General features: G+C 37.5%; 1 long non-coding RNA gene across 2 annotated transcripts; it reads left to right on the top strand.

The window, feature by feature from the left end:
- The first annotated feature begins 13,865 nt into the window (after positions 1-13,865).
- On the top strand, positions 13,866-35,407 carry LOC108449556. Of its 2 annotated transcripts, XR_001865765.1 has the most exons (3): positions 13,866-14,327; positions 17,856-18,020; positions 33,684-35,407. It is a non-coding gene; the product is annotated as an uncharacterized LOC108449556 (long non-coding RNA). The 2 variants fall into 2 exon arrangements; XR_001865766.1 differs by lacking the exon at positions 17,856-18,020.
- The last annotated feature ends 29,881 nt before the right edge of the window (positions 35,408-65,288 follow it).

Here is a 65,288-nt window from a genome sequence, read left to right as displayed (position 1 = left end):
CAGGAGCTCTGAACACAAACATGCTATTCTTTGTATTTCTGAAGCTGGCACTTATTTTGCCCCTTTAGCTTTTCTACATGTCTTATCTGTTCTTTTCCTAGGTGTAGGTAAGAAAATGACCTGATTTTGATCAAACCTAATACTTTCCTTGGACTACAGCAGTTGCTAAGTATTAGGATCTCATTCTAAGTGGAATATTTTCAACTGGTTTCTAATAACATGAGTTAATACTTTCAGGAATTTCTTGCCCGCTGTGTACAGTAAGTGAGATACTTGCAGGTCCTCTTCACATCTATCTTTCCCCAAGGCATTCAAATGGATTTGGAAATCTTTTTTCTTTTATTTCCAATCCTCAGCATTTCTCTGAGATAAAGATAAGAATATTTTCTAGGTACTCTTCATTTATCTCTTGACTTTCACATACTGACAGGTTTTCAAATAAAACAACAAATCTTTGCTTTGTGTGGGCTATGGTTGCTTTTGACAACATGTTGTGCTGTCCTCTTTATATATCAGGAAGCCAGATTGTGACCAAGGATATAGCATTTAAAGTTGAGCTCACTCTATAAACTCAAAGCACAATAGCTTCATCAGACACACTTAGACCAAGACCCCTTTGGTAATCAGATATAATTAATTTTAAACACAATTGGAAGAGGTGTGACTTTTTTAATTCTGAGTTTTCCTTTAATTTCAAACCTATGAGGCCTATGTCTAAAATTGCCTTTGGTGAATATGAAGTTTGTGACTTTTTCTATGGAATATAATCCTGTTCACTATCAGGATAACGTTTTAAAGATCTCTGCATATGACTTTAGTGACAAACTCTAGAGTATGTGAGGCTTTGTGACTTTGATAAGTACAGCCTGGTGTTAAAGAACGTATTTTGTCAATGGGAAGCTATTTTACAAAATCTATGAACATACTATGTAGGTTCAGTTATTTTTGCTCATATTTATGTAGGTTTAAAATAATCTAAAAGAAAAACCAAGAGGCAAATGAAGGCTAAGACACCATCGCTAAAATCTGGAAAATGAAACTGCCTGTGAATCTGCTTTTAAGGATGGTATTTAAGATATATTATATTCCGTTATTTTTTTCTCTTTTGCACCAGTCACAAAAAAAAGAACGATGTCAAGAGAAAATCATTTAACAAAAGCAATACCTCTGTTGTTGCCTTGATATTGATCTATATCATCCGATATTTCTCTCTGACATTAGAAGTTCACCATCTGGCTACTGCGTTTTACTTCCCATAACTTTCAAAGAGCAAAGGGAAAGAAATACAGCCCAAATATTTACAGAATAATCATACCTAAAGCAGAAAATTATCTCACAGGGGTTTTTTGAATTGTTTACATTGTGTCATGTTACTATGTTAAGGTACAATATAGACATTGTTCTTGATGGAAGACTCATGAGGTTCCCATGAAGGCTGTATACAACAAAAATCCAGGAAAATGGTTTTGAAAATCACATACATATATTTTGAGCATTTCTTTTTGCATTGACCCATGGTTCATAAATAAAATCTCAGATCTAGTCAAGAACCCAGCTCCTAACATTCCTCCATGTTTACTTGAATGGTGAATAAAAAGTCCATCTTTAGAAATGATTCAGATATTGTCAGAGACCTTTGGTTTCTACCTGTTAGTGTATGTAGAGTTATCTTCAGACTGACAGCATCCCAGTTACCTAAATGCAATTTGTGCACATGCATACATTACACAAAATTAAATGCCATATGGTGCTGAGCCAGTCACAATTTGTACTGTTTGAAAATAGCACACTTTTGAAGTCTGATGACAAATTTTATGGGTTTTCTCTCACTAATTTATGGAAAATTAGCTCTTAACCATTTATCCACAGACGACTGCCTAAGCTGTGGATGTAAAATTTCACTGCAAGAAATATTTCTAAGGAAATCACTGTGTGTAAAACATAGAAGACCTATGAAAAAAGATTTTTCCTCTCAAAGCACCTACAGCAGTTTTTATATTTCCTGCCTTCTCTAGGTGATGATGTGTTTTTACTCATCACAAATGAAAACATCCCAAGCAAAGGAGGTAAACCTCAGACACAGTCATGTTTCTGTGAGTAAGAGGGATTCACAGAGAAAGAAGAAGTATTTTCTGGGAAATTTGAGGATGTGTTTGTATCTTCTAGCGGTCAGCCAGTGGGTGATGTTGGCCAGAAGATTTCTTTAAATTGTTGATAAAATATCAGGATATGGTGAAACAGAAATGTTATGCATTTCTGGGTTAAAAAAAAGTGTACTTGATCATTTGTATAAAGTTTTAGAGTAACCTCTAATGCTTAGCATGAACAATGATATTTTGTTTGCTGTGTGTGAAAGCTGTAAACTACTGAAGCAGCAAATAGAGCATTTAATCTTTGTATTTTCATAGCAAATCCATGCCCTATCAGAGACTGGAGCATCCTCAAATGAGATCCTAGGACATGTGACAAGAAAATCTAGAATATAAATTTCTAAAAAAATATTCTGATCTCCTGAGAGAGGCACAAAGTTCTCACAGCCTAGTGACAATTTTTCCTGATCTGAGTCAGCTGTTCCAGGTCCTTGTATAGGTAAGGGAGGGAGAAAGCAAGTGTTATGATCCTTAATTAATACTCTGGGAAGGGAGTTCACTGATTAATTGTTGCCTCATCACTGAGCTCACAGGGGCCCTGTCAAGTGTGGTGACTGAATCTCAGGTTTCTGAGCTGCATCTTCTTACTAGCAGGACCATCCGTCTGTTCCAGAAGGTGAGGAAAATGAATTTGGATACCCTTTTAAAGATGGTTGGGTTTTTTTCCCTCTCCTTGTCTTTACAGTTGATTGGAAATTTTATCTCAGTCTTACGTCACTGTTTATCAATGACAGTCTGTGCTTTGTGTTTTAAATGCTGCTTGTTGTTTCCCTTCTCATCTTTATATAAGAAGAATTGGACTGTATTAAAAAGCCTGTTCTAAAAAACAAGTTGAAAATGTTTTGATATTTCTCAGCTCTGGAAGTATATATATATATGAGTCTGTCTAATTAGAAACTTTCCTTTTGCTCTTTCATGGAATCTGTTTGGCTTTGCCTCATTTTCGTAGAAAGAAAAAGAGATAATTTGGCGCTGGCAAAAATACTGTATTTTGGATCCTAAATAAGAAGTACTCTATATTTCCTTTTTGGACTATTCTAATAAAATCATTGTATAAATTAATGAAAAATAAAAAGTGTGGTCAACAAATATAAGGACATCTACTGTAAGCAAAATATATATTTATTTTACTGAGAATTTTTATTTAAATAAACTCATTTTGCTTGCAAAAATTTTGTTCATCAGTTTGATGGAATAACCCACACAGACAAATATTTAATAGAAATGCAGGGAGGCGCCATTAAATCAAATCCATATTTTCTAAGTAAAAAAATTTATTAAAATACATTTCTTGAACCTTCTTAGTTGTGAAGCATGCCCTGTGCCAGTATTGCTTTAACATGTCTACTCCACTCTGGTGAAATCCCAGCTGAAGTACTCGGTTCAGCTCTGGAGCCGTCAAGGCAAGGAGAACAGGGACCTGTTGCAGCAGGCCCGGAAGAGGGCCCAGGAAATGGTCAGACAGCTGGAGCACCTTTCCTATGAGAAAGTCAGGGTTTCCTGGGAGAGTCAGGGTTGTTCAACCTGGAGAAGAGGAGACTCCAGAAAGACCTGATTGGCCTTTCAGTACTCAAACAGGGATTATAAGAAAGATGGGGACAGACTTTTTAGTAGGGTCTCTAGCAACAGGACAAGGGGTGATGGTTTTAAACTAAAAAAGGGTAGATTCAGGCTAGATATATGAAACATAATGATATAAGTTTATAATTATTTTATAATTAATACTTAATTTTGGAAGAAGTGCTGACAAAAGTCTTTCATACATGTTTAGGATATTCTATAGTTTAACAAAGATATTGAGTTTAATATTTAGCTCACAAGTGAGGTTCTTCAGCCTTTCTGGTCAGGAACGACATATTTTTCCACTTAACTCATCCGAGGAGCTGACTACAGAGTCTGACCATATGTTCGTTCTCCCCTGACCCGCATAAAGTGTAAAAAAACCAAGGAGAGAATGAGGATGCATGTTCATAAACTTTAAACTGGGTATAAATTGCAGGAAGACTGGGGACCAAGGCTTCTTTATTCTCCTTTGTTTTCCTCTTTGCTAGTGAGTTTCTTTTAATTAATCATCACATCATTCTCACAGACTTTCTTTCTTTACTGCTTTGGTTTCTAAATGTTGGGCTGGGAGTTTTGCGTGGTAGAAAATCTTTTCTTTTCTTCCTCAGTGGACACTGCCCCAAGAGGTGGGAGATAGGGAGTGGCGAACAAGGAATTTGAGCCCTCAGTAGCTTCTTGAGATTGCTACTCTGAGAGCTATCACAAAAATTAACTTGACTGTTAATAGGAAGCTTACTTAGTTCATCCAGTGCATCAAGTTAAATCTAAAATAATCAGGATCCAGTGAGTCAGCCATAGCTGTGCTTTCTGACTGCAAGTGACTTCTCATATGGCACTGATCTGGAAAGAGCAATACAGGCAGCTCTCTCTAGAGATTCTTCAAAGGCAAATTTCCCATATCTTTTTTCCCTACCCAAAGCAGAGAGACTAACAATCAACAAATGGCATTAACACAAGAAGAGAAATTATTTATGGTTGTCAATCACGTAAACAAAATAATAAACCAATGTGCACTTGATCTGAACCATTAATCTGCTGATCTTGGCTCATAATTCTGTCATTTTCATGACATCTAGAGACTCTTATCTCTGAATTTTGTCCCACTACAGTTATGCTGTGTGTGTGTGCCACGATATGGTATGCCATAACCACAATATCTCATGTTTTATTTAATCTTCCAGCCATTTGTTTGCCAAACAGTGGCATTATTTTCTGGCAGTGGCAATAAATACTGTATGACCATTTTTCTGATAATATGTCTATTTATATAAATATTAAAAAATAAACACCCAACAACCTAGGGCTAGAACTTTATTCTCTGTTTGATATATATAGTAATAAGTTAGTACTTATAGCTTTTTAGTACCTATTATACATAAATTTCTATTTCTGAGTTTTGAACAGCCTCTGGTTATTCCACTTTGCAATTTTCCTGACTCTTGTATACTATAATATCTGCTATAAAAAATGTCGTCTATGCACCACACAAAAATACAGGGTATTGGCTGTCACTCCAAGAATTTCTCCCACTCTAACAGTGGAAAACTATTTATTTGTAGAGACAAATATATATATTTTTTGATGAGTCTATCAGTAAGCAAAAATATCCACGTTTTTTCTTTACAGTGACCAACAAGATTACATGTAGTTCTTTCTTTTAGTCATTCTATAACTTCCTACTAACAACAGCTTATTCAATTTCTTTTTCATTTTAGACTGAGAAGAACTTATTAATGGACATAAGCTTTAAGGCAGTTGGTATCTTTCATCTCTACTTGTGCATTCCTGTTACACTCCAAGTCCTGGCATTGGGCAAGGAAGAATTCATTGTATCTATGGAGCTAAGGATTAACTGTTAATCCAATTAATGTTTTAACAGTCTAATAGTCCAAATTCTCTAACACAGAGAAGTCTTCCCAGTGTAAATTGTTAAAACAAAAAAAATCCCCACTTCAAAATCCCAAAATTTCCTAGTACTTACCTTTTCCCCTTGTCCTGTACTTGTCCCTTCAGTGTCCTTTTAGGTCTTAAGGTTGAGACTTCCAGTTTTCTCAAGAAAAATTGCAGGTAGTGGTGTGTTTTTAAAGAGTTCTCATTGTCTGGAGGTCTTTACTAGGAGAAGGGTGTCATTAATGGTGGAGGTATCTTCCTCTTTAGTCCCAGGACCTGCTTGTGTGGGTTGTCATAGGTTTCCTTGCCCCAGGCTGCTGCCTTCTGGCTGCTCCCACGTGAGTGTGAGTATTGCCCTGCAGCCTGCCCAGGCTCAGCTCCCAGAGGCTCTTGTTTGCTGGGCAGACACCCCCTGGGTTTGTCAGATCCTTCTCACAGACACTGGCACAGATCTGGCTCAGGCAGAGGAGGCTGCAAGTACGTGACCCCGAGGCAGGAGCTGAAACCAGCAGAACCCAGCTCTGGGCAAGGGAAGTCCAGGCCAGTGCAGACCCTAGGTCACTTTGCTTGGAATGAAAAAAGCCTTATTTTTGCAGCAACAAAGAGCTTCAACCCCAGGACCTATTTTTAGACTTTTTTCCTCTGTTGAGTTCTTTTCTGCTGTTACATGTCTTCATTCTCTTGAAGTGATGAAGGGCTTGACAAAACTGGATAATGTTGTGTGTAATAGGATGAGGAAATATTTTATTCAATTTTCAATTCAATACATCTTGTTAGTCTACATATCAATTTCCTGCAAAGGAGAAAACATTACTGGAGAGAGCCATTAGCTTTGCCCATTTATGCTGTATTGTCGGTAACTCCCTGAATGCTAATAGAAATGTTTTAATAAGTTCTGTCTGGATTCTTCTTCAAATCAGTTTGTGTCCTAAATATTTTTATGTTGATATTTCATTCAGTTGTGTTGCAGCTCTCTGCCTGGATGGTGTGAAGAGATGCTCTGACAGTGTTTGTGGACCTTATTTGTCTCTGCTGTGATCTCTATCAGCTCTGACAAAGCCTTGCAAGGTGACATAGCCCACTCTGTTTTTTTCATGTCTTCTGCCAAAGTGTTTTGGCCTATATATTTTGCCACAGTGTCTATGGCTTCCTTTGTACTTGTCTGAGTTACTGATTTGACAGACTTTATTTTTTGAGTAGTACCCTGAATTTTTGGTCTCAAAATAAAAGTATAGGTTAGTATTTCATTGCATTTATTTGACAAATTCCTATATATAAACATTTTCTTCATGTAATAAACTTGAATGACTGTCCCTTTTTTCTTTTTGGTCACTGATGGTTTTTTGCTTTAACCATTCTGTACATTCTGGTTAAAACAAGCAAACAGAGCTTATTTAGCTTTATTGGTATGATTGCATCTACAGATGTTTAGTCCCAAATAATACCTATAATTACTTTCATCCACCCTCCTTCAGCTTGTGTATTTAATTCCAGAGTGAGCAATGTCCTTGTCCCTGAGGCCCTGTCTCTGTCTGGAAGTGCTGGTAAAATGGTAACTATAGGTTGAACTGCAGATTTACTCCTGGGAGTGAAAGGCAGACCCAGTTCTTCAGTTTCAATGGTTTTATACTGGTATAACTCTGTTTACCACACACACCTGTAGGTGCAGTGGTGAGCTGTAGAGCTCTGCAGTGCATAGCAGACAAAAGTCCTGCTGTCAGGAGGGGGAGTGGAAGATGACAAGCAGTGTATGGGAAGAAGCTACAGCCAAGCTGAAAGCAGGGTATTCTTTTCCAATGTGAAATAGTTACCAAAATGCCAGTTAAAAAACGTGCCACAATTATCAAACTAAGAAATCAGCCACACATTCAGCATATGTCAGTGACTGTGAACATTGTTGGCAGAGTGCACTGACGGAAGTCAAAGCTTTCCGTTGAAGGAGATAGAGACAATAAAGTGATTTCTAATCTCCGTACAGCTTTTATGATTTGAATGAACTTGATTTTTTTTCCCCTCCACTAAGCTTTTTATTTTCTGAATAAGAATGTGAGGTTGCTTACTCAACCTTTGTTTCAAATAGTCTGGTGCCTGGGTCTCCTGTGGCGCATTGCCACAGAGGTGTACTTGCAGCAGATTAAGCCACACAGATCTGAATTTCATGATCTTTTACTGTTTGTCATCTCTAACACTCTTCATTCAGAAACTATAATATTCCCCATGCATTCATTCCCTGGTCTAAACATTGTCCCCTTGGTAGCACTGATGCAGGCAGCAGACTGAGTTGTCAGCATGGTTTGCATCTCCATTAAGAAATACAGTTCTCTATTGCTGCTCAAGGTCAGCATGCTCCTTATGAAAGATTTTACAAAGGGAACAAATGTCACCCAACAGAGAATATGAAGGCAGGTCATTTGCTGGAGTACACATTTTTAGAAGCTTGGGTATGAAAGTCTTAACCTTGTATCATAAATTACAATGCAGAATGTCCTCTGTGTTCAAAAATTACACTTTATCTGAGGTCAATATTTCTGCAAGGTTTTATAGTGAAAAAAGTCTTTGAAGCACAATTTTATTTTCAATTTTTTTCTTTTTTTAATTTAAATAATAATGGCATTCATTGGTTAGCTTGATATTGGTAAACACTTAAGGAATGCAGATTTTTGGCAGTAGAATAGTAGATATTTTAAAATTCTTTAAAAGTAATAGTGTGCATTGCACTTGAAGCTCTAAAGATCACAGAAAGTGGCAATTACAATAATGCCTATGGAAAGGCAATCTTTTCAACCTTAAACAGAAAAGAATCACTTCACTGTCATTAGGAAGCTATTCACCGGAGTCATAGAGACTGAGGTGTTACAAAAAGGAATTATAGAAATTCTGTTAGTAGTAGTCATAGTAGGTTCATGTCTGAAATCAGTTCTGAAAATGAAGGTTAAGAAGTTATAAAAGTAGATTTATTTAAAAAGCAATAATTTATTGAAGCTCTACTGCCTCGTGGGAAAGAATATATTTTCTTCTTATGAAAATGAAAGTTGTAGAAACTGTTACAGTTAGAGAAAAGCTGAGACAGTGTAATTTTAGAGAGCTGCCATTTTTCACATTTCTCAGGCCTGATTACTCTTTGACATGTTATTTTGTGAACAAACTGTTTTAAATAACTCTTGCAGTTCTTAATGGGTTTGAGTATGGAAGCCTGAAGGTGCTGGATTTGAGATGAATGAATACCAAATATTATAAGAGTACATTTAGTAAAATAACATAGGAAACTGAAGAAGGCACAGAATGAGTTTCTTCCTCAGGAAAACTCTTCCATCCTTTCATGACACTATTTTCAGTCTTGTCATGAGCAGCCTAAAAAAGGGACTAATTTTGCTTCTTTACACACAACACTAGTCTGAAATCATGATGACTGTCAGCTATAGCAGAAACTCTTACAAAATTAATCAAGCTCAGTGATGAATTAGAAAAGCATTAGACCATCTAACCTGTAGGTACACAAAACTCAGGACAAACAGATGTTTTGACATTTCTAGCTGGGAATCCTGCCCTCCACAAACATATTTCATGCTCAGACATGGTCTCTTGGCTGCTTGCAGTCATCCCCATCTGTCAGGATGGCACTGTGCCCACACACAAGGTGGTATGTCAGCTTTGGTAGGGCATAGGTGCCAAGTAAATTCTGCTGTTTGCAAAGCTTTGCATGTGCTGGTTCTTCAGTAGGAAGCCTCTGCTCTTACACAGCAAGGCTCCTTCTCAACATGACTCCCTACGCTTGATTATACCTGTTGACACTGCTGTGTCTAAGGAAGAATATTAAATAGTACGTGCAGGAAAGATTGGTATGCAGGAATGGATTTAGGAATCTGTATTGCACATACACCTCCAGGTACATAATTCTAGACTGGGGAGAAGAATATTGGCATAATTTCTGTCTCCGTCATTAACACCTTCAATTCGTTCTTCCCCTGCCCCCACTCCAAAAAGAAAGAATTCTAGTTATCAGCATGAACTCAGTCAAAAAACAAAGTAAAACAAGTGGAAAATGGTTGTTGAAGCAAGGAAAGATAAACCTGACTCTTCTGTGTTATCGATTTTGTGGTGAAACTATATTTACCACAGTAGAATAATCCTTGCTTTATCCCAGTGCATGAACTGTGAGAACAGAGAAAAGCCAGCCTGGGTATTATGTTTGAGAACTTTGTGAGCAGTCTATGTATCTGAGAAAGCATGGAGTTTCCTTACCAATAAAGGACATAATCACCTAAAAGATGAGAAAATTCTGGGACTGCAGAGACTTTACCGTACCTTCTTCCTGTAACAGTCCACATAGCTGACCTAGGAAAGAAGGCTGCACTGCCTTGGGGAAACTGTGATGTTCTGGGTTCAATTTACTCTTGAAATTATTTTCTTTGATGAAAAGTTGAATAAATTGAATCAACTGAACTGTCATTTTAAAGGACAACTCTGTCTTTCAAGAACACTTCCTTTCATTTGCACATTAGTGATTGTAACAGTCAGCAACAGAAGTCCTCATCATTCCTTTATATCTTGTATATTTTAAATTCACAGGGATGTCTCCTGTAACAAGACTTTTAGCAACTTTACCAGCTGCTCAAAATTCCTACTTGTCTTTTCTTTTCCTCTCTTGTTGACATATAACTACTGTTTTATGTGTGACTCATCCATCTACATTTTTACTCTTTTCAATTTCTGCAGGTTGTATTGAAAAGCTCACATGACTCAAGTTTTCAGGTGTATTTACTCTTTCTTTTTCTAATACAAAAATCTATTTTCCAAATATCTCTTATATTTTAAAAGCCTCTAATGTCCTGATTAGTCATAAATGTCTTTAAAGAGGTTTTTAAAAGCTAGAAACAAGCACAAATACCTTGAAACCTTCCAGAAACACACCTTTCTATTCTTATCTATTTTTATTTTGTTTATCCTCTTACTGTATTGAGACATGTAAATTGAGTAACTCAGAAAGATTTAATCCAGAAGAATGAAATATAAAATGATTTAATATTACATTTTTTCACTCCCTTTACATTAGGAGTATCCTTTATTCTGCTTTTCTCAAATGAATCTTTCTAATTGGTGTATCTTATTTTCCCCCTCTATTTGCATAATTCAGATTATTTTTATTCTTAGGCTTTATTTGTCCTGTATCAGAAGTATTCCAAGCACTCATATTTTCTAAATATTTCTCAGTCCTTTAGTACAAAGCAGTGTTTTCCCATTTCTTTTTTCATTTTTTTCCTGTCTACTAAGTTATTCTCCAACCCTCCAGCCCTATATCATATTATTCTAACTACATAGTGTATCATTCTACCTCACCTGCCCCACCACTCTATTCTCAGCATCTTTGACAAATTATCGCCATTATTTCCCTTCTAACTCTTCTTGTGCCATTCATCACCCATGACATTAAATAACTGCTCTTCTATCAAAATAATATACCTACATCATATAACCAAGTGAATATTCAACCATTTTCTATTAGAAATGGCCTGAGACTGACATATCTGTCCCACCTGGCTATTCACAGATAAATGGATGAACTGAACTGTACCAAAAAAAAAAAAAAAAAAAAAAAAAAAGGTGTGAAGGTTTTGGGTTCCAGTTAAATATTCCTAAAATGACTTAGTTTTCCAAGAAATTTCAATCCTTAGATGTTTTAAACTAAAAAACTTCATCACGGAAAGTGTTGTCACTGACAAAAAGTATTAAGGACATTTTTATTCACTGTTTTGCAATGTGAAAGAATTAACTTACACTTTTTTTTTTTTTGTTTGTATGTATTGCAATAGTTTAATATTAGAATGTTTGATCTATTGCAATATCACCAGTTTACAAAACTGATTTAAGGCAAATCCATGTCGTATGTAAAAGAGAACTAGCTAAAATGGAGTATTTCACTACCACTCATGCTTATAATTCACATTACATTTTAACAGCAATTGGAAAAAGCCTCTCTAGATTTTTCTGAAGGTAGAAACAGGAAGCCATGTAGGCCTTTTGAGCTGTGAAAAATTATAATGGTTTATGCTTTTTTATTGTTTTATGAATTTAAAGATTTGTCATTACATCCAGCATATGTAATATATATATAGATTACATTTTGTTCAATAAAGAAACAAGTCAATACAATATGAAACTAATATTATAAATTAAAATATCTGGCTATTGCATTGAAATGCTAACATTAGACATTTAATGCTTTTAATAAGATAATAAGTTGAGCTGTGAGTACTCAAATAAGGAATAGCTTTCTGTACTAAGAAAAAGTATTTTGGGCTAAGATTTCTAAAAGTGATGTTGTACCAAGTGTAGAGACCAGGTGTAAAAGGCTTTGTGACACAGCACTGAGGATCGTGAAAATTAAGCACCCTTTATATTCTCTGTTACTAACATGGCATTTACCAGGCTTGCAGAAAGGGAAAAATGGTGGTAGAACCAGTGCAAATCTCACTTATTGTCGGACCCAATCCTTAGCCGTTAGTATAAAATGATGAATCTTGACTTCTGTTGGCTGAGGAGCACAACTTTGACAGAAATTTCCCTTCCCGAGGTTAATGTATAGTGACAGGATCTGATCATTCTTGAGAACTCAGCTCCATTCAGGCTGAGCTGAGTGTGCTTCTTTTATGTTATTAAATGGTAGAAAAGCTTTCTCCGTGAGAGAAAGCACTCTCCAGAAAAATGTTACAGATTTGGAATCTAAATTCCTATATCTTTTTCTTCATCCCTGATTATGGTCTTGTCAAGGAACAGTTGTCTGCCCAAAGCCATTTAACGCAGAAAATTATATATATTGTTTGCATCATATTTACAGTATTTCTCTTATTTAGGCTTTTCATTTCAGCACAGGGTGTCATAAAATGAGGTATTGTAACAATGACTTTCAGTTAGCTAAAGTTCTTTGCTGACTGTAACTTTAACTTCTCCACTTTTAAAAGTAAACATTTAACCTGTGCTGAGGCCTAATGACTATTGTCAAGAATCAAGAATACCTTTCCTTTTTTCTATTCTGATTTCAGTCAGACCAGCTTTTTAATTTTACAGAATTTTAATGGAACTTATGAAATTCAAATACAACCTTTAAGCACTCCTTTTGTGTTATTTTCCATTTGCGATCTCATAAAGAGTCATTATTAATGAGTTTATTCACCTGAATTAAAAAAAAAGACCAAATATCTCAGTTGTTCACAATATAAAAAGAATACACTACAGCATTTCCCAGAATTCTTCTATTTTCCTTTTCCTTTTTTTTTTTTTGGCAATAAAGGAGTGGTCCCCTAGAAAAGAAAATCTGAACAATGTTTTTTTTAGGCATTGCTATTGAAGGCAATCATGATACCACACTGGGTTTTCATGTTCCTTCTCTGTACATGGTGACATGGAGCTATGCAGCTATTATCAAAGCATGTGTCCTCTCCTTTGCCACTGTTAATAGGGACATGCCAATCTCTGGAAGCAGAATGGGTTATCTACAATTACACTAATTTTTCTTCTAACAGATGTAAATGGAATGGCATTACTCAAAAAGCAGAGCTGATTGTCTCTTGCTGTTTGGCAAGATTGATCTCTATAAGCAAAAGATGAGTTTTCTTTCCCATCTTCATGTATGTGAAAAGAGATTCCAGTTAGTGATGCATCACTGTGTGCATGATGAGAAAGCTGCTTCCTGATGCACATTACTGTGTGTAAGAGAGGAGGGAAAGGCAGAGGTGGAGTTCCAGGTGTCTTATGATGTGTATCCCCTATTGCTGCTCTATGCCCAGAAATTAATTTTGTGCCTTTAAACTGAGCCCAAGAGGGGGGAGGGAAAAAACCAAGTGAAGTTTTCAAAACAGTTGTTCAAGGACACAGGTACACGCTCCTCTGCGTCCTGCTGCTGTGGTAGCAAGAGCGGAGGAAGCACCCTGCTTGCTTTTCAGCCAGCTTTCGGCTCCTTTTCTCCAGAGGGAGACTGAGAGTTGAATTTTGTTTTCCTGGGACTTCAGTTTTTTCCCTCCTTCTCTTCTGGGCTGTTTCAACATCAGAACACACCGGGAGAATTTTCCACCGAGGCCCTGGAGGTGGGCCCACACTGACCCAGGTCCGAGGAGGAGGAGAGAGACCACACCTACAGAAGGACTCTGAAATCTTCCCAGGTTTCTCTCCACAGCAAGAGGTTTTATTATTTAGAATTATTATCCTTTTCCTGTGTGTTTGTTAAATAGTTTTTATCTCTTTCACTTTCCTCCAAGGAAAATTTTTTTCCCGAACCTGGTAGGAGAGGGATGGTTGTAACCTGTCTTCTATCAGAGGATATTTTCCTCCAAATTTGTCTAAACTGGCACACAGGTCATATCCAGCTAAACTGCCGTGTTATCTGGCAAAAGAGAGCCTGCAGCCCCTTGTTTTCCTTCACACCCAGGTGGACCCTCCAACCTAAATGGGCAATCCATCAGTCACCTGTGCTACCTAACCAACTAACTCTCCTGCAGGAGACAACTAATTTTAGATACAAAGGAGCAGCATGTATGCTCTTTTCCTTACTGTATTTGGCATCTTGCCATGTCTTCTTTGTTGAGGAATACATTTAGTGCAAGTAGCTTGGTTTGCAAGCTGAAGAGAGAGCTGCAGAGGGAACTCTGGGTGTCCGGAGCCCCAGGCAAGAGGAGGTGAACTGCCGACGCTTTGCATACCAAAGGGCACAGGGACTTGTGCCCCAGACAGGTGAGTGGAGGATCAGACTGAGCAGGACTTTTACACTAATCTGTGAGGGTATAAAAGCCATGGGGTTCCTTTGTTTGAGTTGCTTCCTCGGGGGCACCAGCTCAAACTGTTATTTTGTTACTGCACCAGGATTAAATTAAGGATCGAGACAGCTGAGACACTGCTATGGGAAAGCTGAGTTTGGGCCAGTTGAGGAGACCTAGTGTGACTGTGTGAGCGTGGGGGGTGAGCTGCCAAGGGGCCTCAGTCCCAGCTCAGGGGGTGTGAGTGGGACTGCCAGAGTGGTTCCTGGGTGGTCAGACAGGGACGTTTCCTCAGCATCTCCTGTGCTACCAGGTCTGTCAGAGCTATTCCCTGCACTAGAGTTGTTCTATTGTATTTCTTCTTTCTTTCTCAAAAGAGTATTTTGCTGCTCTTGCTAAATGTCTTCTGCAGCATTCAGAAACTGCGACATTAAAAAAAAGTCAATTTTCTGTTATTGGAAGAATTTTGATAAACACCTCAGGCATTATACAATGAGTTTTGAAGAGGAGAGGGTTTACAGCTATGTATTTTATGAGTCTTTTGTTTTTAAGGGAGGTTTTCCTTTTAACTCTGTGTTGCGCCTCAGCAAAGAAACTAGACTTGGGAAAAAGAAACCAAAAAAAGAACAACAAAATGAAACCCAAACCAAAACCAAACAACCCATGCTTTCCTCATGCGGTTCCTGTTCCAGCATGCAAAACCCACTGTCTTGGGGTGACTTTATGATGTGTATCCCATATTGCTGCCCTATGCCCAGAAATTAATTGTTGTGCCTTTCTATGTCTTTAAGCTGAGCCTGAGAAGGGGAAGGAAAAAAACTGAGCAAAACTTTTTCAAAGCAGTTTGCAGCTTGTCCAAGGTCACACAGAGATAGCGACTTTTCTTCCCACCCAGCTTTCAGCCAGTTTTTTTCAGTTTTTTTTCTCTTCTTCTCCAGAGAGAGACTGAGAGTTGGATTTTTTCCTTCCCTGGAATTTTGGATTTTTCCCTTTTTTCCGTGGATTGCTTCAATATCAGAACACATTGGGAGGACTTTCCACTGAGCACAGAGGGCCTGGCCCTGGACCAAGCCCCAGCTCCGAGGAGACCAAAGGGAGGGCTCTAACACTTTCCCAGGTTTTTTCTTCACAGCAAAAGATTTTATTGTTTAGCATTATTTTCCTTTTCCCGTGTGTTTGTTAAATAAATAGTTTTTATCTCTTTCACTTTCCTTCGAGGAAAATTTATTTTTTCCCGAACCTGGTGGGGGGAAGGGTGGTTTTGCCTTCTCTCAGAGGATATATCTCTAAATTTGACCAAACTGGAACACCCACCCTTTTCAAAGCATCTGGCACATCTATACAGACAGATGCAGCCAGTCCAAATTCATTCTGCCCACCCTGCAAGCTGACTGGCTTTCCTCCAGCTCCCATCCAAAAACCATGCGGCTGTGATGGAGCATCACTGAGCCTGGACTAATAAACCTGACCTCACACACAACATTATGGAGCTCTGTGGCTTCTGGCCAGGATGAGGTTGTCTGCTTGCTCAGAGCATGAACAGAATAGATTCAGCTCTGTCTGTGCTTGTGCTTAGAGACTCCTTTTGTGTTTCTTGTTAGGTTCATTTTCACCAAAACCCCATCCAAATAATATAAGTCCCCTCTTTAGCCCTTGGCATACTTTCATTCATATAATCTGCTGAGTATTTGTATACTCATCCATTGTTGTTTACAGTCCAAGCAAGAAAACATCTGAAGTTAATTCTTATTCCAATCAAATCTGTAAATCATTAATACAGAAATAACATGCATGAGAATGTTGGTGTGACCCAGCCCCCTGTGGGGCTGGGGCAGCGTGATGCCAATCAATCCCAGCCCATCCCCTGGATCGAGTTTCCCGAAGAGGCAGACTCAGAGGGCGGGTCGAGGGGCGGCTCAGAAGCCTAAGCTGCACCCCCTGGGCGGTGCCCGGGTACAAGCCGCCGCCCCTGGTTCCGGCGCAGTCACGCGTACCACTGGTTCTTTGTTATAGCTCCCGCCTCTCAGTTCCCCCCAGTGGTTCTTGTTAAATTGTATCCTCCCCTTGGCTTGTAACTCATTGGTTGTTTTCCCCTTTCACCGGGGTTTTCAAATTCCCTATAAAACTGAGGACAAGCCTCAGTATCCCATCCCATCACATTCCATCCCATCCCATCACATCAGATTCCAGCTTGTTCGGGTTGCAAAACTTCTTACAATAAACCTGTTAGACCAGAACAGCCTCTCTCTTCCTTTGTCTCCAAGCTAACGTGAGTTGATGCCATCGGCTCTTGGTGTGTTTGCCGAGAAGCCAGCTAGCTAGCTCAGCCAGCAGCACCCTTCCTGATGCCGAAGTCGCTTCAGCGACCCGCAGAAGTAGCGCAGCTGGACTGTCTCTGACCTGGGGCACACCAGAGCTCATGCTTTGAGCACCAAACCCTGTGTTATGAGAACAAATTTGCCTAACCATTCAAATAAAGCAGTAAAATAAGGAATGACAAAGGAGAAAATAGGTGATTCTGTTCTTTGCTTCTAATCTTCTTAAGAATTTAATTGTTGAATCCCAATCTCTTAGTCTCACACATCTTCCCAAAATTCCCCCATGCTCCCTATTCCCGTACTGTGGGGCTAGAAAAACATCAGCATAATGGAGAGGGCCAGGAATTATAGGAGATTTTAATGAGTGATGGATATTCTCTGTAGGTAAATAACTCTGAGAGCCCAAAGGCAGGATATGAGAAGTTCTTAGAGTTATTGTTCTGCTTTAGTTTGGGACAGGTGACTTTTCACAAATGTTACTACTCATAACAAATATGAGTTGAGGTTCTCATAGTAGATAAGAGTTCACTTCCAGACAGAATCCTTGCAATTGTATTCCCTGCATATTTTAACATCTTCACCAATCTGGGGAATGACATCAGTAGTGCCAATAAATTTTCTTGTTCACTCCAAGCATGACAAATTTTTCTAATGGATTAAAGAGCTCTGTGTGCTATTAAGATACAACAGTTGACTGATGGCATGCCTTCCCAAATAATTCTTTTTTATGTGAGTGGTGCTTAAAATACTATCTTAAGTCAGCACTTAAACTTAACCAAAGTTTATTTCCACAGTATTTCAGGATTTATTCTCTCTTTAATCTATTACCTTATTCTGGAATTCTATGGAAAAAAAAAATAAGGTTAGATCTTACTTCTTAATTTTCTCCATGAAGAGAATAAATATAAAATCTTAATCTCAGAGAAGGAAAGAAAATAGAAAAGGGGATTGAGACAGACTTGTTTATTGGTAGGAATCTCCACATATCTAGTAAGTAATCAGAGGTTATATGGTCTGCTGTTTTGTGCAATTTGTGCAACTCTGAGTAATAAAGTTAAATATGAAAAAGGCCTTTCACTTGTATGAAGGCCCTTTGTCAAATCTCTTTAAGCTGAAAGAAGTAAAAAAACCTCTAATGTACTGCTGAAAAGTCATAGAACTAGAACCAAATACTTCTGTCTTCCCAGAGTGTGCTCGGCAGAGGTCAGCGTCCTGTCTGGGTACAAGGTCAGCATTGGTGTACTTCAGACAGACTGAAAGCAGCTCTAACTTCATCCTGCATGCTGAGACACAGTTGGACTGTGGAAGTGTGCTGGACTTTCTGTCCTTCCACTGTAAAATTATTGAAGAAGGTGAGCATGTTTTACAGCAGCCCCACTTCCTATGTAGCCATTTGATTTGGGTGTCTGAAAGAATACATCCAGGAAAGACAGAAAGATTGGGTATGATACAAAACTCTCTCCAAGACTTGTAAGCTATTTTATATAGTTAGTATAGAAAACACAATTTTAACTCCTACATTTTTCAACCAGCTGCTGTGGATTTCTTAGAACTGTCTTTCGTAGAAATCGCTTTACTTTCTTTGAGTCCCTTGCTTTTGTTCACAATCCCATATCTGTACCCAGAGTCGTTATGTTTTTCCACACCTGAAGGGCACCTGTAGACACCACCGTCATTCTGTATGACTTTTATTACAGGGTTAGAGAAACAAGAAAACAAGAAATAAATCAAGCAAAGACTCCCTGAAGGAGGGAGTGCATGTTTTTTCTCTCATATAGCAAAGCAGACCTGTGAATACAACTGATTGATAGAAATACAGTATCTGGAAAACAAATTTGCTTGTATTTACCTGAAGCTGTTTTCATCACAGATATTTGAATTGTCTACATGATACATGAAACATGCTGTACAATTTGCAGAACTTGTAATTTGTTTCAATTAATGCAACCCCATGCTTAGCAGTAATGAAAGAGCAACAGAAGGAAATCTGTGACCTCAATTGTATCTTACAGTTCTAAAGAGTAGTTCTACACATGAAGAAATTAAATGAACTCAACTCAGATTATAACATAATATCATTGGGTTGGATATAAATACCTTAATGAATATTTAGAAAGCTATACATGAAAGCTGAGTGCTTGTGACTTACATAATCACTGCAAGACCTGAAAAATGTTCACAGATGAATAACAGGGGTAAAGAAACACAGTGGAAGCTTAGACTAATGAAGTTGAGGGTTTGCCTTAAGAAAAAAAAAGTTAAATTTTTTTACAGGTTCCAATATCTATAAGTAAAAGGCATTCTAAGGCCTGCAGGTTCATATTTCTACAACCTCATTCATTAAACAAGTTCTTTAGTGCTAAATGAAGATCTGTTTAGTGTAAATATGCTCAAAAATTTTTCATTTCATGAAGATAAACCTTCAGGAAGAGCCATTTAAGAAGAACCTATGTTGACCTTTGGCAATTGTGGTTTATAGGCAGATTTGTTTGATAGGTAGGAAAAAAATTCAATATCAAAGGACATAACTAAATGAAATATTAAATATTTAATATGCAGAAGATGAAAAAATGCAGAAGTGCTAACCATAAACATATATATTGAAATGCACTAAATGAAATTTTAAAAGCTTTCATTGCTATCTCTAAAACCTTTATAAATTGAAGCATGGAAGAACAGGGGAGTCAGACAAATAAATGAAAGGAAGAAATAAAAAGACCCACAACTTTTCAGAGAACAAAAATAAAGAAAATATCTGAGAATTGTAAAAAATGTTCACTCAGTTAAAAGAAGTAATTCTTGACAGAAAGACCCAGGTATAACTACTATAGCACCCATCGAGGTCAATGAAAGACCCTGATGAGATGCCAAGAGTTCACTGAAGGAATTGGTTGAAGGAATTAACTCAACTTTTACTTTCAATAGTTACAAAACTCATAAAAAATATTGGCTTTTTGGAGTTGGAAGGAACCATGGAATTGGTTGACATATTTGTAATGAGGACTCTTGAGGAAGAGAATCAGTCAATTCCATGTAGAGGTGAAGAAAATGCTCCCACTGACACAAGCAATGTGCTCTTGATGGAACATGGTAGCTTTCATCTGCCACAAAATTCATTTCTTCAATCGTTCCGCTAGACACTGAACAATCCCCATGACTTAGCTTGGTGATGTAAAGTGATGGAACTTGGATATTAAAATGAAAAAAAGAATAAAATCCTGGGCAACATGAAACATGAAAACCAGAAAAAAAAGCAGAGATATGCTATGAGAAGAATCTGACTGAAGACAGCCAAACTGCACAGATGCAATCAAGGAGTTCTCAAGGAATCCCTCTGGTTTGCAAAAATAATGATTTGTGATGGAGAAGCAGCTGGAAGGCAGGCACACTATCTTAGGGCAGCAAAAATAAATCCAGACACTTATATAGAGACACTGAAATTGCTGTCCCTTAGGTCTTAAAATCCCAGAGTATATCAGACATCATTCACTACTTTAAATAGAATATAAAACTCCAAATAAAACATTTTGGCAGACTCTGAATAAAATGAAGAGACCTGAATAAATGTTAGGATTACTTTTAAGAAAATTCTCAGCCTACTCACAAGGTGCAACATAGAAATCTGACCCATTTTTAAAGTCTGAGATGTATTAATTTTTAAAACTTCATATATCCCTCTTTTACCCTCCATTATAATAATTAAAGTGTACTAAATGAAATGGCATTGTGTGAAGTTACATAAAAGAAAATTCTCAACAAAAGAGAGCCTTTTAAAGGCTGTTACCACTCAGTGTGATTAAAGTCTGATTTCTTCCATCAGAACAGATGATGAGCATCAAATTGCCTGCAGTACTTGCAAATTGAACAGAAAAACCTGCTTATTGACCACTTAAATTGTTTTAGAGCAGATTGATACATCTCAGCTATTTATGTGAATAAATATCAAGAGAATAACCCTCTCATTTACAAGAACTCCCAAGTGGTAGCTGCCTGGAACACAGAAAATAATCACAATATCAACAGCACATAGATTAGATACAAGCATCTCTTGAACAGCATAGCCAAAAACATTCAGCTTGAGAAGTGTAGCATAGAAGCTATTTTGAAAGTTAGGGTCAGAGTCTTCCACAAGAGGGTGGCTGAACATGAAAAACAAGCAACACTTTTGGGAGGCATGTTAGGTAAAACTGCAAATATATTTTTAAAAACTAAGGAATCATTTTGAGCAATAATTTTCAGAATCCACAGGAAAGAAGGTACTATCTTCGTCTTCTTTTAAAATAAGAAAAAGATTAAGCTTCACATATTTCTGATTAGCACATTGGGAACTAATCCTGCCTGTGTCATGATATAATGCTCAGGATCCCTAACACATAAAAAACTCCCTCATTCTACCATCTGCTACAAAGCTTATCAAGTTCAGAACAGTATTGCATTATTAGCCAGTCTGCTAAAGGAATCATAGTTGTCCAGCAGAGAGAGAATTTATTAGTTCTTAAAGTTATATTTTGTCATTAAAACAAGAGCAGCAGCTGGAATTTATCTTAAATTTCAACTCAGATGATTTTTGTCCTAATTAAAATACCTGCACAAGGTACATAAGGAATGAGCATCTGGAACATATTCCAAATATGTTATTATTTTACTGCTGAAAGATTTAGATTAATTTCGTCTCAAATACTAAAATCTTCAAGAAGTATATAAATGGATAGATAGATAGATAGATAGATGATCTAGTTGAACATGTTCCTGCTTGTTGCAGTGAAGGTTGGACTATGTGGACTAGGCCCTTTCCAACCTAAACTATTCTATGACTGGATGGAGGGATGGATGGATGGATGGATGGATTGGTGGATGGATGGATGGATGGATGAAATCTGTAGTCCTTCTCTGTGGCCTGACTGAAGTCACTGCTCCCACCTTCATGTCACTGGGAATATCTGAAGAGCCATCCCAGGGTACATGAAGAACTGTGGAAGACAACTTCCTTTCAAATGCCAATGTAAGGGCTACCTTATGCATAGCACAGTTACCAGGGGCCAGACAAAAATGTTCCTTGATATGGGCCTATAGATTAAATAATTTTAAGGAAGCCTAATATTGCATCTAACAGTCCAATGAGATTATCATGGCCTATGAAGATCACTAGAAGACATTGGTTTATACCAAGACCTCCTTTCAGCTCCAAAATTGTTCAGAATTTAAAAGACATAATTATTACAGCTGGTGAAGGGGGTCAGCGGCTTTGACCCAGGAAGAGGTGACCGGTCCAGGGAGATGGTCCCGAAAGGAATCGCCTTCCCGAGGCCCGGTGTCTTCCTCTCAGCTGCTGGCAGGAGGGCCCTTGCAGAGGCTGTCAGCTCTTTAGTGATTGTCAGCTCGTGATTCCAGCTCAGCTCTGCAGGGCAGCCTCCAGGCCAAGCCAGACCAGAGAGAGAGATGAGAAGGCTCGTGTGGCTGGTTCCACACAAAGGTAGCTTTATTATGGGTCCCCTCCTGCGAAGGGAAGCCAGGGACAAGAACCCTCTCTGGGACGGGCCCCAGAGAGCTTGCTTTTATAGGGTTACAGGGGATCAGCAAGGGACCAATGGATTACAGAGGATCTGGGATGGGAACAGGCCAATGGGTTACAGAATGATCTGCATAGTGTCTCCCAAAGAATTGTGGGTCTACCTTTCCTCGCCATGACCAAAGTGGTTGCCTTTCCAGGGAGTCCTGCTGGGAGATTGCGAAATTTCTTATCTCAGCAGAGATCCCTCCAGGGCAGGGGCTGGGCATACCCCACACATAATGATACTTTAAATCTCTCAGATTCTTCAGCTCTGTCAAAGCCTTACAGAACCTCACTCCTGTACCAAAAGGGCTTTAGCAAAATGTCTTCCTGTCTGGCAAAATATCAATGTTATTAGAATATATATATATTATATAGAACAAATGTAGATAATAAACACTAATGTGTGCTGAATAGGCCAGTATTTTTTCAAGAGCTTGTATTGGCTTTATGTGGAAAAGCAAGGGAGGAGCTACAGGAGTGATTTCTCTGAGAAGCTGCTAGATGCTTCCCCTATGTCTCAGCCAAGGCTGTGACAATCAGGGGCAGTGTGTTCCGGTTTGGCCAAATTCAGAAATATATCCTCTGAGAGAAGGCAGGTTACAACCATCCCTCACCCACCAGGTTCAGGAAAAAATAAATTTTCCTCGAAGGAAAGTGAAAGAGATAAAAACTATTTATTTAACAAACACACAGGAAAACATAATGATGCTAAATAATAAAACCTCTCGCTCTGCTGAGAGAAACCTGGGAAAATTTCAGTGTCCTTCCGTAGGTCTCTCCCTCTCCTTGGAGCTCAGAAGGGGTGGTGGGCCCACCTCCAGGGCCAAGGCCTTGGTGGAAAGTCCTCCCGATGTATTCTGATGTTGAAACCATCCAGCAGAGAAAAAAGGAAAAAACAATGAAGTCCCAGGAAAACAAAAGTTCAACTCTCCAAAGGAAAAGGAGCTGAGGAAAAAAAACTGCTGAAAGCTGACTGGAAAGAAAAGCAAGCCGGGTGCTTCCCTTCCCTCTCGCTCTCCTGCCGCAGCTGAAAAGAAAAAATCGCTATCTAAGTGTGACCTTGAACAAGCTGCAAACTGCTTTGAAAAAGTTTTGCTCAGTTTTTCCTTCCCCCTCTCAGGCTCAGTTTAAAGGCATAGAAAGGCACAAGAATTAATTTCTGGGCATAGGGCAGCGATATGGGATACACATCACAGTCACCCCAAGACACAGTGTTAGGCACCTCTGGGATAATGTATTTTAAAAGGGAAAAAAACTTCTGTGCAACAGCAGCTGGAAGAGATGAGTGAGAATATGCCAGAGAAACAGTCTGGCAGACACCCAGGTCAGTGAAGGAGGGGAGGAAGTGCTCTAGATGCTGGAGCTGGAATTCCCTTGCAGTCTGTGGTAAAGAACTTGGTAACACAGGCTGTGCCCCTGAAGCCCATGGTACATGGTGGAATGGAGATCCCCCTGCAGCCTGTGGAGGACCCCACACTGGAGCAAGTGGATATCCAAAAGAGACTGTGACCCTATGGGAAGCCCATGCTGGAGCAGGCTCTTGACAGGACATGTGGACCCATGGTCAGAGGAGCTCGCAATGGGTCAGGTTTGCTGTCAGGAATTGTGACCTTGTGGGGGAACCCCCCTGCTGGAACAGACTGTTCCTGGAGGACTGCACCCCATGGGAGGGACCCAGGCTGCAGCAGTTCATGAAGAACTGCAGCCCATGGGAAGGACTCCTCTTGGAGACGTTCATGAAGGATTGTCTCTTGCAGGAGTTACCCCATGGTGGAGCAGGGGAAGAGTGTGAGGAGGAAGGACCATCAGAGGCAATGTGTGATGAACTAATCACAATCCCCATACCCTCTCCTCCTGTGCTACTCTGGGGAAAGAATTAGAGAAACAGGGAATGTATATGAGCCGAGGAAGAAGGGACGAATGGGGGAAAGTGTTTTAAGATTTAGGTTTTATTTCTCACTCCCCTATACTGATTTAATTGGCAATAAGTTAAATTAATTTCCCTCAAGTTGAGTCTGGTTTTGACTGTGATGGCAACTGGTGCTTGATCTCTCTCTATCCTTATCTCAACTCATGAGCCTTTCTCTATATTTTCTATCCCTGTCCTGATGAGGAAGGGAATGACAGACCAGTTTTGCTGGTCCAACACACCACATAGCTATTAGGATTTCCAGTGTGTGCACTGCCTGTATTATCAAAGCCAGTCAAACAGTGGTCCAATAGGCCTGTACAAGAACCTTTCCTCTGGAGTGAGTAACTCACTGTATACAACTATTTAAACTTTGTGGGTTTTTTTTCTGCTGAGCCTGAGAAAGTTTCTCTGCCAGTTATAAATTATAGGAAAGGTAGGTTTTTGTGAAATAGTCATTTTAGGTACATGGCAATATATACGGACACAAAAACTTTTCAGATAGAAACTGTCTTTGGTCTTAGTAGCAAAAGAATGCAGTTCTTCCCTCCCCCCAAGTGTTAGAGAAGCAACCTTATAAAAACTTTTCAGAAATGTTTCTTTTAAAAATGTTTGCTATTGTACCTTTGCTACAGAAAGAAAATTTTAGTTTGTCATGTTCCTCCCTGGCCTCCCCCAGGGATGTGAGCAAATATTTTGACAGAAGCTGATCAGGAATGGGACACATTTTACATTGCTTCAGTCATCCAAATCTAGGGCAACTAGTCTAAGATAACTGCATAAGCTCCCTGTGCAAGATAGGAATAGAAAGAAAAAGGGGCACAGTGATCCTCATCCCACCTCTCAGATGCTGCTATGGAGCAGGGTAAACCATCCACCAGCAATGCACAATTTCTTCAGGTACACAGCTGAGGGAGTACAGATTATTAGTTTAGACAAGTTAGCTCTCAAATCTCTCTCCAAATGAGAAGAGAGCTCGAACATGTTTCATAGTCTTCACCTAACCACTAACAGTCATTAGCAGTTTAGTTAAACGGCTGACTAATACAGTCGATTTCAGTGACTATGGTACTTACGTGGTGCTTGTTCCTCCTCCGAGTCCAGAAGAAATTATCACAGACACTGTGTTATAATGGTTTATCATAGATATCATTACTGCTATTATACTATTTCCTGACCATTCCCAAATTTGTTTTAGAAAACTGAAATGTATTCAAAGGAAAAAGGTGCTCTGAAGAGACATGTAACTATCAGGTGAAGCAGCCATATTTATTGTACCCCATACCCCAAGCTATATCCAGTTGTAACTAAAGATGAAATTTAAAAGGAGGACAGGAAGTTGAAAAAACCCCCTATTTACTTTCATCTCTGCAATTCCAACCTGACCATTAGCTTTTATATGGGAACATATGGTCAATATTTCTTGAGAAAAGCCACTATTTCAGATGTCAGAGGATGGTGTAATGTCCCTTCTGTAATACTCTTTTTGTCAATGTAACTATTATGTAACAATGTAACAAATCTTATTCAGGAGAGGAGAGGAGAGACAAGCATTTCTATTACTGAATGTCAACAAAACAGTATAGATGGAAACAATTGTCTCATTGTCTTATACTTGTTCAAACTGCCCTCGACATTTCTATTTTGATTTTTGGAGCACATAAGATGTACATTAGCATAGGTTAACCCTTTTGGTTGCTGATACTTTATAAGTTTCGCTTATCATAGGTTACCATTATGCACCTTGCGAAGCAGAATGTGTAATAATTACACCTGCTGACAACAATGCTGTGTCCTTCCCTGCAGAGCTGAAATAGTTGGGAAGGCAAAGAATAATTGCATGTATCTTTATGTTCGATTGCTTAGGAACAATACTTTGACAAGGCCAGTATTATTACTATTTTGAGGAATGAGTCCACAATTAGTAGATGAAAGTCAGGAAAAGATCACAAGAAACAGTTTGTTCAAGAGTACAGTAATGTTTCTGATGAGTACTTTTAATGGAAATCCATTTTTAAATGTTTAGCTGAAAACTGTAATAGATATTAAGATGTGTCTGCAGAACTCTTTATGTTAAAATAATTCCAGTTGATTTTTTTTTGTATTTCTGTTACAAAACTTGTTTTTGTAATATTTAGTACAGCACTGCTGTATTCTAATTCTCTACTTTAGAAGGGAAAGTGTACATATGGCTTTGAAATTATAATAAATTAACATCCATATTTACTCTCACTCCTTATGTTTTCAGCTGTAGCAATGTTACAGATCATAAGTTCTTTCTGCCAGTAATAGCTAATCATCCAGGTAATAATTTATCCTGGAATATTGAGGTGAACACATCCTACCCAATACATCATTGCTGCAGACCTGTCACATATTTCATACACTTGTTGAAGGTTCAGTTCCCTGCCCTGTGTTTTCAAGATCACTGAGGCATTAGGATACTCTTTTCTCCTTTTCTGTCCTCTAGAATTCTAACTCTTGAATACAGGAGGCACAGAGCATGCTGCCTTTATTCTGAATTTTCTTCAATGGCTGCCTTTGAGTCACAGAAGGCAGACACAAGTGGCTCAGACAAAACTACGCTTTTGTGAATATCGAATAAAAATTATCCTTGATTTCTGTATAGTAATGGTTTCACTACTTTTATTAAGAATTATTGGACTTAAGTCTTGCTCCCTTGCATGTGAGAGAAGGGTTTTATTCATATGTAAGAACCTACGGTTGCAGAACTCTGTTGCATGAAGACACACCAACCAACAGTGTGGGAAAAGACAGATTTTAGGTTGAGATGGCTGTAGGAATTTTCTTAATATGAATCTACTTGCAGAAAAGTTCTGTGGTAAAAGTTCTGCAAAATTTCCACTATATATTTGCAGGATGTAAACACATGAGAGAGTTCTTTAGGTATCAATTTGCTATCTATATGTGACTGAATATGGGATTGTTATATGAGTTTGAAAATACATTTTTTTAATCTGCTTGATTTTGAGAATGACAATGCCTAAAGGCTGTTTCACACCAAAAATACCAAATCTTTTATTTTTACAAACATGGCTTTTTTTGTTCTTAGCTAAGATCTGTGACAACACTTAGAGTATATATGGAGAATGAATAGAACATTGCTGGAATTTTCTACCAATTCCAAATTACGAGTGTATCTACTAGCTCCAAAACCAAGCATCATTGCTCAGATTTCAAAGGTCCAATGCATAAGACATTTTTGGACACCTTTTGACATCAGCACATTCCTTAACCATTATAAACAGTTGAATCAATTGTATGTTCGAAAAAACTTCCCCAAAAAACAACCCAAAACCCAACCCAACTTAGCTTTCTAATGTGAACTGATAAGTATATAATTTTCATTTTTTTTCCACTTAAAGTACTCAGTAATCAAGAGTTCAGAAATTAATGATGTGTTTTTATAGAGCTATGTCTGAGTGTTTTTACCTAAAGCTTCATCAATGGCAGAACTGCCAGAGTAACTCCCCAAAGTTTTTTGCTTCTACAGATTTGTGCTCAATTTGTGTGTGTGGTAATGCCTCTTTCGAAGACTTTTGTTATATGTCTGTAATGACATCACAACACAATTAATTTATTAATCAGATCATAGTGGCACTCCCAGACGTCAGTTAGGTATTTTGTATTTTCTGTTTTAAACAGAGTTGTGTTGAGTAGCTAAAAAATATGAACTTCCCATCAGTGTAATTGGAAAGAAAAGCTTGTAACAGCAGGTGCTTTAATCTTGTTACAGACAAATAACAAATTTTGGAATAAATGATATAATTACACTGATCAAATATATGAGAGGGATCCAACAGCTTCACAATTTTAATCTATCAAAATTATTATATTAAAGCGAGCAAGAAAACCAGCTTTTCTTGAGCAAATCAAGTCAGATAATAAAGAAATGTGGTTTTAATGTGAGCTGTTATTCTTGCACTTTTCCACATATTTTACTTAAAGTGTGTTTCAGAATTTTATTAGTTTTAACTTTGAAATTAAATATGAATCTTTCACAGCTCAATCTTGAAAACTGCAAGTCTGTCACAGAACCTTTTTTGTTTCACAGTGTTTTCTAGTTCAGAAATGTTCATGTATATTTAGTGTTATAAGCAGAATTCTTTCCACCTACACTAAGAACCTCTTTGCCTCTTTCAGATCATTTGGATAGGCTGGATTTATTCTCCATGTAAAATTCTGTATCACAGTCAGCAGGTCTGAATTTTTTTGGAGTAATTGATGACCCTGATTAAGAGCAAAAGGTTTTATCACAAAACCTGAATATCTTCAATTTGGTTCCATATTCTGGGGAGAATGTGTTTTATGGAAGTTTTAGTTCCTTTATCTCATCTTTCACACCCTTTGAGGTGCAAGAGAATGATAGTGACTATCTTAATTCAATAGAAAATTATGCAATATAGAACTTACTGCTTTGTTTTCTGGTGATGGTTAAAGGTTATTGATCTCAAATTCCAAGTTCTTTTTTTTTTTTTTTTCGATATAACTGAGTGAATATAGTCGATCAATGTAATTCAGAGCACGTACTCTTGCCACTTTATTGCAATACAGGCAATATACCTGTATATAAAATAAAAATGCACCAACAGCATGACACAGTCAGACTCTGGTAATACTAACCTTCTAAACATCATAGATACGGCATGCAAATATATTTTCTCAGAAACATCAAGTACACCAAATTTGAATAAGACTTTCCTGTCACTAGGTTGTTGTGAAATAAAATTACAAGATTTCCTATCTGGAAAATAGTATTATTAAAATAAACAGTGTGGCTACAAAAGAATCTAGAACAACAATTTTCCTATACTCTGAAGCAGCTAAATCAAGATAGTCCATGCTATATCACTTGTGTTTTCTAACACATGCTGTCAGTAAGAACACTTAAAATGACATTTTCCAATGGAAAGGGCAGAAAATTTCAATAGCTATGTAAAGAATTCAATAACTGTTAGGAAATCTATCTTCCATCCAAAGAGGTTAACATCACTGGATATATAACTGTTCTTGGTTCCTTCATTTGTTCAATGTTAGAAGAATAAAAAAGATATCTCAACTATAGATTTTTTATTGATGTAATTTTAATGAAGCATTCAACAGTTTCAAATAAACAGATATATTTTTAGAGTCGTGGGAACATGGAGAATGAATAAAATGTCTTTACATTCTTATTACTATAATTGGTTCAAAAACTTTTTTTCCATCCCACAGGAAATTCTGACACTGTAAAATTTATTTTTATTATTTGGATTGAAAAATGAAAGTGTAGATATTTCTTAATGCAGAGAAACTTGAAAAAAAAATAGATACTTAAACATTACTGCATTTCATTTCCATGTCTTTGCGTTCCCATGCGATAAAAGCCCTATAACAAAAAATATCAAGTTCTAATATAGAAGTGAAATTAAATATAAAGTTCAAATGGAATATCTCTTTCTTACTGAAGTAAGTGTGCCTTACAAACCTAAAACTAAGAATGTAATACTGATTTATTCCATGCTTTTCTTCTGAAAATTTTACTGATATACTGGTACTTCTCTAAAAATAATTGTTCCTAATTTATTTATAAAGACCTTAATAGAGTGAATTTATTTAGGAGTGATTTAGTTCCCCTCATTTTGAAGTAAAATTTTGTTGAAATGGGGCTGAATGCTGATACAAGTTATATTGTTTTCTCAAGATTTTTTTCTTTAAGTTTTGATACATTTTTCAGTAATTTAATATGATTATAGGATCACAAGGAGCATTTTTTTGTTGTTTGTTAATTCTTCCAATCAGTCAATCAGTCAGTGGAACCTGTTAATATCAATTAAAGTTTTACTATGCTCTTCAGCAGAACTAGAATTATGTTTTACATTTTCTGCCTGTCCTAAAAAAAATGCATTCAGCAGATTAAATAAGTTTTACACAGTTTGTACTGGATAATGATTTTCACAAAAATTCATTTCAGGAAAAATAATAATCTTATGGCCATAAAGTTGAAGGAAATTTCAAGATGAAAATTCAAAAAGTTTTTATTTAAAAAAAAACCCTTCACTTTTGGCTACCCAGTTGACTTCAATTAACTTCAGAGAATGCTAGCTTTGTTCAGTTTGCATTTTCAGGCTCGTGTATATTTTAGCTGAAAATATTTGTTCTGTTCTACTTCTCAGTTATCTCCAAACAGTCTTAAAATAAAGAAGGTTGGTTTTCCTCCTTCTCATCTCACTTCCCCCCACACCTTGTTGAAATTGTTGATCGAACAATTTGTCTAAGGCTTTGCATAGCAACTGTGCCTCCCGTGCCTGCAGCCACAGATGCAAAGATGCACATTCCCATTCTGCAGGCTGAGGAGCTGATGGCATCCACAGACATGAATGTATTTGATAAGCACATTGTATTCAGGTGGGAGCTGATTGCAAAGTCCTTTGAGGCTAGTTTTCGTAGTTCTTTACTCCATGCGATTATCACTCTCACAAAGCAATTGGGGGCTCCTGAAGTGTAAAATAAGACTGATCCATCCCACAATTCTGATTCAATCCCACAATTGCAGACCTTGCTTGTTTTTCCTGCCTGTGGTTTTGAATATAGTAGATACAGAGTCAATTCCTTTCAGGATTAACAGAATCTGGAATGTAAGTATTTGGCTTAGGAGACACTTTGACAGGGAATCGGCTCACAGGTAATGATATCTAAATGGAAGACTCCACATGTCTATGGCTTAAAAGTTTAAGCTCTTCTTATCCTCCCTGGTATCCTTAACAATCAGTGTAGCCTAGAGCTGACCATGGCTATCTGCATTCCTTAGGATGAGTTGAATTATTCTCCATGATTCCTTGGCTTTGCTGACTTCATTGTCTCTGCCTGTACTGGAGCTTAGACCCCTGGTTCATTTGCAGAACCTTTCCATCATGATTGGCTAGAAGTAGATGTTTGAATCAGACCTGAATCCTACACCATATTTCTCTTTCTCATCTTCCAATACACCTTTTAAAGATCCCAGTAACATCCCTGTCAGTTCACTGGTTGTAGGCATACAAAGTGAGTAAACTATTTTAACTTTTGCAGATTTTCAGGTCTGTGACTCTCCAAGCTGAGAGTAGTTTCTCTACATTTTGGCATGTGAAGTTAGACATAGATATAGATTGTGCTTTTTCTAAACCAGTTTGTGAGACAATGCATAAATTGAGAAGATTTTATTCCACTCTGATCGCGCTACATTCACATTAGAACTCTTTATAATTTTGTGCATCTTTAGCTCTACCAAAATAGCTCTAAAATTATTCTAGTAGTTTTAAAGCCAGTTCTGCTGATGCTTTGTTTTGATGTGTGTGTGCATGTGCTGATTATTGTTGTTCTTTCTTCCTTAGGAATATATATTTAAATTTCCCTGCTGCCTCACAGTTCCCACACAATGTTTGCTTGATTGCATATTCTTTGTGGCTTCATTTGGTTTGTCTCTCTAGTGGGAGGTCCTGCAAGCAATGATAATGGACCATCCTCCCCAGAGGAATTTATGGGTAATTTTCTTTGTCATCTGAAAGATTTATGATCAAAATATTAAACATGAATAGGAAACTGAACTAAATAAATCACAGCTTAATTCTACAGATGTATGCTGATTTATTTACATGTGGATACAGCACTCAGAGACCCCAGTTTTACTTCAGACTTTTGCTGACAGATATAGGAAGGCAGCAATTTCAGCTAGGTGTATGGGACTCTTTCATTCAGCTCACTATCAGTACTAAGGTTCTTCCACAGTTTTTGATGAGGCTTTTGGGTGCAGATCCAGAAAAGTTTGTGAGCTGTGCCTGTCTGCAGTATTCAGACTACGTTAGGAACTTCATTTCACCAAAGCAACACTTAAAGTGTCGTTAGTGGGCCTCAGCAGGATAATCCAAACCACCTAAATCAGCAGTCTAGACTGTGTAAGTAGACAGTGGAGAGAAGTAAACCCTGCTCAGGGTCTATGGGTACCTACTTTGGTTAGCAAACTATTTCTCTCCCTTGGCTCCTTGGAGCTTACAAACCTACTCCAGCGTTACGATGTCCTGAGCAAGGGGCAACTTAGAGCCAGCCAAGAAATAGCAGTCCCAGTCTCAGCTGCATGCTTGAAGAGTAACCCTTGCCTGGAACAGCTTATAATCTGAAGGTTTGTGTGTGGCTTTTTTCCTCCCATGAAAAATTACAGTAAAGTGCAGTAAAACCATGTCTTTGATTTTACTTTTTTTTTTTAAGTTGTAAAAGATTGCTATTACAATGAACTATAAGAGATGTTTATTACTTAGTAAGGCAATGTAAATGTTATTTTTTACTTCAGGAACAACAGCAAATGCTACTGTTTCCTGGATCTTATCTCCATATTCTGCATTGTAATATATATATCATGGATTTTCTTATATCTGTCAGTCCTCTCTGTCAGATTTTGGACTTTCTCCTGCTTTAACAGACGAAACTTTGAAGTTTCATTCAGTACTCAACAGTCTTCTTATGTTGTGTATTTTTTTACTCACACAGAATAATGTACACAATGATTCTGACAAACTATTAACAGACATTTAAATGCTGCTAACCTTGCTTGCTGCTCCTCCTTGCAAATCTCTGTTTTAGTTGAGTCTTTTCCTGGTTTATGTAAACTACACTTCAAACACTTTCTCACAGCTAGTCATTGCTGGGATCTCAGATGTCAAACAACTCAATTTTGTTTAGGAATTTCGAGCCCAGACTCTGTTCATTTTGAAGCATGCTCCTGTAAGGAATAACAAACTAACATCATGCTCCAAAAAGCTCACTGCTTGTCAATTTGTTTTTAAAAAATATCTTCTAAACGTACTCTGAGATTTATTTTAACTCTGTACAAACAAATCCAACAACCATTACTATGATTTTTAAGAAATAAAGATTTGATGCTACTATCTTAAGAATTCATTTAAAGAGATATTATTTTGGACTAGGTATTTCTTCTGAAAAGGAAAGCAAACATGATTGTATATAGTTCACAACCTGAGTACTAAAATATACTGCAAACAATGAATGAAGCTCCCAAATTTTTGATGCTTGGTATTTTGTTTTTTTTCGACCAACATTATATTATCCAAAGCAGAATTCAGGTTTCTGCTTTCTCTATTTAGACACTTCCCTGTTATCATGGATTTAGTTCATCTTAAAATGATGATCATGAGTCTCAGCGGTGTTTGAGAGCTTGCTGTGGTGATTAACAAAAGCCTATTTCTATTCTGAAGTGCACTGAAGTATGTAATTAAACGTTATTCTTTTTCTCCAGATTGAAGCTGAGTTTTGAAATAAGAATGGTTTGATTGAAAACTCAGCTTTGTGAAATGGTTGAGTTCTCTCCAAGCTAAAGCCAAGTTCAAAAAGCTGATGATCTAGTTAAAGGGCCTGAGCTTAAACTATTAATAGGAAGACCTTCATGCTTACACTGCCTTTAAACTAATCTGAAGTGCTACAATTCATGATGGCTGCACATTAATTTCAACTTGATATAAAAATATACAAATACCTTTGTTATGTTTATTTCCTTGATAGACAACAAGTTGAACATCAGCCAAGGATGCACCCTTGCAGCAAAGCAGGCCAACAGCCTCCTGAGGTGCAGTAGGCGAAGCATTGCCAGCAGGTTGAGGTAGGCAGTCCTTCTCCTCTACTCAGCACTGGCGAGATACATCTGGAGTCCTAAATTTCCAGCTGAAGAAAGGCATGATCATACTGGACCAACTTCAGCCACAGACCACAAAGATGATTAATAACATGAAGCATCTGTCATGAGTGGTTTGGAGAGCTGGGGCAGTTCAGCCTGGAGAAGAGATGCCTCATGGGGCTTATGCATTTAAAAATATCTTTGAGGACATTAAATAAAGTGGAACCAGTCTCTCCTTTGTGGTATCCAATGATCCAAGGATAAGAGGCAGTGGGCACAGTTTCAATTCCACCTAAACCTGAGACCAAAACTTGGGGGGGGGAGGGGTTCAGTGAGTATGGCCAGAATCTTGTAGAGGTTGCCCAAAGTGGTCGTGGAATCTACATCCTTGGAGATACTTAAAACCTTGACTGTACACCATCTGCAGCAACCCACTCTAGCTAATTCTTCTCTGATCAGCAGTGTTGGCCTAGTCCAGATGTCACTGCTACCTGAATGCCTCAGTGATTCTGTCTGTTCGTGGGTGAGTCACAGACTAAAAGGATGAAAATAAGTTTCAGTGACTAAAATAGTTTTGATGACATCAGCTGTCCTGCTGTGCCAGATGTGACCCCCAAGATGACATTACATGTTAAAAATACCTTCAGGTCTCAACAATTTTTTTTTGTCTTTTATGTTAGTATCCTTTCAAATTATTTTATTTCAATTTTTAAAATCTTCTTTATCATAGAAAGCTTTGCTGGGAAATTATAATATTCAGTCTTAAGAGGAGAAAAAGTATATTTTTCTGCCTTAAAAACATCTTTGCAAAGAAGGTATTTCCTGAGAAAAACTATGTTACAGCAAGTCATGATGATAAGACAATCTTTTTACCTGTAAGAGAACAATAGATTGTTTAGTCCATAGTTTCTTTCATGCATGATATGAGCATTTTTGTTACATTTCATGCACTCCTTGGGTCAAGTTACTAACATATGTATAGTTTAAATTATTCATCTTGGACAACCACATGGGTTTAGCAAGCAGATTTACAAAAGTGCTCTTCAGAACAAAAAAAAATATTGCAGAAGACATAAATGCTGTTGTATTATCTCAGTAAATATTAAAGATATTTTAAAGGAAGAAAGGAAGAAAGGATGATCAAATACTTTCTGTTGGCTGCATGTATTCCTTTGGTGAAGAAGCTGGTACTAGGTCTCAGAGGTGTGGCAATCTTCCTTTAAAATATTGAATATTCAGAAGCAATATATCAAGTTACATTTTATTAGTTTAAGTTCTTCTTAGTGCATATAGACTCTGCCTTCATCTATTGACATAAGAAAAAAGATTATGTCAACAACACTCCTCAGAGGTGCCTATCTATCCATTTTCTGCTTTGTTCCTTGTGCTCAGGATTGGCAGTTCAATTGTTCTGGTTTGTGACAAGAGTCAGCTCCCTGAGCTCCAATTTCCATTAGTGGTTACTTACAAAAAATGTAAGCTCCCTTTAACCTTAATAATAGAGGAAATTAAACTGCAAATAGCAAGAGTGAAGCACATCCATGACTGAATGCTTGGATGGAAGGATGAAATATGCAGAAGCAGATCTTTCACATGATACTGTAATATGATTCAGAACATACACCATAGTAAATATTATTATTGGTTGAAGTGAAAGTATATAAATTTCAGAACTGTTGTATGAGTTTTCTTCATATTTTTAAGGAGATACTAAAGAACAGGGCATGAACATATTACATGAGCAACAATTTCCATAAGGTGATTTTTATGATACTATAGTGGTGGAATTTGTTTCAAAACTGATTCCTTGCCTAAGAATTGATTTCCAAAAGATCATTGATCATCTTGAAGAATCTGATTTTTGCATAGATGTTTATGGCTTCACTTTCTACCCTCCTCTGTTTTTCTTTGTCACAGGCTTACAAAACAAAGTACTATAACTGTCTTTGTCTGAAAATTAAAAATCAAAATATTCAGCCTGTACCTAAAACCAGATATCAATTATTTATCTTGCTAAGAGGAAAACACAGATCAGTTCTGTAAAACTCTTCTAAACAATTCAAAAAATTGTCATCAATGGTTTTTCAAGATGTTGTTATGGATCTTCACATCACTCAATTTTGCTTCCTGTTTATTGATGAAAGGTGAGGGGAAAGGATTGATGGCTCTGCTCACACTGATATTGTGCCAGCCCCAAGGGTTGTCCCTGGTCCTCGGTGCATGTGATGGAGCTGCACAAGACAAGGAGATTCTGCTGCCCATTGCTCCAGTGCTGTTCTCAGAGCACAATTAATTTCAGAAGGGATCCATAGGTATCAATCACACCATCTGCAGTAAGGACAGTTACAGACAGCAAGGAGTATTGCACAGCAGGATTACAAACCTGTATAAGCCTGTACAATGCTTCTGTTCTGGACTATCTTCGGAGAGAACCCCATCTCTTTTCACTTATCCCATGGTAACCTAGAAAAAAGAGGTAAATTTAGTATCTAAATACATGTCATAGTCTAAGTCTGCTTGAATAATATGACATAAGGAATAAAGAGTATTAAGCTGGTAACTCCACTGTCATTTGAATAGTTTGCTTTTACTTGTTTTCCTAATAAACTCTGGTCTGCCCTGAAGTGCACTTTTTTGTCTTGCCATAGTATTTGAATGAGTCATTTCCATAATTAATTCTGTCTATTATTTTTCTTCTCAGAATTATCTTCTCTCCTTCTGAGTCCATTCCCTTTTTCAGGCTCTCAGAATCTCTTCCCATATCAAAGCTGTGTGGGTCTTATATTTGCACTTGGAGAAACACATGGATTTTGGATATTGAGGAATATAACTTTGCTTTTAAATTAACTTATTTAAATTTCAAAGAAAAATAACTTTTAAAAAATAAGTTGATTGTTAATTTAATCTTTTTAATTAATTTAACTGGGAGAAACTGTTTTAAAAAATGTACCAAATTGCTTTCTTTAGCTGTCTGCCTTAGCATGATCATACAGCGCAGTCATCCGATTCTCATACACTCTACTTTTGTCAGCTATTGTTGTAACTTGTGTCCTGGCCTGTCCTGACCTTCTCGTGACAGACAGTTAATACCTTTAATTCCCATTTCACCAGTACAGTCAGACACTATGCACTGTACCATCTTATGGGATCTGGTCTGTTTCATCAGGGCACACTCTTACCTTTTTCAGATTCTTGGAGGCCGCTCAAAATAGTAGGTCTTTTCTTAAACCCACAGAAGTAAGCCGTAATATTGGATAAGTGGTGAACGTGTCATGTGGAGATTGAGAGGCCAGAACAGTGTTTGTGTTCCCTGTGCTGAAAAACTAATATCTCCAAGAACAGAGTTCAATGATGATTTCCCTGGGGTATCATGGTTCCACATGGATCCTAAATAAGACTGTGACAGCTACCTAGCAGTCTAGTCCCACCTCCCCACTTCCCATATGTTGCATCTGTCCTTGAAAGGGACTCCAGACAAAGAGCAATTTGAACCTCTTTGTGCATGTACAAAACTCTGTTTCTGTCAGTGTACTTATTACCAGAATATTAAGCCCATATGTTTAAAAACACATCAAACCCAGAAAAAACCCCAAATATCCCAAACATTATCTACCCTCTGTGGTATGCATTTATGCACCAGAGGGAGAAATATTAATGGACAATCACAGAATCCTCTAAGGCAGAGGAAGTACACTGAATGATCTCTCTTCTTAGAAGGACTGCTGTGATAGTGGTCTTTGAAAACCAGAATCAGAGAGTCAAAGAGGAAAGGCACACTCTGCCTCGGTCCTTGGAGAAGTCTCAGGAATTCTTTCCTCTCTCATTTTCAGTTGCTTAAACCCACGCTTCAAGGAACCTGCTGGACTTTGTTGTGTATTTCTTCTCTACAAAGGTTTTTCTAGCTGGATTCCCAGAGCAGTAAAAACAGTTGGGGTTTGCTAGCTCTAAACAAAGATCTTGATACCTGGTTGAACTATAAAAGATCTGGCACCTCTCTTCATAAAAGCCTTCCTGTACCATGCAGCTACTGAATTGCAGACAGAGCTTTCTCACATTAGAGCTGGCAGGCATCAAGGACCGTCCCACTCTGAGGCTTGTACTTCTGAGGGCAGGGAGAAGGAAGCAAGTTCACCCAAGGTTTCTCTTACCTTTGACTTGGAAGAATCACAGTGTTTCTGCACGATGTTGTTGCTCTTCTAGTAAAAAGTCTCTAGTGACATTTTAATTGTACCAAAAAGTTGTATTTTTGTTGTTGTTGTTGTCTGCATTTTTTTCTTTTTTATATTCTCATGTTAATCTGCTGCTGGTAAGAATAGAACTTATTAAGTCTTCCAGAAGGCTAATAGTTGTTCTAATTTCAATTCAATTATCAGCACAGCTCTGCCCCTCCTCACATTTCATAATACTGCTAAAATAATGTTACACCCCCTCATGCTCTTCACTTGCCCTCTCAGTGGTTTTCCTCTCTGCCCTTGACTTTACATTTTCTCCCTCCAGTCAATCCCATATTCTTAAAACTCCTTGGAGCTCATGCATAAGAATCCATCTTCTCTTTCCTTCTTCACAGTCTAACCACCCTGGGCTAAATTTTCAGAAAAGTCAGGATATAGAGAAGACAATGTACACTGAGAGATAACTTCTATTTCGATTTTTGTTTTAGAAATATTTGTATTTTTATTTTTATTTATTCCTGAAAAAAAAATTATTTTTATTTATTCCTGAAGCAAAGGGGTAATTCTAAAAAGATTAAAATGATTGGGAAAACATGCCCTGGGACACAAACATTCATATTTTTCATTTGTGCCTAGCTCATTGCTCCTTACTCTGATTTTGTGCTCTGATTTTGTATTGATGATATTATGAAAAAACTGCACTATTATGAACCTAGAGATGCTCAAAAATGAACAGGTAAATCTTTAAGAGCAGTAATACAGAAATGCTCTTTTGCCCGGGCACATGTCCACTCTCTGGGCCACAGTTTGCTGTGTATGGATCCCATCACTCCGTTCCATACCCTCCTGAGGTCTTGAGTTGAGAGTAGAGATGGTCGCTGTTCACAGTGCTGAGAATTTCAAGAATATACTTTCAGGACAGCTGTCACAGTTCTTCCAAGGATTTTGTGTTAACATATGCTCTGCATGGAGACCACTGGTCTGTGGGAGCTCTGCTTTCCCAGTTAGAGGTAAATATGGGTACGTGGTGAGAGAACAAGAAATACATAAGCTTTTTAAGCCTGTGTAGACTGTGAAAAAAAAAAAAAATCCATCTCTGAATAAATTTCTGCCTGTATCCTGCCACTCTTGCATATGATTCTCATTTACAAGTTGTGTAATATCTCATAGCATCTCTTCTTTTCAGCCTGATCTGATTATTCATAAATCACTTCTGGTTGGAAAAAGTCTCTTTTTACACCTCTGTGACACACTCCTGTGAGGTTTGGTTGGGAGGTTGGTCCCAGCAGTAACTTCAGGCTAGCCTGTTCCCTTCTGTGAAGATTATAGTACAGTTGAAAGGGAGAGAAAGGATAGGAGTAAACAGTGGAAGAGAGGGAGAAGATAAGAACTATATAAGCCATTCTATCACCGAGAAAAATGTTTGGGGAATCATGGCCTTAAACATCTCAATCATGATTTAGCTCACAATGCAAATGAAGGTTGCAATGAAAATGTTTTTTTACCAAATAAATTGGAATTCATAAATTCATGTTTAATGTCTCATATCTGCTATTAGTTCTTTAAAATGTAACAGTGCCTACAAGGTCACTTGAATGAACACTGTTCCCTTGCACTATAAAAAAATGTATGCCCTCAACATCAAGTGCTAGTACATGGTAAAGAACAGTAGAAATTGGAAACAATTATTTTGTTAATACAAATTCAAAGAGTGACTGTCAAAAGACAGTGTTTCTAAACATCTTCAAGAATTTTATACCTATCAGCACAGGGGAATTCCTTTATGCTTTGGTCAGACAATAAAATTTGTCCTCAGTTTTTATTCCTTCACCAACAGCAGACTTTAATTCACAGGTTAAAAAACTATTATTCACTACAATGCAGGGGTTGAAGCTAGTAATATATACTACTCACAGTAATTACATATTTCAGAGAATATCTTAGTCTTGATAGTGAACCCTGTAACTGAGATTTCCTGGCCTTTTTTAGGTACTCTCCTAAAGCTCTGGAATTTAGCCTTTGTACACTTGTACTCCACAAAACCATCACAGTAGGTTATTAAATAAGTAATATTAAAAATAAGTTAGTCTTAGAGATTTGAATTTGTTTTTTCTCCCATAGCTCAAAACCAGGATCTTGCAAACATGAAATGAGTATGCTGAAAGTAAAAAAAACAAACAAACAAACAAAAAAACCCTGACGTGAAAGAGAAAGATGAAGATATACCAGAAAGCAAAGTTTCACACAGGAAAACAGTGAGTGCCTATGCCTATGGGCATTTATAAACACATAATTAAAAACTTCATTTGGCCTGCAGGTCATCCAGGACAAGAAAGAGCATGGCTGAATTACAAAGTCAGCATAGGGGACTATGTTCTAGCAATGTAAAGTTCTTCAGACATAATTTAATCACTCCCTGAGCTTTGTTTTTAGGTGTTTAAACACAAATTTACTTATGGCAACAGGAATTTCAACTTCTATAGGCATGCATATGTGCTATAATGCGGATATGAAAATCTGATTTGGCACTTTCTAAAATATCTATAATTTTGCATCCGCCTCTTCTCTCTAACGGAAAACAATGCCACATATTTGAGACTGTGATTTAAAAAAATATGGGATATTTTTGTCCTAAATTCCCACCTGTTCTTAAAATTAATTTTCTTTCAATTCCACTAAATACATAGAGGACTAACTGCCCTAGAAATGATAGAGTGGGCTCATTTCTGGGAAGTTAACAACTTATCAAGGGCAATATAAACAAAACTGGCTTAAGTTAGTGTTTCATAAAGCCTCTTCGTGTACGTGTATGTCTCAAGTCCCAAGAAATTTCTGAATCCTCACAGAGCATTGCAGTGCACTTGTTGCAAAATAAAGCCAATTTGCTTAGCATGAATGTCTGCATTACAGATTCCAGAAATAGCCAAACACACTTATCTGTTCATTTACTGAGAACTCCTGTTGCATTACTGAAGCTGTTGGCCTCAGGTAACAGTGGGAGTCGGACTGGTGAAATCAGTATGTAATTTCAGTTATAACAAAATTTGCAGAAAACTTTCAAATCAGACATTTTGTAATATTTTTGTTAATTTGACAAGGAGTAATGGCTTTAAATTGAATGAGGGTAGGTTTAGATTCGATACTAGAAAGACATCCTTTAGTGTGAGAGCCGTGAGGCACTGGCAGATGTTGGCCAGAAAAGTTGCTGACGTCCCATCTGTGAAAGTGCTCAAGGCAGAATTGGATGGGGCTTTGAGGAAAACTTGATCTCATGGAAGGTGTTCCAGTCCACAGTAGGGGGTTTGGAACTAGGTGATCTTTAACCCAAAACATTCTATGATTCTAATTCTATGATCCTATGCTATTCACATTCATGAAGGTATGTTTCAATCCTGATACTTAAAAAAGCATACTTTTTTCATAATGAGTTGAACGCTTCCTGTGATGCAATGCAGAATATGGTCAGATGTGAGAAGTGCTGAAGCCATCTTCAAAAATCCCTTCTCTGATCACATTGCAGAGGCTCAGTCTGCACTGCTCTGTATGCATACCCCAAGTTTCCATACGAGTAATATGCAAAGTTTCTGCCCGTCTCTCAACACCTTTAAAGGCAACTAGAAAATAAACAAACAAAATCAGCTGTGTTTTGATAATTTTCTTTTTTCACTTTTTCTTTTAAACTGCAAGGTGATGGCCTGAAAAATAAAAAAAATCCTGATCTGCTACTTCCACCATCACACAATTTATTTTACTGCTGGTATTGTATTATAATGAGAAAGGTTTTGAATGGTTCATTGCTAAGTTTCCAACATTAAAGGGTAAGATTCCAAACTATGGTGTTTCTGAAGCACTTTGAACACTGTTTGGAGAACATTTTCCTTGGCTCCTATACAGCTTTATTTAGAGCTTTGTCAAATGGCTCTGGAAAACAAATTAACATTCAAAAATTTTCTTTGAGTACCATTAAAATAATAGTTCCTGGGTATTATAAAAGAACTTCACAGGTCTCTTAGAAATATAACTGAAATACAGCCATGGTAAATGAGGTGAAAAGTTGACCAAGCCTCCGCAGAATCAACTTGTTAATTAATATAGCAAACATAGTATTCTCTCTTCTGAAATAGCCATTAGGGTTGTATTACTAAAACTGTATTTACCTTTTCCTTAGAGAAAAAGAAGCGAATCACAATCTTTGGATTAAGCATAACATTAGTAAGGCAATACATATACATTAATGAGAAAGGCAACTCAGACAAATAATGCTAACTGTGCGGTTGCTTCATAACAATCTTTCAACCTTTATAAAAAAAGTGGAAAGCAGCACTATAAAACAATTTAAAAGAAGGCAAAGGTTTTGCAGGATAGTAAAAGTCTGAATGTGATCAATGTGTTCCAACATGCTGGAGATTCTGACCACAAATTTTGAAGGATGAGTGTAGCTGATAAATGACAAAAAAGATTAGTCTGAAATATTTACTATCTGTAGTGCTAACAGTCATTCCATCTATATTAATTGGCACAGTGACTTCTGTGCCAGATGGTCTATTGCAGAGAGTGAACATTACCCTCGTGGATTTATCCAAACTATGTATTTGACGTTTGGATGAAAGCATTTTGCTTTTTTTTTACTGGTTGAGCACAGAGAATTATGTTTGTCATCTTAATGCTATTATTCCATACAGGTCATCAATAAGTATACATACAAAGGTCTAATGGGATTCTAAGCAAAGACAGATATGATGGATTTTGTTTGAAAAAAACTCTGAAATCTTCAGTCTTATTGCCAGTGTTTACCTCAGCTTTCAAAAATAAATTCTGATACCCTGTTGCTAAGGCAGTAAACAAATAGTAGAGATGAAAGTCACTGGGAAGTGTAATACTTTACCATCTTCTCCAGATCTGGGTATTTTGGGGAAGACCCTGACTAGAACACTGCCATAAACATGCTGTGTTTTGGCCTAATGCCAGTACAGTGTTATAACTCCCTGCCCACTATATGTTGACTGCCCAAATGGGATTGCTATAGGGTTGTCTCATCCCCCAAGCACAGTGATATGGCAGCTCAGCTCAGCTCAGCTCAGCTCAACTCCCAGACTGACTTCAGCATCATCATACTGGATCACTCATACCAAGAGCTAGTGTCCTTGGAGAAAGGTGGAAAGGAAGGGACTCTGTAATTCAACAAGAACATGTGTTAGGCAAGAAGTTTGGATGAGTTGCCACAAGGCTGGCTGCTACTCAAAGAGCCAAGATACCCTCAGAAAGTCTAGGGTTTCAGTCAGTTATTGAATAGAATCCATATGGGAGTTAATAATTTGTTAATTTTTTAATGGTCCATCAACAAACCCCAACAAACCAAAGTGTAGTTTTATTTGCTATTATATAGCTAAAAGCTTCCAACACAGGCTTTTTATTAATCACAGCATAAAAACATGACACAGAATGTGTGAGATAAGGAGATCAAGAGCTAGAAGCTCTGTGCAGCTTAAAAGGTGTGATAAAAGATGGGATTGTCTGTTCTATATGCATGCATACACTCAAAGGGTATACTGGGGGTGTATACAGAGAGACAGTCACATTGAAAGTAGAGGGATGAGAAACTCAAAAGGAGGGAGGGAGGTCAACCGGAAGCAAGACAGAGAGCAGGATTACTTCTGTCAAAGGAATGCAGTGAACACAAACAAGAAGTTAAGTGCAAAATGAAAAAGAAATAAATGTTGTTTGTACAAGCAAAGTAAAAGAACAACAGCAGCAAGAAAGAGGAAGAGAGAGTGGGAAGAGATGATATGGGCATACAGAATGGGAAAGGAATGAAAGATTCAGAGCTGAAGGGGAAATAAGCAAAGAAATGGCAAAGATGTTTGCACTTGGTGCTTCTTTTTGCTCAAAATAATTTTTGTCTGGTTTAGAAAAAAGTAATGCCAGAAGGCCAAAATCATCAATTTGTCTAGCAAGAATTGTCCTTTGGAAGAAATATCAAATCCTGGCAATTAGATTTTGACCAGAGCACTCTCTTCACCAGGGAAACGGTCTGGGGAGACATTTGGTCTTTCACAGTCCATTTTTATCTAAAATAAATCAATTACATTTTGGAGACACTATCAAAGCTTGTAGGAAAAGATCTTCCCTGTTCCTCCTACAGATAGGTCTGTGATTACAATTTGAGTGTGTGTGTGGTGTTTAAGCTCATTGTGAATATTTAAATAAAATAGTCACTGAATAGCTACAACTTGCTGCTTTGTACCCTGATTTACTCTTACCTCAGAACATTCATCTGTTGCGGTAAGGGACATAGGCTGGAAGGAGGTCAACAGAGGCTAGAAATGTGAATGAACATTAACTGCCTGCTAAACAAAGTGATGATTCATGAGTGAAAAACAGGCATGATTTTAAAGGTCACTAGACTCAGTTAAACTGCATGTCTAAGTCTTGTGTATGTGGCACACACAATATGCAGATCTACCATAGGGCAATTCCTTAGGTATTCATCAGCATGAATAATTCTGATCTCGTTTAGCACATAGCCATACTAAATGACATAAAGAAAATGAGGTATAGTCTCAGATCCATAGTCAGTGGTTTTATTATGCAACTTGCACCTCTTGCAGAAATTCTGGCACTCCCTATACCTTTTAACCCTCTTAGGAGATATGAACTATTTCTGGATCCAAGCTCTGAAAAAATTCACCTTTGCAGCCTAAGGCTTAGGGAAGGCTTGCTTCTGGCAAAGGCATAGGTTTGTAATTTTACAGGATGCTCTCATAGGTCATTTTTGGATGGCTTTCAGCCTGATGCCTTAAGATGATTTTAGCCTTTACTCAGTAATGCTTTGTTATTTTGAGACATTCACATCTTCTTTATCTTTTTTTTTTTATTATTGCTGCTTTTATCTGTGGCACTTAGAATGCCAAGACAGATCGCCTCAAGAAAAATAAAAGGCATTATTATATTCTGTCTCTATCCAATATTTGTGCTTTCAACACATAATAAATATTCAGATGTGTTTGCTGTCATTAGCTAGAATGGGAAGTCTGTCACTGAGAAAAGGAAGACCTATTTAATAACAGCAGGGCCAAGTTTCCTTTAATATTACGGAACTAAGCAATTCAATATTTCATCAAGGTCTTTAACAAAAGCCTGACAGCCTAGTGTAGGACAGTCTTTTTGTCTGTGTGCTACTGGGGTACATTCTTAAGATACTTCCCCAAACTCTTCAGCACAATAATACACATGACATTGATCATTTTATGGGCTGTAGAATACTACCCGTGGATAGGCCATAGATGCTTTCTTGAAATCCTTCTTTAGTTTTGACTATCTTAACTGGAAGGAGGCAGCCAAGGTCACATCCAAGATGGGATGGTTATTTGCACTCTACTCCACTTCTCAGCTGCTTGTAAAATTACAATCCCCATTCTTCTCTAAATAAAGAAGGAGAAGCCACTTTCATAGTGAACTCTGAAAAAAAGATGATGGAGGGTTTTCCAACTGTGAGAGTCTATTATTAATTACTTTAGTTTTGTTCTTTTGTTTGGGGAAGCAGTATGGTCCACAGTCAACCAAGAACATAGCATTAGTTCAATTTTTCACTATATGAGTCATTTCCTCTTTCACTAATGACATCTGTAAAATTCTGATTTCGGTCATAGTAACTGCTCCTTGAAGAAAATATCTTGAAGTGGTTTGAAAAGAAAATTACATATCAATCTGTGTTAGGGTGGCTTAAAAATGATGCAGATATATTCCAATTCAAACAGTGAATGGTACTATTTTGCTAAACTTCACTGCAAATTTTTGTTAATTAATCCGTGTATATGAATTATTTTATTTTAAAAATCAACTTCAATTTAAAATAATTAAATATTTTAAAATGTTAACACAGTTTCTTAGTAACTAGATATTGTTCAATTATCATCCTTGAAAAAACGTTAATACTTCATGATTGGTGACATTATTTTCTTTTGCATTAACAAAACATGATTCATAGTTTTGTCTTCTGATTGCCACTATTAGTTCAGAAAAGAAAGTGAGTCAGATTAATGCATATAACTTTATTTTACTTGAAGCTTAATTCAGCATCAAGGTCATACTCAAAAGTGAGGCTGCAAATTGAAATAGCAAGGTCTAAATGCAGTACATATTTTTTCCCATGATTTTACTGATATAAAAATAAAGCAAATTGTATATTAATAGAACAAACCAAAAATATTTTCCCCACCTTGTTTTTTTTTATCTTCTCTTCCTCTCTTCACCTGGCAAAATTCCTTTTGGATACAAGAAACTCTACTGCATATATTTATCTCCCTGGAGAGAGACTGAAGAAAAAAACATGTGACAGATGTTAGTCACACTGCTTAATGTACTACTGGAACACATTCAGAAACTATGGTGATGAGCATGATATAAATAATCTATATAGAAGAGAATCCTGAAACCATTCCTCTGAGAAAATGTTCATTAATTTCAATTAGACTTTTACCTGGGTAATGATTAATATGGGAAGATTACCAGATTATAGATATTACTTTTCTATTTTATAGTAAGAGTAACACCATCATTATGCTATTCCTAAACTTTGTTCTCAAATGCTTTCTACTTATTTTCTTAAAAAAAAGTGAAATTGCTAATCAAAATGTGCATGATAAATGGCAGCATCACAGCTAATAAAAGCTCTGGAAGGGATACTAGCCAACAGCTAAATAATAGCCAAAGTGCTTCTTATAAATTCATACTGCTTCTTGGCCAGAATGTGGTCAGCACAGTGGAATGGCTGTACTAGGTCAGTCAGAAAGGGCCAAGCATCTGGGGGCCATCTCTCTGCTCAGTCTTTTTCTGAGATTATGGACCTGTTTTGTCTTCCTTCTAATTTGTTTCTTCTCTAGATAGAAGAGTTTTAGCTCACTTTATAAGCCTCAGTTTTGTCACATTTGGAAATAAATCCTCACCTTTACTAATTATTGTTGCTTCAACTATTTTGCTAATAACTTCAGATTCTGCTATATCCTTTTAAATATGGGAGGATTATGGGAGAGAGGTCAGAACTGTGTTTTAAAGGTGTTTCATTATTAATTCAACTGAGAATGGTCTTGTTCTCTGTTTTGTTCTATTTTTTTCCTGACAGTTACTAACATTTGATTTGGGTTTTTGTCTGTTATTCAGCACAGAACTGACATATTTGTGGAGCTAACTCTCATTATCTCAAGATTTTTCTTCTGAGAGGTAGCACTTAGCTTGGAGCTCATAATTTTATATGTGAATTTGTGGGTTTTTTCCTCTTGTGCATCACTTCACATTTTTCTGCACTGCATTCCATCTGCCATTTTATTGCCCAATCAGCCTCATAAGTTTCTGCAGCAATTCTTCACAGTCAGTCTGCAGTTTTCCTATTCTGAATAATTTAGTATTAACAGCAAACTTTCCAGGCTCCCTACAAAATGCCTTTTCTAGGACTTGCATGAAGTCACTGTAAAGCACAAGTCTCACCTCAGCCCCCTCAGTCCATAGTGACGTGGTGTGATCCTTGGAGTGTCCTGCACAGGGCCAGGGGTTGGACTCAACGATCCTGATGGGTCCCTTCCAACTCAGAATATTCTGTTATTCCAAGATTCTATGATTTAATTTAAAAGGTTTGAGAGATGGTATTGTCAAATATTTTGAAAATACAGATAGACTATATCAACTAAATCATTCTTATTTTCATGTTTGATGACTTTCTTAAAAAAAAGTACTAAAACATCCACATTACAGAACTCTCCTCTATAGAAGTCATGCTGGTATTTCCAAAAAACTTGTATATTATGCAGATGCCCACTAATATTGTTGTACTAATTTTGACTACTAGTTTACTGTCTTGGGGTGACTTTATGGTGTGTATCCCATGTCGCTGCCCTATGCCCAGAAATTAACTTTGTGCCTTTCTATGCCTTTAAACTGAGCCTGAGAGGGGGAAGGAAAAACTGAGCAAAACTTTTTCAAAGCAGTTTGCAGCTTGTTCAAGGTCACACACAGATAGCAACTTTTTTTTTCAGCTGCGGCAGGGGAGCGAGGAGGCACCCGGCTTGCGGCTGCCCGGTCAGCTTTTGGCCAGTTGTTTCAGTTTTTTTTCCTCCGGAGAGAGACTGAGAGTTGAACTTTGTTTTTCCTTCCCTGGAATTTCAGATTTTCTCCCTTTTCTACTGGACTGCTCCAATATCAGAGCATGTCAGGAGGACTTTCCACCGGGTACAGAGGGCCTGGCCCTGGCCCAAGCCCCAGCTCCCAGGAGACCAAAGGGAGGACTCTTAACACTTTCCCAGGTTTTTTTCTCCACAGTGAGAGATTTTATTATTTAGCATTATTTTCCTTTTCCCATGTGCTTGTTAAAGAAATAGTTTTTATCTCCTTTGCTTTCCTTCAAGGAAAATTTATTTTTCCTGAACCTGGTGGGGGAGGGGTTGTGACCTGCCTTCTCGCAGAGGATATATTTCTAAATTTGGCCAAACCGGAACATTTACCTAATATGGAAGTCAGGCCTAGAGAAACTAGCTACCCCAGTCTCCCCAGAAAGCCTCCCATATACCATCTTCCGTGGATATGTTGACATGCTGAAAGAATTCAAACAACGTAGAGGGAATTCTGACTGTATTTTACAGGAAGACTCCAGGCATTCTCCTGCCCAAGGTGAAATTTGATTATTTGTACATTGGAATGCAGTAATAGGAACAACTCACTGAATATTTTGGTCAGTATGCAAGTTGCAAAAGACTACTGATATCATGAAATCTTGAGTCTGAACTATTTTAGAAAGAAAGTGGACATGATTAATTTATTTTGTGCTATGCTCACATCCCATATGGTCTCCACTTATGGTACTTAACACACAAGCCAGAGCACACCTGTACAATTTGTATTTAAGGGTTTATAGATACTGTGATTATGAAGGCTGTAAAAGAGGTATCTGGACATTTTACTGAGTTGAAATACTTTCTGGAGAGGTACTGAAGCAGGATTTCAAGGCTGAGTGTGCAGCCTAAAACATCTAAGCAGCCAGCCAGAGCTTAAATTCTGTTATTGAATATTATTCATGTGTTTATAAGCTATTTTAGATCCTTGTCCAACACCCATCCATTGGTTTCAGAATGGGAAGAGAAAACCATGCTCTCCATTCTGTTTCAGCAGTGTACTCTCATTAAGGTACTATGGCCAGACCTGATGTATCAGGTATTTCCACTTTAAAGGCACAGCCTGAATGTGAAGTTTCATGTAACTCCTCAGAAACATCATTTTTTCCCATTAATAGCAGGAGGAGAGATGTGTGACACAGAAATACCCCATTTATACAGGTTTTGGTTTTTGTAGGAATTCCCGTTGAGTGTGCTGACATCTTGTGGCTGGCTGGATATTTAAACATGTCATGTGTGTGCTGAGGGGAGGCAATTCCTGCACAGCATCTTGGGATCTCCACCTCTTCTTGAAGTCTTCAGCCAAAGGCCCCATGTTGAGAAACATCTTGAATTTGACTACACAGTACTGTAGTTTTTCTTTTTTTTTCTTCTTTCTCAGTTGAAATTCTTTGTTTCACCTCAAACCCCATAATTTTGGGGGAAAAATAAGCAGTCTCGAATACATTTATTTTCTTCAAGTCACATAGTCATCAAATCTCTGTGCTTGAGACATGGACCAGAGCTGTGTGGCAGTGATAGCAAGAATGCTGGCATGTGTTTGCCAGTGAACTGCTCCTCTTTGACTGGTTTTTGGCTTCCTTTTGGGACCAGATGTTAGCAGAAAGAGGGAATGTTGTGCTGTTTTTTCCACAATGTACAGGATGGACAACTGTGCTCCAGTTCTTTGGGATTTTGTTTGTTTACTCTTTCTTAAAAATACATCCCCCTCAAGCCCTTCTTGTCTCATCCTTTTACAGTCTAAAGATTACTTCTGTCATTGGTGTCTTCTGGCTATTATGTTTCTGCACGTTGCCCTTCCTTTGTCTCTGTAGTGTCCTATCCACTCTTTCAATCTTTGAAAAATCTGTCTTCTTTTACGAACTATAGTTTTTGGCCCCCTGTTCAAACTTCTTCTGCAGAGAATTTGTTGTGCCTGTCTGCAACACAGCAGCTGATTCCACAACAAAATTTACCACCTTTGATACCATCATCCTGCTGTGAGTGACAAGGTGAGGAGCAGAGCCTTTGAGTGTAACTCAAGGGAAAGTGAGAAAGCTGCTCAGGGTTGCTGCAAATATTTCCATGCTGAAGGCCCAGCAGACAGGGTGACTGCAGGTGTTTACAGAGCAGAGACTTTCAGCAGGTAATACAGAATCTGTGGCTCTTTTGGGGTTAATAAGATGCTTCTGAGGACCAGGGTAGAGGTTCTGTGGGTAGCTGCTGCCTCAGGCATAAGGACTGGCATCCACTGCGCTCGGTGTAAGAGTTAGACGCAGAGGATCAATGTATACAATCTGTCTCCCTCTGTTTATGTTCATGATTCATCTGTGCCTACACACTTTTGTGAACAGTATGCTGCTCTATGTTATTAAACACAAAACTGTGTACATAGCTTCTGGGATTTGTATGTATGTCTCATGAGAAGAAAAAAAAGGGTTTCAGTGAAATCCTGTCCATATGGCAGGTCAGCATGCATTAGTCTCCACTTTTCTGATGTGCCTGTTATGAAGAACCATTCAGAGAATTTATCTAGCCAGCACTACAGGAAATTTCCAAGCAGAAGAGAATACATACACATATGTTTCATTAAGATTTGATGAAGTTTCCAAAAACGAGGTGTATCAGAAACCAGAAGAAAGACAATATGAGCAAAGCATGCTGTATGTCCAGCATATTCTTAGTAAAGTAGAAAGGTTACAGATATCAATTTATAAAGTGTATTTATTACAGATAAGGGAAATGGAAGATAATTTAGTGACCTGATAATCTTAATCTTTTTAGGCAAAAAAGAATTACTATTACTAAAAATGAGAAAAAATTTAATAACTTCAGGAGATTTTTGCAACACAAATCTAGTAGTTACACTGCCAGAAGTTCTTTGGGAAAATTAAGAGATCAAGTTATTTGTGAGGTCAACACAAGAAAGAATAAATGGGTCTTGGAAAAAATGTACACATCCCAGCAAAATTGTTATAGCTCTTGACACACTGGATTTGGGAACTTTCATTACCAATGGATCATATGATTAAGGAATGCCTGTCTAACAGAAAGATACAGTCAAATGAGAGGCAGATAGAAAACCAATCCAGATCAGTTCCCTTGAATTTTTCTCTACAGTAAATACTACTCTTTTATTTTTCCCTGGATTTTTTTGATGAGGAATAAATTTGAAAAGAAACTATTTTCTTTTTTTTTTTTTTAACTGTGTAGCTGTCAGGAGATTTAACTTGCACTGTATTTTTATGATCTCAAATGTTATCCTCATTTCAAGAACTTTGCCCAAATCCATCAATAAACTATATTTCTTTAAAGGTGTTTTAATAAGGCTCATGAGGGATAGCAGTCACACTTAGACTTTGCAGAAGCATTTGTGCTGCAAAATGAACTCTATGACCACAGAAATGAACTCCACGACCAAAGAAATTACAGTTCTCAAAGTCCATTTGTAGGCTTTTCTGCATAACTGCTGTATTAAAGTTGCTATAATAAACCTCGTTCAGCTCTTTATTATCAACTAAAAATGTCTATTTCATTTGTAACTCACAAACTGTAAGAAAAAAAGAAAATACATTTTTCCCTTACCTTGCTAATATTTCATTGAGTATTTTTTTATTTTACTACCTATTAATATATAACATAAACTCCTCTAGTTCTGATGTCCTCAGTAAAAGACAAGGAACTACCAGAGAGGGTCCAGCAGAGGCCACAAAGATGATGAAAGGTCTGGAGCATCTCTGTTATGAGGAGAGACTCCGGGAGCTGGGCCTATTTAGTCTGGAGGAGACTGAGAGGGAATCTCATTAAAACATACAAGTATCTCAAAGGTGGGTGCCAAGAAGATGTGCCAGACTCTTTTTCGTGGTGCCAGTGACAGGATGAGGAGCAATGGCAATAAACTGAAACGCAAGAAGCTTCACTTCGATATGAGGGAGAATTTCTTTACATTGAGGGTGGCAGAGCACTGAACACGCTGCCCAGGGAGGTTGTGGAGTTTCCCTGTCTGGAGGCATTCAAAACCTGCCAGGTGACCTGCTTTAGGTGACCGTGCCTTGGCAGAGGGATTGAACTGGGTGATCTCCAGAGGGCCCTTCCAACCCTAAATATCCTGTGATTTTCTAAACTCTTTAAGCATTGTGCATTTGATCTAAAGACATCATATACCCAGTCAATATTCACTTTGAGGATTTTAAACTTATTTTTGGAAAGCATCAATCAAAAAAAAAAAAATAGTGGTTGAAAATTTCAGCACAACCTTCAGAATTTCTGTTACTGTGAACAATTACCTTAAGGCCATGTAGGCTAGACTGAAACCAGCCACAATCTAAGTTGTGTCACACGTGGTGAGCTTTTCCTTATTGTGATCCTGTAGCATTGATGAAAGAATTTTGCAAATATTTTTCTGCTGTTTTAAAATTTAATTTTATTAAATAATTTAATATTATTATAATATTATTATAATTTAAAATTATTATTAAATAATTTAATATTATTTAATGAAATGTTGACTCTTCCTACACCTAAAACACTGATAAATATAAGCGTTACCTTTGTTCAAAGAGAGAGTTTTGGCCGCACTATTCATTGTATTCCTTTTTATTATGTGAACAAAATCCTAAAATGTTTCGGCTTCCACAAAATGCCAGCAATTTTTGTTCTACTCTAACTGTGATCTGGTGTCATCGAAACCAAAGTTTCAAGGTGGATGTCACTGTGTCTTTCACATCTAATGAGTCTGCCGTAAAACCAAAATATTTTAAAACCTTCAAAGGACATAATTTCTTTAAATAAAAGCAAATATTTAATTATTTAAGTAAAGAATATTCAAATAAGGGAAATTTGCTTGATATCCTTTGTCTGTTATCCTTGCTTTTACCTACTCAATCACCTTCTGAGTAGCACCAATTTCAGATGCTTCTAGACCCCTCTGAAGTCTTTATTTGCTACATTTTCTTCACTGAAAAATGTCATTTCCTGAGTGTCAAGCTCTTGTTTGTGACTGTAACTGACTCTTCTGCCTCCAAGATCCTCTGCCTTGAGTATGCTCAGTAAGTCCCTCAGGGAAGAAAAACTCTCCCTTTCTCCTCCCAGTAGGCTCTTTTTAGCTGCATTATTAAGGTAACATAAACATAATTATAAATGCATTAAAAAGTAGATCACCTGGCACTATCACAAAACCAAAGCCCTAGAAGATACATTTCTCTGTAGGTTAACAGCCATAAAACAAAGCAGGATGCAGCCAGCGTCTGGGAAGCCTTTGAGCACACAGTGCATGTACTTGTCAGTGTGTGTGCCAATACAGATTGAATAAGGAAGGATCCTTGGAAGCATCTTGTCTTTCAGAAGTACTCTGAGCTTCTCTTGTGCTCTGGGCTGTCTGCTGGGTGTCAGTGCTACCTGATTTAATAAGAACACTAATGAGACATGCTAAAAGAACTCAGTTTCCATACATAAGGCATATTTTAGAGGCATTATTTCAAACCTCCACAGCTCAGCCAAATCAAAACCAATTTTTCCTGGAACACTCAAATGCACTGCTCTCAATAAGGAATAAATATCTGCCAATTTCTAATTTTCTAGGTACAGCTGATTCATCAGTACAGTTCTCCAGCAAGCAGTCATAAGGCAATTTATAACAGAAGTCCATTTCAGTCAACTTATATTCCAGAGAACTAAGTGGTATTAATCCAAACGCTGCAGAAAAAAATAAACGAACTGCAGGTTTAGGCTAGGCTTGAAAAATTTTAATCTTTAAGGCAAAAATTGTATGAAAGTATGAGGGGAACTGAGGGGAAAAAAGAGATTTTAGAAAGCAGTATTTAAGAACATACTGTAAGAATATAATTTAACCAACATTAATTAGTTTGAGAACCAGTTACTACAGTCAAACTATTTTTTCTGGCACTCTAAAATGTATTGAAGTGTTGATAATCACAAAATTGGAAGAGTTTTCGGACTAAAGGGTTTACAAAGGATTCATTGTAGTAATTTTTCAAATACAAAACGATTGTTTAAGCATCTCAATTCATAAACCCAAACTTGTTCATCATAAACATTATTTCATGTTGGTACATCAAAGTGATATATTTGTCTGCCTAACAGTATATATGATAATTATGGCTGATGAACAAAGTGGAAAAAAAGTCTTATTTTTTGACAAAAACTCCTACACATGAGAATAGTAAAGCAGAGAAAAATTGTCCTTGGATTTGCTCCTGGATATGTTCTGGCTCAGCTGCCTTTCCTCTAGAAAATCAGGATAGAAAGCTAAGTAAATGTTCATGGGTTGGTCTTGGTTAGCTGCCAGGCCAAACCCAGACACTCCTAGCTTTCTCAACCAGGATGGGACAGAAAATAAGATGGGAAAGTTAATGGTTTGACACAGGGAGATCACTAACCTATTGTCATCATGCATTTGACTTGGGTAAAATTAATTTACTTTATTGACAAAATAAATTTGGATAGTAAGAATCAAAGACAAATACATATGTTTGGAAGATGGGAACATTATTTTCTGAAAACACACATGAAATTAGATTCTATTTGTTCTCCTGAATGAAAATCTTAGCTACATATTTGATAGCATCAGCTATGTCCCAGCTTGAAAAGTATCTTATTTTGCTTCACAGGGTTCTGGAGATCCTTGTTTAGGAGACTTTTTGCTCCCTCTTTAGAAGCTGGCTTTGAAAAGAGCCATTCATTTGTCACCCTGTAAAACTTCTGAAAGTTTAAGGAAGGCACACTTTCTTAAGAATATGTTTACCAGGGAAATTGCAAGCAGTTTCTGAATGTGTGTAAGTATATTTTAAGGAGAAAAATAGGCATCCCATAAATCCCTCTGAGATGAGGAGGAAAGGAAGCAGGTCTATCTCCACATAGCAGAAACAAGCCACCATCTCATTCTTCTTGAGATGGCAGTGAAGTAGAAACAACCTCGCAGAATGACAATTGAATTATATCCATTGGATGAAAATGAGTCATTGGTGTCACAAAGATCAAAGAATGTTTCAAGGAACCTAAGGATGTACAGGACGGACTTTTCTCCTCTTGCTATGCATATCATCACCGGCCTTATGCATGTTCTGTCTGGAAATAGAAAGTTCTTCCTTCTGGTTGCTGTAAAAACAATGTTGGAACTCTGCTTTCCCCTGAGATTCAGGAAATGGTAATGAACCCTTTCTGCTTGCTCTGAGGGACTCATATTTGAAGCAAGAGACAAGAGAGCTTTGAAAGCTGTTCCCAACTCACTGCTATTGATATCTGGCCTGGTACCAATGAAGGCCGTCTTTCTGTGACTGGATCAACTATCCTGGCATGGATTTTTGCCTTTGTGCCAGCTGGGAGTCACATTTCACTGTGCCTTGCACTTCATCTACACTCGGGCAGAAGCCAGATTTCCCTGCAGGCTGCTCAACCACCTTGGCATGGCTTTTGTCCAAATGCTGGCTGGGAGCTGGTTCCTCTGTGGCCTTCTCAATTCTCTTGGCATGAGACAATTGCTCAGACACCCACTGAGAGCTCAGTTCCCGCAGCCTGCTGTTTCCATCTGCTGATTCTGTGTGACAACAAAAAGAAAGAGGCTATCCTTCAAACAACCTCAGATTTTTTTTCTTTGGAATTTTCTGAGGGGAAATAAAACCACTCCTCAGAGATAAAAAACCACTAGGTTAAATGTTCTGTGAAACCTCTGTTCCAAAAAGGAGTTGGAAGTTCAGTCTCTGTGTGTCTCAGTCAGTTCCACCTGGGCAATCAAGCTACATCTGTCTGTAATTAATCTGAAAAAAAAATGAAGGGCTGCCCTTTGGGATGCATCCACTTAGAAAATCCACAGTGATTTCTGTATGATATGCCTCTTACTTACAGATGTGTTCTAGGCTCTTGGTCTTCAATCCTGATCTCCGAATCTCTTTCCTTTAGTGCTTTTTGCAATTGTTGACTGGTTTGCCTGACTTTATGGTTGTCACTCTTTTCCTTATTCTTTAGAATCCTCATTCTTGGATTCTTGACTATGTTGCAGATTTATTTTTCCAGACTAGTAGAAAAATATTTCCTTTTTTGGTTCATTATAAATAGGTCTGTCTGGTTTTTACTCAGCCTTAAGTGCTGAGTACAAATGTCCCTGTCTTGAGCTACATTTCCATGAAAGGATATTGTCTGGATACACAGAAGTCTGGACATCTCTTCCTGACAAATGATGTTTAGTTTAGATTCTGTGTGAAGATCTCTCTCTATCTGTATGGTGCTGGAAAATGTTTATCTCCTACAAACCGAAGCAAGATAAGGCTGAGAGAATTTACTGTTTCTGCAGCTTGATGCACCAACGTATCTGCAGTTCTGCTAAACCCAAATGATGAAGAGTCCTGAGTCAGACATGAGAAATCGTGACACTTCTTCTAAAAACTTATGACTACTAAGCATTTATAAAAGCTGCATATCTCAAATGTCCTTGGCATTTGGGAGGTGGGGACATGGTGGGGGAGGAAGAAAGGCAAAGGGAATGCTTATTACTGGGAAATAATTAGCAGAGAAAATAACTTTACAACCTCCTTACTGGAGATCTTAGTAGGCAGATTTGAACACTAATACCACGCATATACACCACATAATAATCTCACATAAATGTGTTCAAATTTTTCTTAACTTCCTTACTATATTTTGACTTTGAGTAAGCACTTTGTCTAAGGACGACACTAGACAATTCTATAAAATTTATATTCCCTTGATTAACTTGTTAGGTCACATATTCTTTGCCCATTTCTTGGCTTGTATGATAGGAAGATACTGGTCTGCCTATTACACATTTTATAATTAAATAATAAATTTTTGCTAATAACTTTAAATGAATGCATAAGAACTTCAGCTAAAATACAGTTTAAATGACAGTCATCTGTGGGCAGATAGTCGCTCCCAAATGTACTTACAGTCTCTGGGCCCACAAGCCCAAAAGGTGAGTTTCTGACTTCATTTGAAGTCTTTTAATTTTTCTAAATTTCTTACAATGACCAGTCTACTTGATTACAAGGGTAGTGCCACTCTACTTTCCTTCTGGACACAGTTGGAAACCCTGATAAAGGTGAAATAATTTGACAGCAAAAGTCTTCCCCAAAAGAAACCGAGACCCCAAAATAGAACAGAACAGAAAACAAAACCAAAATCCAATTATAATAAAAGTCCTTTCCCAGGCTGTATTATTTTTACTGAACAGATCTTACAGGGCTACTTGAACAAAATACATAACTTTACTTTTGCTCCTGCAGTGATGCTTTGCCACTATTTTCTTCCAGTTCCCTACATGTCAGCCTCTACAGAATGCAGGTTTAGTAAGATGGCTACAGAGACAGGCCAAAACAGCTTGCCTTAGTTTTAATGGAACCTTCCAGATATATTTTCACAGGTTTTCCAAAATGTTAAATTGTATCATAATTCTGATGAATTCTGAAGTCATTCTGTTTTGAAATTTAAAGATTTGTGTAAATGCATTCAATGTGCACTGTAAAAACTGGCAAAAGTAGTACTTTGAAGGAAAAATAGAATATATTATCCTAAAATCACATTTTTAAAAGCTTAAACCAGGTTCTGACTTCTGGGATAGATATATTCTGAAACACACATTCATCATTTAAGTAAATGATATAGTATACACTGAAATGAAAACAGTACACTGAAAATACAATAGAAATAGAATGGTTTGGCTGTCATTAGTGATCATTCAGTATAACCTTGAAAGCACTTGACTGTCATGACAGCACCGGTATGCTTTGCCATGTATAAATTTAAATAAGGGAACATCTGTAATTTTTTTTTTTTCCAAAATCCATAACAAAACAGAAACAAAGGAAAAAAACAAAAGGAATTCTTAGTTAACATACAGAGACTTCCTCCATGTGTTTTGAAAGAGCATCTTTGTTGTGAATTCCTAGAGATCATGGCCACCAAGAAGGAGCAGGCTGAACCCCTGTCTCCACAGATGGGGAGAGGACTGTAACCTATGAATCCTGGAGGAGCCCAGACAGAGGAACAGGAGACCAGAACAGGAACACTGCCAAAACATGGTGAGTCTTGGACGTTGCCAAAGACAAATACACCCAGCTTCCTACAAAAGGCTACACTAGAGACAACTGAACAATTACTGAAAAAACCCTCGAAGTCACAGCCACTGCCAAATTACCCATGGCAGGGAGCCTTCCTCCGCCTTATTTAAGAGTGAGCATTTTTTTACTTGTCAGTGGTAATCACACCAGGATTGGTCCCTCAATATTTTAAGTAGACAATCTCTCATGTCCTGTTAAAATATTAACTTTTGGGGCTTTAGGGAACCTCTCACAGATTATTTCCATAACACCTAGTGCTGGGATAGACCACATTAAAACTAATTTCTCTTTATGCTGCTATAAATCAAATAGCAAATGCAATTTAATGTTAAATTTTTAATCTTTTTAAAACACTGATGATCCAATCATTTAAGACTAGCCAGCAACACTTAAACAATCATTCTTTCATTCATTGCATTTTCCAATACAACAATACCTAAAGAGGAAGAAAGCACTATATTTACAGGTATACAAAAAGAGGGGTAATAGGAACCATTGAATGTTCAGATGAAATATCTCATTCCAGCATCAGTGTTTTACAGGGTATTAAAAGTTATTGTTACTGCTATTGTAAATAAATTATAAATTATAGAAACCTTAAAAATACGGTGTTTATAAAAGAACGTTGGTCACACATGGGTTTTATTTCCTTTGTCTTTTTCATACCTTTCTATAAAACTACATATATACTGTGGGAAAAGAAATATATCATTGTTTTCTAGGGAAGTATTTGTCCCTTTTAATATGTCTACTGCTTTTTAACAATTCAATCTTATGTTTATAGTGTTTTAATTAATAGAGACTAATTATTTTTTTTTTAGAACTTTTTCCATGTTATTTATTCACTAAAAGTATTTATTCACTACATTTCTGACTGTGTATAAAATTTTAATGAAAATTCATCTGCCTTGAATCTCTATTTTACTTGGTAGTAGAAGGAAAAAGTAATTTGAATTATTAAAAAACCTCGAGTGTGAATAGAAAAGACCCCCACCCATGGAATAGCTGTGCCAAAGCAATTTTTTTGTGTGAGTAAAATGTTTAAAATCCCATTAGGCCTCAAGCTCTTAAATGAAATTTAAGTTTCACAAAAAGCTTTCCATGTTCTCAAGAGGGGGTGATTTTCAAATATATATAGCTAGTGTCATATTAAGTTCTTAAGGACTGAATTTTTCAAAAAGGCTGCTAGGAATATTTTCAGTGACATTCAGCAAATGTTTCTTAATAAGATCCTTCAGATTCAGATCTCGCAATAAACTTTTTATACATGATCCCCAGTGCCCTATGGGGATTCTTTCTGAGGTCAGAGTCCCAGCCAAAGTTATTTGAATTCTTTCAAATTATAAGCATTAAGTAGTAACTTGAAAATCTGACTACTTAAAGTAAGTGCTGTCAGTTTTTATCTTAAATAATGGCCTATGATGTTCACATAATTATTTTGAAAACAGTATTATATTAAAACTGTGTTCTTCAAAAAGTTGTATTTCATTCTAATACGAGGCTCCTACTGTGAGCAGAATTCTTTGTTCACACTATTTATTTCCATAGTAATTGTAATAAACTAATTTCACTGTCAGAACAGTCCAAGGTATCCAGAGATATGTCCTTTGGAATAGAATTTTCCAATCAAAAAGGGAAAGACCTGGTTTTTAAAAAATTCTAATTAAATCTGGATCAAGTTTAGCTCTAGTCACTCCCAAGTTAGGAATAAAATTTTCATTTTCTTAAAAAAAACTCAAAAGTTATCTGCCTATCTGCTAATACATTTATTATGTTTGTGTGTACATTTTTATACTGAAAAGATGTGCATTTTTCAGCATATTTTCACTGAGATGGCCAGTTTACTAAGGGTGATCACAGAAGATACTTTAGTGATGTACAGCGTTGACTCAGTAATTAAAGGAGGCCTACAAGAAAGATGGAAATAACACTTCCTATTCATGAGGTTCTTTTCCACTTCTGATTTAATTTTCTGGCTTTCAGTTCATGCTTAATCTCAGATTACTGTGCTGTTCTATGTCAAAAGACTTGACTAACTGATCATTTATTTCAGTCCAATAAATTGACTCAAACAGTTTTATTCAGTCATCCATGTCCGGTTCTTGGTTAAGAAAACTCTCCTTAACCTCAATTTCTGGTTTTCTGTGCTCATTAAAATTTGGGTTTATTTTATGCAGGCTCATATACCATAGCAGACAAATAGTCAAGCTTCAGCCCCAGATCTGGAATGGTCTCCTCACTCCTCCATGCCTGGAGATTGACAGAAGTTGATGAACACATTAAAGAACTTTTCCTTTAGAGCTGCTTGTTCAAAGTGCCATCCTCTACATCAGGGTTAAGCATAAACCCAAAATATTTCTTCTAGAAAACCTTACTGAAATAATAAAAAGTTGTTGAGCTCCTGCAGTATAAAGATAGGCATTCTAAACAATACAGTAAAAAGCTATCTAATTCTTATAATGATGTGTCTGCATCAACTTTTAAACTTGAATCCACTGAACATATTCGAGCTCTGAAGTGCACATTTGTCTTAATTCTGTCTTTCGAACATCTCTCAAGAAAATGTACAGAAGATATATGACGGCACAGAAGCCTTGAATTTCAACAGAAGTAAAGAGCACTTTTAACATAGTTGATGATGATGTCTATGAACTAAAAAAAAGGAGTTATGTAACTGACAGGAAATTTAGGGAACAAGAGCAAGGAAAGCACTGTAAATGTTCTTTAGGAAAATGAAACTGAAGTGTCATATCCTTTCATTTAGTATATTTTTATTCTATTAAATATAATTATTTTTCCTTCAAGTTTTGATGAAGATGAGGTTGCTAGGAAATTCTTTCTGATTTCAGGTGTGCCTGTGTAAATATGGAGTAACCAATTTACACTGATGACAGCTCCTGGACAGAAATAAGAACAGCTATGGAGTAATTCTGATGTTTGTTCATGACTAAAATACGGAAATGTTGTTACAAAAGAGACAAAACTCAATGATCAGCTGTCGTCTCCTAGTCTCAAGTCAATATCTGTAGTAAGTTATGAGAAATTAGATTTATGCCATGCCTGTAAATCCCTCATTCCTCCTCAGTAGAGCTGCACTCAAGATTGCTTTGGAACCATGAATCCACGTTTATGGCTCTTAAAGCTCCAATTAGTCTGCCATTAATATTAAGATATAAGTGATTATTCTCTGTGTCGCAGGTTTTAAAGGAATGATAGTAACAAAGCTCTCCTTACACTGATATTGCCTTTGATAGCAGGGCCTGAGTACATGTTTACTTTTATGGGTTGAAGGGCATTTACTGCTTGTGTAAATGCTACTGTGACTGCAGCACTCACTACCTGTATCTATGCAGCATTTTGGCATGACCTCACTGGGTGATGATAACTAGATTACACCTTTCACATGTTAATGCTAGTGGCCATACCAAATGTGTGGCCAATATCCCTCCACACACACACCCAAGGACCTATCCAGCGTATTTCGATAAGAAAAAGCCTTTCAACTCTCTACTAAAATTCCTGTACAGCAATGCTGCCTATTGCTGCACCAGGGACTTCAAATTAGGTCTGCTAGCAGAATTCATTCATCTGTTTCTATCACAAGAAATAAATAGAAAATAAATAGAATAGGTTTTTTATTACGCCCTTGACAATGGTGGAAATATAGACCATCCTAATAGCAAATCTGCTTCTCTCTTCCTCTTAGGAGATGGCCTAGATTGCATCTTTTGTCTAGGCGAATCTCCCCTTAGCTGAGAAAACCAGCTTTGAGGGATCATTATAGACTGCCACCCTCAAGCTAGTGTTAAGAGAGATGTACATGAAAAATCAACTTCAATAGGGGCCTTTCTTCAGAGCTTGCAAGTCTGTGTAACTCTCCCTCACTGGTTCACTTTTGTTTGCTTAATTTTACCATAAACAAAGAGATTCTAAACACAGAATATAAATAACTGAAACTTTCTGGTTTTTTTAGGATTTTATTGACTAGTAAACAGAGTATTATAATACTTTAGATCTAAATTTTTCTACAAGATCATAGTGTGGCAAGAGATATGGAACTAAAATTCCAAGTAGTATGTGTGAAAATAAATTCTTTTAGTAGTTGTAATTCTGGTGTAGATGATGATGAAGGCTATGCCTTTATGAACACCCAGCACTCTGAAAACATGAACTCCATCACTGGTCCAAGAATTTGACAGCAAGTTATTGGCATAGATGTAATGCAAATGTCTGGTTTGAGAAAATGGATGTGACTTGGAGATTGACCAGCTCCCAGCCATATTCACAAATAAGTATTTGACTGATGCTTACAGGAACTCTTGCCATGGGATTTTGAGTTCTCGAGATTCCCCCAGACAGCTCCTGCTACGACTAATCTAATTTATGTGTTGATTAAACACCCTGGATAGGAGCTCCCAGAGAATCCCAGGTAGTTGCTGCTGCAGAAATTATCAGATTGTACATAGATAGGGCAATTGTAAATAGAAACCATGATGAAGAATATGAAAGATGAAGAAATTGTCATTTTTAAATTGTAAAGATGTTTGAGAGATGTTTTGTCTGCAGTTAAAACATCTGATAGAAACAGACCACATATGCTGGGGCAGTTGCATAGTAGAACAGCTGGTTTATAAAAATTTAGTAGAACAGTAGCTTGCAGAGTCTCAATCCAGCTGAAGATGCAACAAGAACCCTTGCAATGGAGGCTACCATGACTGTCCCAAAAGCAACTAACCATCCTGTTTGAGAGACCTGATTACCCTTCCAATAATTACTCGCTGCCAACATCAGAGTATAATTCATCAGGAATAATTCCTTTGGGGGAAGCATGCTGTCGCTGTCTGTGCAAGAGTAGATATGGGTCTGTGTTTTTTTAAGAATGGTTCCCCAAACAGATGGCTGCACTCTGCTCAGCAGCTCTGTTAGCAGGCAAATGACTCTCCGACTCTCTAGAGCCTCCTAAGACATGCATGTTGGATCATGAACAGTGACCACCTACCATAGATGTAAAACATATGCCACCTACATGTTACGAAACTTCCCAGTCCTAAACTGCAAACAGCCAAGCAATTTTTTCTGTGGACAGGACATGAATTACCTTTGCATAGGTTATGATCTGCATGCCTCACTGCCATTAGTCTCACAGTTCTCTACCTAGAAATCCAGGCCACTAAGGGAGTTCAATCAAAAATTAACGTTTTATATGTGAGAATGGCATTTTCAAGCGCCTGAAGGGAAGAGATTTTTTTTTTAGGCTTTTTTTTTAAGGAAAAATGGAACTGAAGCTTAACTCCTGTCGTGTGGCAAACAAGCCCAAATAATAAAGCCTTCAATTAGCTATGAGCTACTGCATTCTCAGGTACAGCCTCAACAACGGTATCCCAAATGCCTTTTGAGTCACTGTGTCATGCTGTAGCCTGCAGCAGGGTGTTGTGTAGTGCTGACAAGAAGTGATCCTAACTGCAGATCACTTTTACTTTTCCTAACATTATCACAGGCACAAAGTCTGAGTTCTGTGATGGGATGGTAAAACATTGGCTAGAAAATACCTTTATACTCATGTTTCTAGTTAGAAAAAATGCTCCCTTTTGCTATTCCATGTATTATCCCATCCTTTAAGCACCCACTAAACAAGATTGAAGGCGCCACTGTAAGAGTATGTGCTCTCCCAAGGTCTAGTGTCAGGCATGCCTAGCAGGATAACACTTATGAAAAGGATGTTCTCCTCTTATTCAAACAAACAAACAAAAAAAACAACAAAAACCCACTTTATGGCAGATTGCCTGGAATGCACCTTTCATAAGGCCTATCTCTACCAGAGATATACCTTGTGTTACCAGTACTGTCATTCTTGTACTCGAGGCACTCTGAAGGTGGCTGTAATGATGTGCCAAGGACCTGGGAATCTTTAAGGAGTCTGAACATTTTAGGCATATTTATCCAAACAGAGAAAAAAATTGACACTGCTCCCATAATCAAAGTCATCATGCTCATGTTTATGTGTCATTTGGGTCTAAGGTCACATTCCAGGCAGCAATGTGCCCCTGATCCTTTGTGTCTCCTAGCTGATATGCAGCTGGCTGCTCTTCTGTCAGACAAGTTTTAGTCTGAGGGGAAAAGACTTTTTTCACAGCAGGTTTGCCTAAGATTGGCTTCTAAGAAAAATCTTTGGAGATCTTAAAAAAGCAACTATCTTATCTTCCAGAAATTATCAGATTCTGATGGGGTTAACAACACAGAGCAGACACAGTAATATAAATCCAGGGGAGACTCACTGTTCAGAAGTAAATGGCTATACTGGCAAATCGTTGTAAGGCGAGATGATCTGATCCCTCACTAAAGACCTATATCAATCTCCTTCCCTGCGCCACACCAGATGGTACCAGCTCTTGAGATCTCTGCCCAGAAAAAAAAAGACCTGGTCTGCCTTCACTGTGTGAAAAACAGCATGCCTGCAGTGGTTCTATATTTTGTCTCCATATCCTCTTTTACATGATGAGTATCTCAAGCATAAGGAGCCATCAATGAATTTAATTCTTCTGAAAGTGGAGTGGACATTTCAGTATTGGCTTGTTGTCTGTTCCAGCTGTGCCATCATGCTCTTCCTGATTGAATTTAAATGTAAACTGAAGGGACTACTGAAATCATGATAAGCTGCTTATGGAAGTCTAGACTAGCTGGTGTTGCTGCTAAATGTTACCTTAGCAATCAGTCCCCGTGACAAACGGTTCTGCATCTGATGGTTTGCAAATAGACTGCTATGCTGATAGCTGTAGGACAGCTATTGCCACCTCTGTCACAGAAGAGCTCTGTTTTTCTCCAAACAGAGTTAATGCTGGAAGTAGAGAAGAGAGAATTGCTTCTGAAACTTTCATCTCACTGCAAAGTGTTAAACCCTACTGATCCCTGCCTCTAGAGTGCCAGAGCCTGCTTTACTGCACCAAGGAGCATTTCAATGCAACCATGAGACACAGCCCCTGTCACCAGGGAATTCCCAATTAACCTGCTTCAGCAACTCGTACAAAAAAAGCTATATGCAGTCTATAGATTTTTATCCTAATTGGAGGTGTCTTGACTGTTCCTGCAATTCG

Source organism: Corvus brachyrhynchos, unplaced genomic scaffold (assembly GCF_000691975.1).
Source record: "Corvus brachyrhynchos isolate BGI_N302 unplaced genomic scaffold, ASM69197v1 scaffold239, whole genome shotgun sequence".
NCBI lineage: Eukaryota > Metazoa > Chordata > Aves > Passeriformes > Corvidae > Corvus > Corvus brachyrhynchos.
This window is presented reverse-complemented; position numbering and strand designations above follow the sequence as displayed.